Here is a 71072-nt window from a genome sequence, read left to right on the forward strand (position 1 = left end):
ATAAAGATAATTTAAACAACAAAATATATTATGTGGTTCACTAAATGAAAGTTTAAATGCATTTCGTGCTACTACCCCTTACAGTATGAAATAGTTTATATGTAGCCCCTAAAAATTTAGTGATTTTTTTGGAGAGCAGTTTTTGCTCAGTTTGTTAGAAATTGTAGGTATTAAATGTGTACGTTTAGCTTTTAATTGTTTTTTTACTTTGATCGAATTCAAGTTTTAATATGAATTATGTCTGTTGTGATTAATATCCGGTAGATTACATCCGGTTCTCCGGCATACGTAAAAATTATGTCTAGCATCTTATTACAACCAGTTTTCTATGAATATAAAATGTACAATCATATCAAACTTTGCATGGTGATTCCTGTAGTAGTTGGGTATGATTTAGAAAGCGAAGCAGCTCTGTAATCATTACAAGAATGTCTGTACGTCTATTATAAACATGTTTATTTTTTTAAAATCTAACAAACTTTTATGTTTTTGACTTTTGGTATATTGATTCCTGGGACAATAAAGTAAAATATTATAAGCGAAGCAACTCTATAACAAAGTCCTAAAAATGTAAGTATGTATATAAACCTTACCCTGTATGGAGCTTTCAAGAAATTTGCTTATAATTTTGCTTCACCTCTGATTTTTCAGTTCTGACACTATACAAGTGTTGATCTCTGTTTGTCCTACCGTTTCAGTGCTTCGCTTTTATGGATATTGTCATCCTTGTTTTAAATTAATTTTGACTTCTTACTTTGAGCGAATTAATTTTTAGTAGAAATACTATATTAATGTCTGTTGATTCAAAATCAGTATTTAGAATTTTATAAGAAACTCGATGACTAATATATATTCATAAGTAGCGAAGCACAAAAATAATTTTTATCTTTTTATAATAATACTAGCGGCTACGCCCCCTAGAGACCTCTAGGGGCACTTGTGGAGGGGGGAGTCTAATTTGATAACCCAATTTCTTATTATCGATTTTAAAAGAAAAAATAAAATAAAAATTTTGGGGTGAAAAATTTTTTTTGAGGTGGCCTTCCCCCTCATTTTTAATTTTAGTTAAAAAAATTTAAAGTTTTTTTTTTCATTTTTTGGGGGGGTTAGAGGTGTCCCACCCCCCAATAAAATTTTTAACCTTTATGGGCAACTCTTAGTAGTAATGACTTCCTTTTATCTGCCCCCATAATATAATGATATCCTTATAATAAAGTAACAGAATGTCTGGCTGTACTGAAGGATCTCGCTAACCGCTAAACCGATCAGGTTCTTCTTAACATTAACAGAGTAGCTTCTCCTATGTCCTGGAAAGGTTTATAACTGTTTTGGGGGAGGGTACCACCACCCTCTCAGAAGAAATCGCAAAATATCTATAAAAAAAACTGTATATATTCGGAGACTTTACGCAACATAGAAATCAATAATTATTTTGCTTAATTACTGATTTAAGCAAAACTTTTTTTTCAGAGATTAGATCTTCAAAATGAAGATAGCAGCTTTTCTGTTGCTGTCCTATGTAAACTTATCATTACAAAATGTAAGTTCTTATAATTTACAATAAATTAACTCTGAGATCTAAAGGGATAAGACAATGGTAAATTAATGTATATCCCCAATTATCATTCACAAAATTACACTTTATGTACACTCAAATTAGTGGTTGAAACGTTTAAACACCTTAACTTAATGAAACAACCTTATCATAATTCACTAAATTCTCCAAAGTTGTTAAGCCAACGAATAAGAAAACGTTATTATAAAACTTTGGGGACTAGTGCAACTCTACAAAACTTGCAAAAAAAAGTTTAGGTTTGGTCCTTTTTTCTTAGGGTGATTTTTCTCTGGAGGGTGGTGGTTAGGTTATGATCAATACTTAGAGACAGACAGGCAGGCAACCATACTATTACTTTTTAAAAAGAATATCCATTTAAGGCTAAAGAAACTTAAAATTGCAGTGTAGTCTTTAAAATTAAGGAATAAACCTAATATCAGAGAGGGGACAATGAGCTGTTTTTTACCCTAGTCCCTTTATAATAATTATAATAATATAATAATTATAATAATTATAATAATAATTTATAATAATTCTTTCTTATTTGTTGAATTACCAACTTTGGGGACTTAAATGAATTGGTTGCTTCATTAAGTACAAGCGTTTCAATTGCTTAATTTTAATCTACAGAAGGGGTAATTTTGTACTTTGGGAATGTTTATCAATGTATCTGCCATTTAGATCAGTGCTTAATATTTTTTTTAGTCTCTACCTATTGATTAAACTTAAGTCTATAGTCTCTTTCTTGGCAACGCCCCTTAAGGGGCGTTTCTTTCGTATTTTCACGGTAGCTTTTCTATTTGTAGCTCCTGCGGGGGGCTCTAACCCTGCTGGTCAATCACCTAACTAAATATATCAAAATCCATTTGGAAAATACGACGCATCGCTTATGGGTCGTTGCCACGAAAGGGACTATAACCAAACTAAGTTTATAATTTTGTTTAGTATGGATTTCCTCCTACAGATGTAGATGGTAGTACAGATGCACTTGATGTTGCAGGATGTAATGCAAAATCTTGTAAATCTTCCGAAGTATGCATTAGATGGGATGATGCTGATGGTGTACTTGATGATTTTTTTGGTTTGTATTTAATTAAAGTTTCCAGTAAGGCATTGATACCGATTATTATCTGCTGGATTAGAACCGGTTCTCGGCTCTAAAAAGCCATCCTATTATATGAAATAGTAAGGTTATTTAATATTTATGCGTATAACGAAAGATCTCTATAACTGCCGAACCGATATGGTTCTCGCCTACAATGAAGGTTCTTATATGTCCAAGGGTGGTTTTAGCCTATTTGATCTGAGTCTAGGTATCGTTTAAAGCTACTTTTTTGACCTTCCATATTTCTTTCAATATAGAATCCCTAGATGATCGAGGCGCAACCGCTAGTCCTAATAAAATACTATAGCGTCTTATTACCGCTAATTGTACACTAATAGAAAAAGCCCTCGTTGCTAACTGTTTCGGTACGCATGCCTTGCCGTACACGAAATCTTAATCTCCAAGCCCTCCGAATGACCAACATGTGAATGTTTACAAATGTGTATTTATTACCATGAAAACGGTGAATCTAAAACAAAAATATAAAGATTAATTACATAGCATTAATGGTTTATTATTTTTGTATATCGAGGTTGCGTGATTTCAATTTAATTAAAAATATAAAATTTCTAAAAAACTTTAAATTGGCACGAAACATATTAAATAGCATCAGAAATTGATAATTTTAGATTCAAATGATCAATAAAATTAAGGAAAATATTCGTATGTCAAAAGTTAGCAGTTAAATGGTCTATTTGTTGAAAAATTAATGTTTTAAATTTCTTCGTAAAAATATACCATACTACACTTATTATTAAGAATTAAGATAAATTCTTACCACATTATGATGTCAAACTAAGCAGGAAGGCTTATTTGAGATCTTCCACGGATTAGAGCGCATGTATATCCATCCAATACATTATTTTTATTCACGTAGCTCTTCACATGGGAATCAACAAGGAAAAAATGTGCGCGCCTTTGTTTGTTTACAAGCGAAGCGCGGAGATAGTTAGGAATGCCGCGTAACACACTCATTCTCTGGTGTAAGGAAAAGGGAATTAATGGGTTCGAACTTGCCAGGGAATACAAGAAAAATCATTCCAACACACACCCGTCTAGTCACTGGGAATCGAACACAATAACTCATCTTAACATCATGCGTGCAGACAGTGTCCACAAATCACAATCTCATAACGCATAAATTACAAGAGTTTAAAATGGCATGGCCATCAGGCCTAAAATTAATTATGGTAACTTACGAACACCACAATAACTCAAACCGACTCCACTACCACATAAGGATAGGAATAAGGAATGGGAAAAGCATTCAACATTCATGAAATGCACATTTACCACTCACACATCTCATTAATCATGGCCTCATAATCTCAATTAAAGTTAGAATTACAGACCATGTAATTGCGAATACATGAATTAATAATCAATAGTACCTAAACTTTGATTAGGTACCTACATAATAATAGGCAATTGATTTTTATATTAAAAATCGCATCAATAATTAAATAATCAACTCAAACTTTTAATCAAAAGAAAGAAAGATTAAATAATGACATTTTTTCTACTAAATCTTTTTGCTAGAAAAGAAAAATAGAATTTTCATAAAAAACTTCTCAAAATTAAGCATTTTCTCCAGCGGAAAAATACTCGGGCTTACATCTAGACATTCTTAGATAAAATAGGTAAATCCTTAAATCTAACATGTTTAATAAAATAGATACTTAAATCTAAATAAAATATGACTGTGAAAAAAATCATCAAACATCGGAAAATTAAAATCTCATAATTTTAAATCTTCGTGAATCAAAATTGCGTAAAATAAAATTGCAATTGAAATATGCAACTTAAATTACCAAAATAAAACAAAAGCTCAATTATAAGAAAAGAACTTCTCTAAATGCTGAGTTTGCAATTTCTCTCTGTTTTAAGAAGAAAGCAACTTGTACATATTCATACAGTCAAAATTAAGGCAATATGGGGCCTCAGTTAGAATGAACCCCTCAAGATACAAACTAACCAATCTTTCAAATATTAATAATGCCATGTTCCAGCTATCCTGACGGACGTTATGTCTTTCCATCACAATTTTTTGATACTGCATAATTTCCGACAGGATTTCTGGCGCAGGGCTCCATCAACTGAAAATAAACATAATAGTGATGTTTAAATCAAATCAAAAATTAAAGGAATCATGAATAATTCAAGAAACTTTAGAATCATCAATCAAAGCAATCAAAATAAAATTATCTTATGCTTTAGTTTTGCCGTTCTGTAGTATGTCTGGCCGAGGTAACAGAGCTAAGATACACTATAGAGCGGTCTTATTAAGCTTAAATCTTCGAACTCAAAGAATCTACTTAATTCAAGACGAAAAAAATCTGCATTTTTCTTTTGGTACATCGGTTAAAAGGTAAATAGAAATAATTTTAATATATATGTAATATTAAATTATCTATGTGATTATAATAAATCTTAAAGAAATATTTGTATGATGTAAAAAATTTCATTGTGTTACTTTTTATCATATCGAATTTCAATTAAACAAGGATAAAAATGTTCGTATTGCGTAGGTACCTAGGAAAATTTCCGCGAAAAAAATCCCTGGTCCCGGAAAGACTTAAATCATTGAAAAAACTTGCGTGAACGTATAAATAACTTAAGTTTGCATTTCAAATGAAAAAAATCTTGCGTCGATTTGAAAGTTTAAACGAAATTGAGTCAAAATTTGCGTTTTTTGTCTTTCGAAAAAAATATCTGATAAATCTACCGTAAATAAAATTCAAAGTTAAACAAGAACGATACTTATACTAAACTTTGGGTAGATTGATCTTGAGTAGACGTCTTGCGGAAGTCTCGTTACTCGTGGCGGCTGCGTCATCTGATAATTTGAACTTGCAAACCACGGTCCTCCCACCTGGGCGCACTTCTTCCACACGCCCCAATCTGAACTTCTTCATCAAATTTGTGCTATCGTCGATCAGCACCACGTCTCCCGGCTCGAGCAGCACCTTGTTGCTGCGCCACTTGACGGACTTGAGTAGCTCAGGCATGAGCTGCTCCTTGTACACCTGATGGAACTGACGGGTCAACTCCTCCAAGTTCTCCAGCCTCCTGGTGATGGGCTCTTTACAACCTGTCTCAAAGGTGCAGATTGCATCGTTGGTCCTGCCGCCTAACAGATCAGCAGGTGAAATTATTCTCCAGCAATTGACGTCATCTCCTTGGGTGGCATAGGTCAATGGCTTAGAATTCAAGACTTTTGCAGTCTCAGCACACAATACCAATAAATCATTGAAGGTTACAGTAGCACCAGCCAACTTCTTGTTCAACACACGCTTGACCAGCCCAACCTGCCTCTCCACAGTACCCACGAACGAGTGTGCTGCGGTGGGCACCAGATGCCATTCAAAATGCATTTGGGTATCCTTCAAAAGTTCATCCATAATTCGCTTGGCACCGGCCATATTGGTGCCTCTGTCTGTGGTTACCCTTCTAGGCATATTGTAAAACGCCTGAAGTTTTCTCAAGCCGACCAGCACGGCTTCAGTTGAATAATCAGTCAACACATCAACAAACACAGCCTGTGTAAATCTACAGGCCACAATCAACAACCAAACTTTGTACTTGGTCTTGGAACTCCTGGTACCAACGCCAGGCTTCGTAACTTCGATCGGCCCCGCAAGGTCCATATGCACCTCCTTGAAGGGCACAGAGGGCTCGACACGATCTGGCAGAATATTAGCAATTGCGGGACTCGAACGCTTGGCATATTCAATGGAACATGCAGCACAACTCTTGACCACTTTCATAGCCTCCATGCGGCCATGTGTGATCCATGCATACCTGCGGCTTTGCGCCAACGTCTTACGATGGCCTCCATGCCCCAATTCATCGTGGGACTGTTGAAGGATGAGCCGCGCCAGCCTGTTGTGGCGGCTGAGCAAGACAACACCTGGGCTGTCCTTCATAATCTTCCTGGGGCCTCCAGCAGCGGCCTCAAGAGCCTCATCTCCTCTCCCGGACATTTTCAATATTGTAAATGTCCTAAGAGGATAACATCCATCATGACCCACAATGGGCCAACAAACCTGGACCTTGTGATGATACGGTTGAAGGGAGTCAAATTTCCCCTCGGCGTCCATGGTCATCTCCTCCTCTTGGTTGAAGGAAGTCAAAAACAGGTCACAAACAGAATCCATGTATGTATTTGTGAAAGTATAGTTCTCATGATACTTAGAACTATCATTGTTGCTAACACCATCCTCATTTGCTGCAACGCCACGTTTCTTGATAAGCAGCGTTTTAAAGCAGTTGGCAGCCTTAAGAACTGCGGCCACAGTCCTCCTTGCCTGCCTGTAGGTCCTTCTTGCCAGAGACCTCCAAAAATCATTGTCCACTACCTGTGTGAACATTACCTTGAGCTTCGCCATCTTGGGATTTAGCTCGCTCTCGGGAATGGATGCATTTACCTCACCCGCCGTCTTAACGGGCCACTGGTCCTGTTCCAGGCGCAACCAGCTTGGACCTTCCTGGTATGTAGATCCAGGTTGTACATCCTCAATCGTACACAAACCACGCGTTGCCAGATCGGCAATGTTGTGCTGGGTTGGAACCCATCTCCAATCTTCAGGGCTCGTCAACTGTTGTATCTCGGAAACACGATGACTGTTAAAAACATTTAACATAACACTGTCACTGGATAGCTGAGCTAGGGCGCAGCTGCTATCACTAAAAAACACTTTGCCAGAAATGTTGAAAGGTAGGGCTCTGGCAACAGTATCCACAAGCCTTGCCAAAATTAGACAACTAAGCATTTCTAACCTTGGTATAGACTCAATCTTCACTGGTGCGACACGTGACTTGGCGCAACACAAAACTACATCATATCCTCCAGGAACTGGCCATCTCAGGTAGGTGATGGCTGCATAGGCCTGGTTAGATGCATCGCAGAAACCAACAAGCATTGGAAGCCCCAACGGCTTATCAGGAACCATCAAACGTCTAAACGACACATTTCCAAGTGCCGAACGGTCCTGGAGGCTGGACACGAGCTCCGACCTCAACTCTCCAGGTATAACATCATCCCAGTTGCATCCATGTATGCAAACTGAGCGTAGACAAAGCTTGGATTTAAGCAGCAATGGCGCTGCTAGACCCATTGGGTCATAAAGTTGTTGCACAATTCTCCAAACTTCACGTTTAGTTATCAACTCAGGTAGACTTCTCCAGAGGTCCTCCAGATCCAGATCCTCCAGTAACTTTCTACCCTTAATCTTCTCGCCGTGGTTGGCTCTGACAGGTAGGAACAACTTATCCTGTTTAGGGTCCCATACAAGGCCCAGAACTTTTACACTGTCAACATCATCTCCAGAATAAACAACAGATTTAAACTTGAAATTGCCAGGTGCAATCATATCCTCCAGCTCTTGGACCAGCTGGACAGCTTCAGGTTTGCTGTTATGACCGCTCAAACAGTCATCCACGTAAGTACAAGTCTCCAATTTGACCGATGGAGGATCTTGATACAAAATAAATTCGGAACTGAGTGGTTGCTGAACATCTCTCCACACATCCTGCTGGGCTACAACGTCACAACCTCTAATCTTCTCAGATCCATAAACATCTTGAACATCCTGCTGGGAACGTCCACCAAAAATACGACCAGTGAGTCTGAGGGCGGTCACGGCCATATCTCCAGCCAAGGCCTCACCAAAGTTGATGGTTTTGGTAAGGTAGACCTCTGGCTCTCCATCAACTGTATCAGCAAAAAAAACACGTTTCAGCTGAGAATCTTCATAGGTAGCTAATAATGAATTATAGAACTTCTGAATATCAGCCACGAATGCACACTTATAACTTCTGAACCGGATAAGATTGTGCATCAGAGTATATAATGGAACTGGGCCGTCCATCATAATACTATTGAGGCTTAGCCCCTTGCAGCAGAGGCTAGAATTGGCGCATATCCTTAAGGGCGTGGAAATAGACTCTTTATATGCGCAGACTAGGCTCGAATAATACACGGGCTTAGTATAAGCTAGGTCTTCTGGCGAAGCTTTCTGATACACTCCACGAGACACAGCTTCTTGAAACACTTGGCAGAAGGTGCTGTATTCACCTTTTTTAATCATTCTCTGCCGGTCACGTAAGCAGATCTTATAGGCCTGCTCTGAATTGTCAAATAACACACTTGGCGGCTGCTTGTAGGGATATGAAGCCGTCCAAACATGGTTCTCAAGATCTAATGTCAGACCTTCTTCAATCAGCTGCCGCTTACGCACATCCAAGGCGGACTGCCCGGCGGCTATGGCGGCGCAATGACGGCAGTTCTTACAACCGCTGCACATTGATGGCGGCTGTATTCCCAAACTCTCAGTACTCAGGAACTCCATCTTGCTGACCTCCAACTTCACAGCTTTACAGGCGACAGGATTAGCAACAGTCCTGCCATCTGCAGACACAACTAAATAACCTGTACCAAATAAGCTTCTGTACAGTCTAGAATCACCAACCATTTTATCTGCACACGGGAACATAGCTGGTGTTAAATGGCCGATTAAAACATCAATCTTGCCGTCGACCATAGAAAAATTATCAGGCTTCATGTTGAAAATGTCGGCGGCGGCTGTAGGATCAATAGAACGCAACCCTTCTTCAGTACCAATGCTGGGCACTACCGCCGCCTCCAGAATATGTGAATTCCGGTTGCGGTCAACCAAACAAATCTTGACTGTAGGACATGCTTGGCTCTTTCCATCTGCCAGAGAAATAGTAGCTGTGCGACCAGTTGATGGCAACTCTAACTTCTTGGCAATACTTCTAGAAATCAACGTCAAATTTGCTCCACTGTCCCACATGGCATTGACGGTGACTTGATTTTTGTCAGCCGCCAACGCCGGGACCTGCTGCAACATCAGCATAAAATTGTTCTTGCTAAACAATTGTGATTCATACACTGCCGCAACTTGTCCACTAGCAACTGATTCATGTAATAATGAATTATGAGGCTGGTTGCAACTGTCAATGGTACAGCTGCCAAGCTTATCGGCTCTGGGACAATCGGCCACCCGATGCCCTTTTTGTAAGCAGAGCAAACAGGCGCCTATCTTCTTGATGAAGACTTTGCGTTCAGGAACAGACATATCCCTAAACTTGGAGCACTTAAACAACAGGTGATCAGAGTTACAACCTTCCGACGGGCAAGGCTGTTTCTTCTTGGTCTTAGCTGGAGACCCAGGTTTACCAACGGCTGTAGCTGCGGCCGCAGGATTACCTTTCTTCTTGGAGGGGGTGTCTACATCGATTGAACACCTCATCAAAATGGCGCCACGCTGTTCCTCTATAATCTTCAACAGCTTAGGAATATTTGGGGTATCCATCGAGCCCAACGCCAGGTTGAGCTTGTCCTGGAAATCACGTGGCAACTTTTTGGATAACATTTCCAAAAGAATAATGGTCAACCACTGGCTTGTGGTGACTTCCTCATCATCATCATCTTTAGTCAGCTGCTCGAGCTGGCTAACTGCACCACCAAACTCTGCTAAGACTGTCACAATCTGGTTGGAGTCCGACGGTTTAGGCTTCTTCTCCCATTGGTTGAAAAGGCAGAGCATCTGACGTGTTTTGGACTTAAAACGTGCGTCGAGGTAAGCCCATTGAGATTCATGTGATTGAATCTGAATTAACTGAAGTCTTAACTCTTTATTTTTGCAGACCTTTTCACTGCTCAACAATAACTGTAAATATGACGGGTCCTGTCCTACGGTAAGCTTTTTAAAATTGTCCTTGAAACTTACGTAGGCTGACTCTGAGCCGTCAAAGCTTGGAAGAAGACGTTCGTCGACACGATTCATATATCCTGGCGTGAACATAGAACCGGTGCCGAACTGTGGTGTGCCAAACGGCGACACAAATGGCGATGCTGTCGAAGCACCCGCCGTCGTTGTAGGCGGCTTCACAGGTTCAAGCTTAACCTCGGCCAGCCGTTTCATCAAAGCAGACAAAGTGTTTATAATTGGTTCTGGTAAGGGAAAGTATGACCCTTTAATAACCTTCACAATCTTTAAGCAACGATCATATAGTTCAGCCTTATGGTCAGGCAAATTATCACCAACTAAATCAACAACACTTTGAATGTCACTAAGCTCCTCCATAGCATCTAGAGCATCTTTCAGAGCGTTATAATCTTTTTGCACAGTAATTATATTAGAATAAATGTCACTAAACTCCTCAAGCTCTTGGATTCTCACACCAAGCTTGCTAAAACCGACCATAATGCTATCGAATGTCTCGAACTTGTCATGGACAAGGATTGACTCCTTAGTGAAATGTCTAACATCAAGCTCTGAAGATTCACTGACCAACTTCATCACTTTATCTAGTTCACTGGTTAGGGCCTCGACGGCTGGGCGCAGCCGTAGTCCCAGTTGAGCGCCTTTATTCTTTTTAGGACCCATGATTGTCACAATAATTAACTGTACTGATTACGATTATAATAGTGTGTGGTAAGGTATCACAACCAACACATTCACAAAACTTCACAGATATTTTCTTAGCCGCATCTGTTCTGTCTCGTTTTCATTGTTTCGGTACGCATGCCTTGCCGTACACGAAATCTTAATCTCCAAGCCCTCCGAATGACCAACATGTGAATGTTTACAAATGTGTATTTATTACCATGAAAACGGTGAATCTAAAACAAAAATATAAAGATTAATTACATAGCATTAATGGTTTATTATTTTTGTATATCGAGGTTGCGTGATTTCAATTTAATTAAAAATATAAAATTTCTAAAAAACTTTAAATTGGCACGAAACATATTAAATAGCATCAGAAATTGATAATTTTAGATTCAAATGATCAATAAAATTAAGGAAAATATTCGTATGTCAAAAGTTAGCAGTTAAATGGTCTATTTGTTGAAAAATTAATGTTTTAAATTTCTTCGTAAAAATATACCATACTACACTTATTATTAAGAATTAAGATAAATTCTTACCACATTATGATGTCAAACTAAGCAGGAAGGCTTATTTGAGATCTTCCACGGATTAGAGCGCATGTATATCCATCCAATACATTATTTTTATTCACGTAGCTCTTCACATGGGAATCAACAAGGAAAAAATGTGCGCGCCTTTGTTTGTTTACAAGCGAAGCGCGGAGATAGTTAGGAATGCCGCGTAACACACTCATTCTCTGGTGTAAGGAAAAGGGAATTAATGGGTTCGAACTTGCCAGGGAATACAAGAAAAATCATTCCAACACACTAACTAAACTTAATTTTAATTATTCTTTGTAAAATTTAAAGAAATAACTTCCCTTATATATCATATTGTATACACTTTCTATCTTGTAATATAATATAAGGGGGGGGGGGGGGGGTAATGCAACCATATCGTAATCCATGATTAAATAGCACTTAGAATTCGAATTTTGATCAGAAATTTTACATGAACAAACCTTGGTAGGTCTATTTTCCCTAAATCTAACAAAGTTGGAAAGTAACGGCTAACTGCTGGCGGCTTAGCTGTTTTGCCATTTTTTGGCTATCTTAAGAGCAAATTAGTAAAGAAACCTATCTCCACATAATACTTTTTCTTGCTCAAAAATCTTATCAAACGATTCTAGCCGGTAGCTGTTGGTACTAGAAATTTAAAAAATGGTTATTGCTATCATTTAATATGAATTAAACCAAAAATATGTTGTAAAAAGTTTATTCCTACGCAATTAATTATGAATTTGCCCTGAAAATAGGCAAACAATGGCTAAACGGCTGAGCTGCCAGCCGTTACTTTTCCAACTTATTGTTCGATTTAGGGAAAACAGACCTACCAAGAATTACTCATGAAAAATTTCAGATCGAAATTCGAATTATAAGTGCCATATAATCATTGATTACAAGATGGTTGCATTACCCCCCCCCCCCCCCCCCCCCTTTATACTCTGAGTTCTAATTGGATAAGATAAAAGTTGGTTAAAGGACGCCTGCAAGAAATACCACGCTTTAACTGCTGAAAGACTGCCACAAGTAGACCCAATACCCAAAATTTAAAGCCTTCAGCTTCAATAACAAAAGAGTTCTAGGCATTTCAAAATAGAAATTTATGTACAATGAATATTTTGAAAGATTTCCAATGCTCATAAAAGAAAAAACAATATTAAATTACGTCGCCTAGACACAAAATTATAACCTTATCTTTGTCAGAAACTTAGATTGCCTGTAACTGATTACATTTTTATTATAAAAACACCACATTTCATAGTCAAAATCCATGAAAAATATTAGATTTAAATTGCATTTGTAAATGAAAATCATAGCGGAAACAAAGGGGTAAACTAATACAAGCTTAGCTGTGATTGGTTGCTTAGCTGATTCAGCCTTCTGATTGGCTACAGTACACTCGGTACAATGCAAGTTAAACTTAATTTGTTTTAATGATATTGACTATAAAAATGGGTATTTTTATTGTAAAAATATAATTAGTTACTGGCAATATAAATCTATGACAAAAATAAGCTTATAATTTTGTTTCTAGACCACGTAGTTTAATTTCAAAATTTTTAACATTAGCATTAAAATTCTTTCAAATTTTCATTGTACATAAAATGTCATTTTAAAATGCCTAGAACTTTTTTGTTATAGAAGCAGAAGGCTTCAAATTTGGGGTATTGGGTCTACTTGTGGCAGTCTTTCAGCAGTTAAAGCATTGTATTTCTTGCAGGCTTCCTTTAAATCATTTACATCCCCAATGATTATACACCAATCTACCCCTACTGTAGATTATATTAGTGGTTGAAACTTTTGGCCACTCAACATTTGAACAAATTAATCAAAATCTCAAAGTTGTTAAAGGAACCCTGCAACACAGCTGTAACTGCTGAAAGTCTGCCACGAGTAGACACAATACCCAAAATTTGAAGCCTCTAGCTTCAATAACAAAAAAGTTACAGACATTTCAAATTAATTTTTTAGTACAATGAAAATTTTGAAAGATTTTCATTGCTCATGATTGAAATTTTAATATTTAATTACGTTGTCGGGAAGCAAAATTAAAAGCTTACTTTCGTCAGAAACTTGAGTTGCAAGTTAAAGATAACATTTTCAAAACTCTTTAAAAAATTCGGTTTAAATTGCATTTGTAGGTGTAAAATCATAGCAGGAAATAAAACTAATGTAAGTAATACAGATGCTCAGCTGTGATTGGTTGTTTAGCGGACATAGCGCAGACTCAGCCTTCTGATTGGCTGGAAATCCTAAAGGATGGCATTACAGAACTCCCAGTAAAACGTAAATTAAACTGATTTTTAAAAATGATTTTGACTATAAAGAAGGGTGTTTTTGTAGTAAAATAATATCAGTTACTGGCATCCTAAGTTTCTGCCAAAAATAAGCTTATAATTTTCATGAAAAACATTCAAAATTTCCATTGTACCAAAAATATCATTTTAAAATGTCTATAACTTTTTTGTTATTGGAACTGGAGGCTTCAAATTCTAATATTGGGTTTACTTGTTACAGTCTTTCAGTAGTTAAAGCAGTATGTTTCTTGCAGGGTTCCTTTAAGGCAACAAATGAGAATGTTTATGTAAAACTTTGGAAACTAGTGTAATAAACATTCCAATGTCTCCTTCCTCTGTCTTTTATACTACCTAATTCTAAGAGTTTTTATTTTAAAAAAATCTATTTTTAGGTTGTTGCCCTCCAGGGATTGCTAAAAATTTCGTTGAGCAAAAAAAGATAGTATGTCCTCCAGGTCAAATTATCAATGGTTGCTGCCCTTCAGAAGGAATTCGAGGTAAAGTCTTTATGTCCTCCAGGTCAAATTATCAATGAATGCTGCCCTTCAGAAGGAGTTCAAGGTATAGTCTTCATGTCCTCCAGGTTAGGGTATGACAGGATGCTGCCCTTCACATGGAATTCCAGGTATAGTCTCCATGTCCTCCAGGTTAAGGTATGACAGGATGCTGTCCTACACATGGAATTCCAGGTATAGTCTATATGTCCTCCATGTCCATTTATCATAGGATTCTGTCCTCTAGATAAATATAACACAGGACGCTGTCCTTCAGTTGGAATTCCATGTATAGTCTACAGGTAAAGTGGTCTCTCTAACTTATTAAGTCTGTTGTTTCTACTAACCCTTTTTCAATCTCATTTTTTTTGTAGGTAAGATGGAGAGCTGTAACTTCATGACTTTTTAAGTTTAGTAATTATACGTCGGCAAGAGTTGATTTTATTAGGATATCTGGTCTGTGTCGGTCGTGGTGTCCGGTCAAAGTCGGTTGGGTAGCAAAAAAAATTAGAAAAAATTCTAAATAAATCTTAATTTCTACATTATGACTTTTGTGTATAAGGTAGAAACCTAAATTTTTTTGGTGAATACTTAGATATCAAATTATCAATGACCTTCTGAGAAAAGTGGTGTTATGACCGTTTGACCGCTCCCTGACCGACTTTATGACCGATTTTTGTCCGGCTTTTACTACAGATATAAATCATGAATATCGTGGCTTCTATCACAGCTAGAGACCTATAATTTTTTTTTGGTAAATCCTTGAGCAATAATAAACAGATAAAAATATTAATTTGCGCCGCCAACCGCCGTTTTACCGCCGTTTTACCGCCGTAACCGCCGAAAATAGCGGTTTCCGTTATTTGCCGTTTTTCGGCGATTATCAGAAAAAAGTATTTTTTTTGTTATGAAAAATAAAGTTCGTCCTAAAATTTGGTCATCCAAGCTGCAAAATTGGCCGCTCTACAGCTGTTTTAAAATTTAGCGGCTGGCCGCTAAAAAGCGGCTAAGGAGCGGTCTGACTGCTATGACTAGAAAAAGTAATTTTCTCTAAAAATACACATGAACCACCAGAAAAAATTTTACGTCTTTATCTGTACCAGGAGCCGATATAGAGGGGGGGGGGCTCTTTGAGCCCCCCCCCCCCCCCCCCCCGATCTATTAAGGTGGGAATTGGGGCCCGATCTGTAAGGGTTAAGAATGATGTTATCCTTTTATGTTTAACTTTATGCAAATAGACGTTTATATTTTAAAACCTTTGATTGTTTGAGCCTAAACGTAGAAAAGTTCTGCCTTTGTAGATACATTTTAACAAGCTTCATTAAAATTTGTTTTTTTTTCACAATAAGTTTTTATGAAAGGCCACTTATATTTTATGTCTACTGGATTCTCTGAATTTTGATTCTTTGGTATTGATTGGACTTTTTCCATAAAAATTATATGTATTGACAAAGTAAAATTATATTTATCAGTTTGTCCTATGATTTGGGAAAATAAAAAATATAAATAAAAAATTACCTTTTGTCTGTAGCTAAATATTTATTAAGATTGGGTGATTTAACTATTTAAGGGGGTAGTATTATTTTTTTCACACCTTTCATATTTTTCTAATAAGATTTATTTAAAAGTAGCAAGATATATGTCACTCTGTGTTTATTGAAGAATCTTTCTAACCAAAGTGTGGCTTGATCTCTGATTCTATTACTTTTTCAGCTGAAGGACCTAAGGGGCCTTCGGGTCCTGCTGGCGATGATGGGCCTGCTGGATCTCCTGGTATGAAAGGTAAATAATAAATATGCATAATTTTACCCAGATTGTCCATCTGACCACGTTTTTTGTAAAATATTATAAGATAATTTTGTTTGCAAAAATCTCTAGACAGCAACATAATTTTTTGACTGTATAATTTTTAGAAAGTCAACTAATCATAACTAACTTATTTTTTTTGCCACATGTTTTAAGTGAAAAAATTTTTTATACGAATAAGTTACCTAATTGTGCCTTATTGTAATAGGAATTGATGAAGAGGGGATTACCCCCCCCAAAAAAAAAAATTACCCCCTCCCTATCATTAAAAATTTACCCCTACCCTGGAGGTGCCATAGGCACCCCCAACCATATAGAAGAGTATATTCACCCCTCCAAAAAATTTTTTTTGGTGGGTAAACAAAATTTACCCCTGCCAACAGATTTTAGGGGGGGGTAATTACGCAAATTTTACCCCCGGGGTAAAAATTTTGGGGGGTAAAAAAATTTGCGGCGCACTTCGCACGTTATTTTTGAGACTCCTTGTAAAGCCTCGACAGTATGTCTTTAGGTTATCTCTATTGTAAGGTATGAAAGGTGTAGCTAGTGATCAAGATGGTCAAGATGGACAGAAAGGAGAAAAGGGCAACCCGGGAATGGAAGGAATAAACGGGGTACCCGGAAACGATGGCCCTAGCCGCCCTGGTCCACCAGGACCTGCTGGTCCACCTGGACAGCCAGGACTTGGACCTATTGGATATCCAGGTATAAAAAAGGAGATAAATTTCAAAACTTTAAGCCAAAAAAATTCTTTAATTATGGCATATTGGAAAGATAGACTATTATAATATGATGTTGTCTGATTTTGCTAAAAGTTTTAAAATTTATTTGTTCTCTATAGGCAATAAAGAGAAAAACTATATCTTACTAACCGATAAACCAATATGGTTGTCCTTTACAATGTAGATTTTAAAGGTCTTTAAAGTTTTTAGCAATTATGTGTGAGGGTACCAGCACCCTCCCAAGAGAATTCGCTTCTCCTTAAAAACAAAAATTAAAATAGGCAAAGCAACTATAAAAGGCAAAGGTTTGTCAGTATCAATGGATTTAGAATACACATGAGATCTTGTGAGTGTTTCTTTCATACCCGGATTAAATGTTTCTCCTAGCTGGCTAAACCTAAGCATACCCCTTTGCCGTTTCCCCTTGCCTGACCATGAAAGAACGTACTGGACATCATCTTTGGACTATATTAGCAGTTGATATAAACAAAAAAAATCCCCTGTCGCTTTATCTGTATACTAGTGGCTTTTTTTTTGGGGGGGGGGGCTCTCTTGGGAGGGTGGTGACACCTTTTCCCAAACTAGTAATAAACCTGGACCTATGAGAAGCCAACCTGTTAAGAAGAACCTTATCGGTTCAGCGGTTAGTGAGATCATTTGGTACACACAGACAAACACACTGACAGACATACAGACAAACACACATCCTGTTACTTTATTACAAGGATTCAATAACCATAATTTAAATATAAAAGATAATCTCTCTTCCTGATTGTTAATTCTATCCAGGTGTTGATGGTTGTGACGGCAAGGATGGACCTTATGGTGCTCAGGGTAGGCAATTATTATTAAAGGTGGCGTTGTGCGTCCCATACCCCCTTATTGAAGTTCTGGCCTCTCTTTTTAAATGTGTGAATAGTTATTATAGTGTGAATCTTAAAAATTTACAATAAGATTAAAACCAGTTATTTTAGCCCCGAGATGCCGTTGCCGAAGGTTTTAATTTTATGATAGTACGTTTTTATATTCGTAGAAAAATGGATATAATACGATGCTAGACAATAGACATAGTTTTTTTTGTATGGATGAGAACCTGTTATAATCCACTATATTTATCGGTTTAGAATGAATAGTTACAAAATTTGCTTTTGAGTGTGTCTTTATTTTACAGAATTTATACTCTCATCTCCCTTCCATTTCGGGAATATTTAGAGGTCCCCTGGAATAGAGTTAATTTTGTAAATGGCAGAGAAAAGAAAATATGATTCTGACAAACAATTCTAAAGGAAAATCTCCCCACAACTCCCTTTTCCTCCCCCCTTCTTACCCACCCCTTAACAGTTACATGAAAAAACAAGATATACTTTTCTCACCTTACTTCCAAACGTTTCATGATTTTTTTTTTAGAATTAATTGTTAGAATAGCTAGGCCTGGTAAACAGGAATAATTAAATAATGAGATTTTCCCGAAATTTATCTATTCTCCGCAAAAAGTAATCTTAATTGTGAATTTAAGGGGATCTTCTCACCACTATCCCCTTTTATATTTTCTTCTGTACTTTCATTCAATTTTATGTTTATTTATCCTACCTTCTTTATGAACGTTTTACTCCTTGTTCATTATTCCATGTTTGTATAGGACCTCAAGGCCCCCCCGGATCTAGTGGACCCCCAGGACCTCCCGGCCCTCCAGGACCAGCTTCTCCCTGTCCCCCTTGCAACTGCGGCGGTAAGAATATGAAGCTGCTTTTAGCGCCTATAAATAATGACTTCACACGGTACAAATTACCTATGTTAGGCCAGTATACATTTTAATTGACCTATGGTAAATGTATACTGGCTATTGTTTGACGTGATTTTTTATATGCACTATATTCTGCTTTAAAGAATATGGATATAGAATATGTGGATATAAAATGTTTCTAAATACCAGCTGGCTAATATAATAATACCCTCAACCCCTCCTCTAACCACTTAGGAATGAATTGACCAATATCTATATTAGCAACCTAAAACTAACGACAAAAATTCTCCTTTCATAATATTCCCGTATTTTATGTATATCCTTTAGTAAGAACTTTGCTTTTAGTCAGAAATGTGATTCAGACAAACAATTCTATGTAAAAATTTCTCCCTTTATTTCTTCCCCCGTCTTACCCACCTCCCTCCAGCTACATCAAAAATCAATTTTTACGCCAACAGAATAATTAATTTTCGGCAATTTCAAATGTAATTAACGGGCTGAATTAAAGCCCCTGACTTTTAGTAAGGATTCATTTTTAATGATCTCTCGTCTTTTGTATTTAGTCTGCCAAAAACTTTAATGGCTATTTGCCAAGTAATAGGTTGTATGTGAGCGTTTCTAGATGTAAGAGGGCTATGCACGAACGAGAGCAAGTGATTCTAAGCACCTTCTAGTAGTGATTCTAAATATGTTTTTGTGAATATACTAGTGGAATGTTTGATATAGTTATGCCAACTAAAAGAATTAAGTTTCTCTATGGTTTTCAATAAATAATACTTTAAAAGGTTAAGCATTTTTTGATGAAATATCAACAAATGTTTTGTTGAGTTCAAAAGTTTAAATAAAATAACATTTAGTATCGCTGCTGCAAGGTGCTTTAGAATCAGTTGCTCTCGTTTGTGCATATCTTGGCCATAATCTTTCAATTTTAAATTTGTCTTTGATCAGAATATTATATAATTGTATTAAGATAACTTTTTGTGGATATAAAAATAATAAGTTTAAAATCAATAATATAAATTGTGTTGAATTTACGATTGTTTTTTTAATATTCGTAGAAAACTGACAATACTTTTCCAGTAAGGCTTATAAACTATTCAAATCAAGCGGCTATTACTTATTTCGAAGCCATACTAAAAAATAAATTAGACCTTCTATGATGGGGTTTTTTCGTAGTATACAAAAGGACAATAGTTTTCTTTTTTAAAATCCCATGCATAAGTTTTTTATTAAGATTAATCTAGTTTTTTTTTCAGGTTATTAGTGAAACAGTTTTAGTCGCATCAAATCCAGTCAGTTTTAGTTTTATGATACCTGCATTTTAAAATTACGTTCTTTCATAATCTTGTTATTTATATGTAGTATTTAATTTATTTTATATGTATTATATTGTAAATCTTAATAAAATATAAAACAGAGCAGAATTTTGTTTGTATTTTATATAATATCTATTTAATAGGGATAGTTGTATGAAATGCATTTGGAAAGTTTAATTGCAAGAATATTATCTAATATGTATTAATTTTGTATTACAATAAATAGCAATCAATTTACCAAAATAGAGAAAATATCCTTTTTTTTTGTAAAAACAGGACCGTCCGTAAAATATATCAAAAAAAATAAAATGATTTTCAAGTCTTTATATTTTTTAAAACTACCAGGTAGAAAATTGAAATTCTTTCAAATGGTATGTATTATACATGTAGATTAAACTATTGGAGAAAAAATGTAAAACTACCCATTTAAAGTAACGTTTTGTCAAAGCCTTTAAAATCGTATTACAGAAACTTATAAAATTAAAAATAAAAGGTTTTAAAGATGAGTAGCAACTCAATATATGTCTATGAATATTTTTTTTGAAAAATTATCTTAGGATTTTTACTTAAGAAAAATGTCCTAAACTGTACTTACATAGATGGTTTAGAATTTAGTGGATTTTAAAAAGAGTGGTTGGTAGATTTTTACAATTTCATAGCATTTTTATTAGCGAAGATTACTTTTTACGTCTGGTAGTCTATAACGCTCTTTTGAATGTGTTTTTATCATAATATGTTGGAATTATCGTCATGATACAAAAATAGAATAAATGTTCATATATCCATAATACAAAGTAGCTTGATGTCCGACCGTGCCTTAAGGTCTTGGTAACTACTGAACCGATAGGATTCTACTCTTCAGGGAATATACCAACTGGTCCTGTGGTGGTTTTATGCTATTTTCTTGGAGGGAGGAGACATTAGGCTGTTTATTACACTAGTCCCCATAGTTTTATAGCAATGTTTTCTTATTCGTTGGATCAATATCTTTTAAGACTTTTATTCGAATTTGGATTGGTTGGTTCATCAAGTTGATTGTCGAAACTTTTCAATAACTTATTGTAACTTACAGAATCATTTTGCTCCACTTTATTTCAACATCATTTTACAATAAATGTTTAACTGTAGATTGTCAATATAACATAATAATCCGTCAAACTAGATCTTTATCGCATCGTATAATAAACAGCTTTCCACAGATATAAAAATGTAATATTGTTTTTTACCTAAAGGGATAAGATAATGGTCGATAAATTGATATACATCCTCAATTATGAATTTAAAAGTATCCCTTTGGTAAATTACAATTAGTGATTGAAATATTTGAACACTCAACTGCATGAACCAACCAATTAAAATTTCCCCATAGTTGTTCAGCAATGATTAAGTAAGCGTTATTATAAAACTTTAAGGACTAGTGTAATTAAAAGCGCAATGTTCCATATCCTGTCTTTGACCACAAATTAGAAGATAAGGTAAAAATACATAAAATTAAAGATAATTAGGAATAGTACAATTGATATTGTGAAAAACACAAGATCATTTAGATCATGTTGCTTTACTACTTTGTTATTTTGTCCTTCCTTCTCTTATGTGGGAATTATGTGGATTTTAGGTGTGAAGCAGCTTATGATGCCTGATAATAAATGACGAAATATATTACAAATAACCAATGATAGGCTAGTATACATTTTAATTGACCAATGTTAAACAAATTACGTCATACAATTAAAATGACCAATGATAGGCCAGTTTACATTTTAATTGACCAATGGTAAAATGTATACTGGCATATCATTTTACCATTTTTGTCAATAAAATGTATACTGGCCTATCATTGGTTATTTGTATTTTTCATCAGACATTATAAGCTGATTTGGTAGGTGTGTCAACACTGTCACTGGAGCTACCTGGAACTTCCAACCTGGAAGAGATGTGTCATTCTTTGGCGTTAGGTAAAGAGATATGGGAATTATTAAATATATTTCTTACACTAGTCCCCAAAGTCCTCTGATAACGTTTTCTTATTCGTTGTCTTAACAATTTTGGGGACTGTAGTGAATTTTGATTGGTTGGTTTATCAAGTTGAGTATTCAAACATTTTAATTTACAAACTAGGTAATTTTGTGTATCATCATTGGGGATGAACATCAATTTATCTGCCATTTTCTTATCCTGACCATAACCCTTAAACTAGGACAGTGGAAGAGTGCCATGAGAAATGTGTTTCTGACCCCGAGCTGGAGTGCAGGGGATACACCTGGAGGTTTGATGGTGTGGTGGGCTGGTGCTATGCATTTGCAGCTCTGCAGGATATCCACCAGTGTACAGGTTGCCAGAGTGGCACCATCACACAGGTAAATAGAGATAACCAACAGACATTTACCTTACCACGTAAGTGTGGGATTCTCCTTCGATTTTAAGTGATCATCAGTATACAGACTCCAGAGCATCATCTGCGTGTAATAGGATGGGGATACTCAAAGATATTAGGCTAAGTAACAGACAACCAACCCTTTGATTGCACAACCTTTGTCTCAGAAGTCCTAACTTTGCACAGTAATGAGTTGTGACTGTTTTTGGGCCAAGGCATTCCCTCTATTCTTACTAATTATGGCGTACACCTTACATAGCAGCAGTAGGAACCCTTTTTTACGTCTTTAGTGACATCCCGAGATTCGAACCTATCACCTCCCTGACGATGAGTAGATGTGCTACCTGTTTAGCCAAGATTGCGGGTTTTTAACCCAGAGACATACTGTCGAAATCAGCCAATAGGAGAATACTACGTAAATACATTAAAGACATCTCATTGGTTGAAACATTTTACTTATGTTGGTACATAAGACCATAATTTTTTCATTTTGTTTGCATTATGAGTCAGCTATAATTTGTTGTAAATCTTAGGATAAAGCTTTTCTTTGGTAAATTAATTCATGTAAAAATGTAATCCCTGAACCATATGACAAAACTTGTAATAATTTATTAACAGTTGAATTTCTAAGAATAAATTTAGCTTTTTAAAAATCATATCTTTGAAAAATTTCGTTGCAATAATAATATGTCTTGTATTAAAAAAAGGAAAAAATGTTTATGTCAGCAAAAAAATTTCATTTTAAGTTTCATGAAAAATGGGGTCAGATGGATCATCTAGTTATATCATGTCTATTCTTAGGTAGTACAAGGATCCTCCTGTATGGTTTTGTATCCTGAGGATATTATTGATGCGGGTGCCACAGAATCTTCTGATGAATGCGCTGGACTCTGCTATGCTAGTGATGGCTGCAGAGGATTCACATGGTATGATAATACAACTGCTCTGCCCAACCGCTGTTTCCTGTTCGCAATCTGTGAGGACACTTTGCCTTGCCAACATTGCATCTCAGGAAGGATCTCTTGTATTGCTTCCCCGCAGTGCTACAATTACAAGGTACTAGATGAAGAAAGTAGGAATGTAAAATCGAAGGGCGATGGTGAATTTTGCGATAAAGAGGATAATGATCGTAATTGTAGTCCTGGAAAATGGGAAGGAACTGGCTACTACAGATTCATGCAACCTGCCGGAATCATGATTCCAACATCTGATCCAGGTTCATTTCATTGTGGTACTCTGGGTACCGGTTGGGTCAATGGATCTACTGACTCATTGCCTGTTGGGGTAGAAACTTCCATGGATATGTGCTTTAGTTGGATTAATCCAGTGTTGGATTCATGCCACCACAGAGATGAGGTGAGAGTTACCAAATGTCCTGAAGGATATTATGTGTACTACCTGAAGGATGCACCTGCAATTACCTACAGGTATTGTGCATCTACAAATTAATGTAATAAAACTAAGTTCTTATATAATCTAATAATGAAAATAAATGTTTGTTGAGTTTTCTTGTTGATTAATAAAATTTTGTACAAGAACTAGTCTGCTACTCAATTCTTGTGGTGCACTAGTGCAGCTGCACATTGTTAAAAGCGAAACTTTTCTATAATTAGGGTAGGTCCGTATGTCCATCCATCCGTACGTCCGTCACAAACGGATAGCTTTTTTTTGTTAGTTTAGCAAAGCTCAAAAATTATGAATAGACATCTGGAGAAAATGATATGTCATAAAAAATTTCAATATTAAAAATCACAAAACCTTTTAAAAATGTAAATTGTATAATGGTTTTATCAAGCAAAGCTAATAAGAAAAACATTAAGATCCAAAATTTGATTTAGCATCCCAACCAATAGTAAGTCATTATAAAACTTGGTCAAAATTTATGGAATATTGACTTAATGAATCGCTTAAAAATCCAAGGTGAGAAAATAACAAAAACTTGAAAAACTAGAAATCGATCTATCAACCCAACCAATAAGGGTAATATGTTTCTTGCTATGCCCTTATTTCTTTAAATTTCTTTATGTTACATTTTCTCTAAATAGAATAAATCTAAACAACACGATTATCTGGCGAAAAAGATTGTAAAAATAATTTAAAATGTCTAGAATTTAATATTTCATATTTATAACTTCAATAAATTTTATGTTAAATAAATAAATATCTTAAAAAAGCTTACGCCAATTCAATGTTTGCAAAGCATAAATATTTAAACGACCTTAGGATTTGAATTTATTACGGCCAGGACTTATTTTTTCCCACCTTGGACGACTAAATCGGCCAAGGAATAGCTGACTACGATATTTTAAAACTTAACATGAAAAAAATGTGGGCCAAGAATTTTAATCGGCTGAATCCGTCCGAAATCGGCCAAAATCCGGCCGGCCGATAACAAAAACAGCTTGCTAATACTGTTTCAATTTGGTTACACTTTTAAGGGAAGGTTTATAAATGTCTTAGGGTTGGTTTTAGGCTTTGCTCCAAGAGGATAAGGATCAAACAACTAGTATTCTAATATTAAAGCTTCTAAAATCCTTATTTCTGAACCGATTTAAAAAAATAAAGTTCTAGCAGCACAGTTATGGGACCTGGAAAACGATTAAAGCAATCCTTATATGCGTAGATTGAATCATAACAAAGATATTAAAAACCGCATGAAGATTTAGGGCTCACAGAGTTATACAAAACAATTTTATTTAATATCAAGGAAATAAACATTTCAGATAAATGGCAATTAAAATCCTTATTTGTATTATAAAAGGTAATAGCTGCATTATCATTCCAAATGTTTTATTGATTTTAGAGGATATTGACTGCACTTATTGACCATCTAAATATACTTCGTCTATTCAAATTATAGTTTAAAAAAATCTTTATTTCAAAGGACTGTCCTTAAGTAAAAATCTAATTATGGAAACTTTTAACTTTATTTCTTAAACTATTTCTGTTTTATTTTGAGCGATTTTTTTATGACAGCATGGCATACAAAGCTCTTTGAAAAATGTAACCTATAACTATTAGGTTTTCTTACGGGGTGAATATAGAGATGTGAGAGGCAAAAATGAAAGAGAGAACTTATACATAGGTTACCACTAAAGGAGCACAAAAAAGAGTAGGGATAACTTATTAGTAGGAGGTCAGAATTTTGATCATGTTGCCGTCAAAATAAAATCTTCTTAATATTTTCTTTCTGGTAGTGGACAGTCCTTTCGAATTAATTTCCTTGTTGGTTATACCTTATTCCTGGGATGGAATGAATTTTGAATTATGTTTTTATAAAGTCGCATTAGTTTAGGAACAGGACACAAATTACAAGCATACTCTTTGAAACGAAGCTTATCTACACTTAGGGTCGTTCCATCGTATTTTAGCAGTTTTCTGTTTATCTAGTTTTGACACTCTACAAGTGAAAATGTTTAATTGTGCTACCTCATGATTTTAGAGCTACGTTTTTATGGATGTTGTCATCCTTGTTTTAGATTGAAATTAATATTTTTTTATTCATGTTTTTAAAACAACGACATTTATTTACATGGCACAATACAATATAAAAATATTGTTACATACATTCATTTCAGTTTTATTTCGTAAGGTTTTGTATACAGCTTTGCTTCTGTATAAATTAAAAAAAAGAATTGCCTCAAAAATTGTAAACAGTTTCTTTCAATCAGAACCAAAACCGGTCAAGAGTCATGATGACAAATTGTATATGTACAGGGTGTTTCAAGAGAAATGTCTTTTTAAAAAACTTAATTATGCATAGAAAATAAAACAATTATGTAAAATGCTTTATATATTTGGAAAACCTATTGTGGGACATTTATGCTTCAAATATTTGAAAATGATTATTTCAACAAATTATGCCCTAAAAACCCAAAAAAAAATACACACATTTTTAAAATTCAAGTTGCGTGGCTTGTGTTAATAGTAGAAAAATGTTGCGCATACCGTTGGAATCGTCATAAGCTCTAGCTTTCGAAAATATAAGACCCGTTTTTGTGTTATTTGTAGTTTAGGAGCTACGTTGAAAAATGTGAGAAAAAGGTTGAAAAGTTTTAAGTAATTGAAACATTTTAGCTCTTAGCTCCTATACAATACATAGATCAGGAATGATTTTTATATATTAAAAAAACAGAGCTTATGACGATTCTAACGGTATACATAACATTTTATACTATTAACACAAGCTGCGCAATTTGAATTTTAAAAAGGTGCGCATTATTTTACAACCTTTAAATCAATAAATCTTTGAAAAATAGGCCTTTGGAAAAACCGGTTTTTAGGGCATAATTTGTTGAAATAATCATTTTCAAATATTTGAAGCATAAATGTCCCACAATAGGTTTTCCAAATGTATAAAGCATTTTACATAATTCTTTTATTTTCTATGCATAATTAAGTTTTTTAAAAAGACATTTCTCTTGAAACCCCCTGTAGCTTTCCAAAAATTGTACAAATAACTTCAATTGATTCAGAGAATCAATTCTATTTTTAGGACTAAAAAATCAGGACAAAAGAACAAAGGTATAAGTAATAGTGTACAAAAGATCTAAAGGCAGAACTAATGGACAAAAGAACTAATGGGACAAAACATTTTTTTTCTCTATTCTTGAAAAAACATTCTTGAAAAATATCTGCAGTGCTAGAACCCAACAGGGAAACTCTAAATCAATATAACCTAACCTAAAAGATTAACATAAAAATATTAGGTCTGTTGTCCCATAAGGTCTTAGATCTTTAAGCCTTTTGTCTTGTAGGATTTTGTACATTATGTCTTTTGTCCAAAAGTAGAAAATAAAAAAAATTCTCAACCATGTTGGGGAGTATTGCAGGCTATATTCGACCAATACCTAAAATAAACAAAATATATCATACTCTAATAAAATTCAAATAAACGTCAAAATGTTGATTTAGATTATATGATCAAATAAAAGAATAGAGGGGGCTTAGGCAATATGTATCTTTGCCCACAGGGCAGGGACCCTTTCCAATTATGTATTGGGTCTTTGAAATAAGTTGATAGCGTCGGAAATAAAAACACAGTCAAGTACCTGCAAAGGAACAGAAAGCAATTTTCTAAAAAAGGGGTTTCACCACTTTGACCCTGTATTTGTATGGATTATACATCTATTCTTATAAATTTATTGATCATAGACTTTTGAATATAAATATTAGATCAAAGAGGCAAAGCAGTAATGATAAAAATCTACTTACTTTCCATGGTGAACAGTGCTCGCTCTACTATCTAAAATAAATGAAAAAAAATAACAAGGTTTCACAGTTCATTAGAGGTATGAAATAATGAGCATATATAGTAATTCTAGAAAATTATGCAGTTTATATGTAATAACAGCTGAGAAAAAATACCAGTTTCATTTAATACTTATATTTACGGGAACTTTAGTTTAATGAAATCTTCTAATTTCTAACATTTACAAAACAGCCTGCTTTATCGCATCAAGATCCATGACAGATCTATATAGGAAATAAATGTCTATGTATGAGCTCAAGTTTTCCAAACAATATAGTTTAAAACTTAAAGTGCTCCAATAATCCATAATAAACTCTCATTGACCAGAACGATAAGACCCATTATTTTACTGTATTAAGAATAAATTCATTTTTTTTATTTCCTGTGTGTCTTAACCTCTTTTCGAGGAAGCTTTGTGTTTATCAAGTTCGAAATTAATTCCTTATCATTATCCTAAATTAAGCGTAAATGTCGTCTTGTTTGACTTTCCTTTCATAAAGTGACGCGGTATGGATTGTTTATATGCGCCCACGTTTTTTTACTTTTGAATGAGATATGAGTGTGTGAAGATTTCGGAGAACAAAATTGGGCCTATCATTGGTCTCATAGTGCGTGAACGACCCTAGTATACCAGGGATTTGAAACCATAAGAACTTCAGGTAGAATTTGTTAATTTTATTAAGAAGAATGGTGTATAGGACGATTATATGTAGTTTTAAAAAGGCTTTAGCCAGCTAAGCATGAAACTTAATTATGATTAATATATGTTTTAGTAATTTTTTATGTGCCTTTATTTTTGCATTTAACAATGATTTATTAAACCAAATAATTTTCCTTTTAAGCCAAAGTTTCCAAAGATTCTTAACCATAGAGAAAAATGATTTTAAAAAGCAATTAAGATTACGTGGTTATAAATAACTGGAATTATGAATTAATTGATTTTGTAATTTCAGGACTTTGAAATAATTTCATCAATAAATCTATAATCAAACCTGCTGTTGAAACTTGATGGTTCCTGGTATTGGGGGTTTGTATGTTCGCCAACAGATCTCGAGAACTTACCGCTAATTCGGAAGTCATACTCAACCAAAGTGTCATGGTTGAGACAATTTCAAATGATTGGAGTTTGAAGGAGCTGCACAAGCGAATTTCCAAGAAGTGAAGGTTGAAGTTTAGGCATTAGCAAATTTCAAATAACCTGATGGTTGAAGGCGCTGCACAAGCAATTTCAAATGGTTCTGAAGAATAGGCATTAGCATTCTTCAAAGAATCTGAAGAATAGGCGTTAGCATTCTTCAATAGATCAATAGCATATAGTGTATTGATGCAAAAAACATTGACAATTTTTCTGTGAAATAATTACCTAGTGAATCAATATGCCACTAACCAAAAAGCAGAAAATTGAGCGAGCTATCGCTATTGGCAGTGAAAGGCTAGAGGTGTTTGACGAACAGATAAAAGTGTTTTATGAAAATCTAAAAGCCTGCCAAAGTTTTAGTTCATGTGAAAATGTGAATTTAAAATCAATTCGGGACATTTTTAGTGAGGTCAAGGACCAATCTGATCTAATAAAAAGTCTAAAATCTGCCGTGGAGACTAGTGAGATGCGCAAGTTCAAGCGTGATCTGGATGAAGCTAGTGAACAGAAAACTGTTGCAGATAAAGTTTATGCGTCGTTGGAGCAGTGTACGAAAATTCTGCACTGGCTTGACAATGATTCAGACGACGTGAGGTCGAGCACTGTCGCCAGGAACCTCGACGTCGTTGAGAAGGTGAGGATGGACATGGGAGTGCTTAAAATTTCCATGGAGTTGCGCCAAGAAGTACGTGATATGTACCGAAGGCTTAGAGAGATGGAACGTCGTTCATCTAACTCGGATAAGCTTGGTGTCTGTGGCACCAATAATTACGACAGTTATCATAGTCGTATGTTGCATGAGGCTAGTGCTAGTGTGAATACAGTCTACAAATCAAGTTCTGCGCCTAGCACATGTACCTTCCTGCTGCAAATAGTTCCAGTTGTAGCACCTGGCGGCGGCGCCTGCCATGCCGCCGTCAGGTTTGATTCTGGTGCAAATTTATCACTTGTGTCTGAGAAGTTGTCCAGCAAGTTGAAGCTGAAATCTACCGGCAGATATACAAACATTTCTGTTGCTGACGGTAGTGAATCATCCTGCCGCAATGTGGTGTTCTATCTGAAGGACAGGGATGGTAACTTGAGAGAATTTGAGGCAGCTGTTATGCCTAACCTCGGAGGTGGCAACGAGATGCGCTCGGTCCATCCGGAAACCGCCGCCGAAATATTTAAGATGCCGCCAGAAAGATTTACATATATTAGTGGAGGCTTAGATATCATCATTGGAAATACACATCCTGACGTGTTTCCATCAACCTACCAGAAAGTGGGCCAGTCTATGTTGTGGCGAACCATTTTTGGTAGTGGTTTTATCTGTACAAGTGCTGACTATGGAGCTGGTCAGCAGAAATCTGCATATAAAGCTGCCGTAACTGTTGATGAGAGTGCGTGGCCGGTTGGTTCTGTCGTAGCTGTTGATAATGAGCCGGTTGGTACTGCCGTAGCTGTTGATAATGAGCCGGTTGGTACTGCCGTAGCTGTTGATAATGAGCCGGTTGGTACTGCCGTAGCTGTTGATAATGAGCCGGTTGGTACTGCCGTAGCTGTTGATAATGAACCGGTTGGTTCTGTCGTAGCTGTTGATAATGAGCCGGTTGGTACTGCCGTAGTTGTTGATAATGAACCGGTTGGTACTGCCGTAGCTGTTGATAATGAGCCAGTTGGTACTGCCGTAGCTGTTGATAATGAACCGGTTGGTACTGCCGTAGCTGTTGATAATGAGCCGGTTGGTACTGCCGTAGCTGTTGATAATGAACCGGTTGGGTCTGCCGTAGCTGTTAATGATGAACCAGTTGGTTCTGCTTGTGATGCTGTTATTGAGAAACCTGTTATTTCTGCAGTTGATGCTGTTGTTTGTATTGCAGTCAATTCTGATGTTAAAGATACTGCCGTAGCTGTTGATAACATTGCTACGGCAGGTGAGGCTGTAGCCGTTCACAATGATGATGCTGAAATTAGTTGTGTTGCAGCCGGTTCTGATAATGAGGTTGGTGCTGTTGTGAATCAAGAATCGACCTGGCTGCTGCCAAGCTGGCCGCCCGACACAGGGTAAAGGGCCTGCAATATGGCGGGTGTTGCCGCCAGAAAGTTATTGAAAGTCTACCAACCCCACAAATCTAATTTACAACATAAACTATTTATGTGTGAAATAATCTTTTAAAGAAAAAATAATACAAGTTATATATTAAGCTTGTGAAGGGAACCTAAAAAGGTTCTGTAAAGAATAAGTATTCATTATTCAACTAATTTTATTGTTCATATTTAAGCACAAAAATTCTACAAAATTGTTTAGACTTTTAAAGCAGATTTTAAAAGATTTTGTTTCTTTAAGTATGATTTTGAAAAGCAAAAGTTGTGTGTATTAACTACCAAATGATTTTTGCAGATTTTTTAGATTGAGAAAAATAGATTTTCTAAAATTATTTTCGAGGTATTTTTTTTTTTCATGGTTCATGGTTGCTTAAAAATGTTATTCTCAGATTCTCATATGAGATATAGCATTAAAGTAAAGAACACAACATGTAAAATTATTATGATAATGTTTAAAATATTTCTTATTATTATTTTAAAAAGATTATCGCAAAAAATCAAGATATTTGTTTTAATTTGTAAGCAAATAAAGGTTTTTCTTTCACTCCGGAGGCAAGGATTCCTAATAATCCACGCGCAAAGATTTTTCTTCATTCCGAGAGCAGAGATTTGTAGTAATATACGTACCTAGCGATTTCGGGCAATTTTAAACCTTGAGAAAGTATTTTAGCAATTATTTTCCTAGGTACATATATATTTTCGTTCATGTTTAAAAATGTAAACTCTATTTTCTATGAGATAAGCATTTATAATAATGAACACGATGTATGATATTATTAAAATATTGATTATTATTTATATGAATATCACAGAATTAATTTAAGATAAACTATGCATATTTTAAATTAACCTTTCCTTCATTTTTATCGCAGATATTAAAATAAAAGCGGTTAAAAAAAACTATGATCAATAATTGATTCTTATTTTATGAAAATTGAGAACATTTTTTTTTAGTAAAAAGCCACATTTTCATATGCCTATTTTATGCCTAAAATAAGAATCAACCGAAATGCGATTAATTTTTATTCTATTTTATATGCTCAAATTTAATTTTATTGAGTTTAATTTCTTTTCAAAAGTACAATTCATTATAAAACTTACCTGAAAAGTTTACCAAAAAAGAATAAATGTGTCGAGGTTGCGTGATTCGATATTTATTCTAAGAAAAAAATCAAGTATTTTTTTTAGCAGATTTTTTTAAAATTGCATATGAATTTCAATCAAGTAAAACATTTTTATTCAGATCAAGGAATGATTGAAAATTCATATTTAAAGTCTCATATTTTTTTTACAAAGAAAAAATTGGTATTTTTTTTCATAATTTCGATGAAAATTCTAACGAAGATATTATTATTATTTTGCTATTATTTAAGTATTGAAAAGTTTTATTGTTGATTAAGATAGTACAGTTCTTATTCATTAAGTTTGAAGAACTTTCTGCCCAAGGATTTTGAAATATTTTTTCTTACTACTCTTTTTGATGCTTAACGAATTTAGTTTTAAGTACCTATAAATCTTAATTTTCTTGTCTAAGATTTATTTCGTTTTATATTTTACCATTATTGTTTACATTTCAACCTGATTTCGTAGGTACTTATTGATTTATTAATAATGATTATTACCTATTGATTATGAAATGATTATTATTTAGTATAAGTTGTTATATTTACAACATCATGATTAATAGGATTATCCATTTTAGGATTTGTGTATGTGATCTTGTGAGTGTCATGTGCCTGTAATATTGTATGGTACAAACCAATCCTCATCCTTCTATCCTAAAATGTGAGGTATTATGAGTCCTAGTGAGGAGTATAATATTGTGTATGCATTTCACGGGGTTTCATTTAGTTAGGAGCAAAAATTGTCATGTTTTTCGGGATGTGGCTATTCTCATGTGATTATGGTGAGTTGAGTTTAGTGAGAAATGTTGCTAGTGCTCAGCGCAAAAAAAACCTTGAATCTCGTTAAGGAAGTTAATTTGACTTTCAAACGGGGGGTGTGTCTTAACCTCTTTTCGAGGAAGCTTTGTGTTTATCAAGTTCGAAATTAATTCCTTATCATTATCCTAAATTAAGCGTAAATGTCGTCTTGTTTGACTTTCCTTTCATAAAGTGACGCGGTATGGATTGTTTATATGCGCCCACGTTTTTTTACTTTTGAATGAGATATGAGTGTGTGAAGATTTCGGAGAACAAAATTGGGCCTATCATTGGTCTCATAGTGCGTGAACGACCCTAGTATACCAGGGATTTGAAACCATAAGAACTTCAGGTAGAATTTGTTAATTTTATTAAGAAGAATGGTGTATAGGACGATTATATGTAGTTTTAAAAAGGCTTTAGCCAGCTAAGCATGAAACTTAATTATGATTAATATATGTTTTAGTAATTTTTTATGTGCCTTTATTTTTGCATTTAACAATGATTTATTAAACCAAATAATTTTCCTTTTAAGCCAAAGTTTCCAAAGATTCTTAACCATAGAGAAAAATGATTTTAAAAAGCAATTAAGATTACGTGGTTATAAATAACTGGAATTATGAATTAATTGATTTTGTAATTTCAGGACTTTGAAATAATTTCATCAATAAATCTATAATCAAACCTGCTGTTGAAACTTGATGGTTCCTGGTATTGGGGGTTTGTATGTTCGCCAACAGATCTCGAGAACTTACCGCTAATTCGGAAGTCATACTCAACCAAAGTGTCATGGTTGAGACACTGTGCTATTTAAATTATATTTAAGTAATCAATTTCTATCCATAAAACAGAAAACTTAAATTTATTATATAGTAAATAAAAGAAAACTTAGTTTTAAAATAATTTGATACTAGCGATACGTGCATAATGTTTTAAGATATTGAACTAAAATTTATCAGTTCTTAACATTTTAACCCTTTCAGGACAATAATTTGAAATAAAGAAATATTAAGATCCTAAAATAGTTTAAAGAAAGAAATCGTTAAGGAGACGATAAAGGAAGAATAGTGTTAATAGTCAGAATTCAGATAACCAAAAGAAAGTAAATAAAACATTGAATAAACCTAGCCTATAGCGTGATAATTATATCGAGCCCAACTCTAGTAATCAATATATGAACAGACCAACGGACTAGGAATGTAATAAAGTGAAAGTAAGTTGAAACATAATCACCTGTCCATCAAATCAAAGAATCACATTGCCATATCAGGATGAATATACTAAGTGTGTTTTAGAGTAGATTCGCTAATTAAATGGTACGCTTTTTGGAGGAGGGTATTTTTTCTACTTTTTTTCTCTTTTAAAGAAAAATAAGATTTTTTTAAATAAGGTAAAAGGATCATACCTAAACAGGGATAAGTTCAATTTGTGGCAGAAAGGACCTAGAACACTTATGAGATAAAACTATGACCAATAAATCTATGTACAAACCCAATAATGATAAACAAAATTACCCCATTTGTGGATTACAATTAGTGGATAAAACGTTTGATTACTCAACGTAATGAACCAACCATTCAAAATTCAAAGTCCACAAAGTTGACAAGGAAACAAATAAGAAAACGATCTTATTTTAAAAAATCTTTATGGCTAACAGCCCAATGTCCCTTTTCTTCCTAAAAGGACCATAGTATATCCAACTCTTTCAATAATTCACCATAGCAACAATCATCTATACCTGGACACGACCACTGAGGATCCACCCATTTTCCATTCACCTTGGTCTTCACATAACACCACCTACAAATTTTATAGTTAATCAATAATTAAAATCATATAAATAGTATAAATGGATATTTGTAGAAAATTGTCTTACAACATAAATTATAATTTTCAATATGACTTAAAACCGGTTCTAACCAAGCAGATATTAATCGGGTTCAAAGCCAGACTGAAAAGTATCTTTCCCCTGGCTTATTAATGAAAAAACCTGATTGTTTGGGGATAATACAAGACCTACCTATCATTTGTATGGCTGCTTGCTCCAACATTGCAATTTCCCTAAAATAGAATTGTATTTGTATCTATATGAATCATTATTTTATGGAGTTATCAGTAAAGAAACAAGGAAAATAACATTTCTAATTCGTGAAGCGAAAATAATCATATTTCCACTATTTTTGAATTGAGTAAACTGGCGGATGGAAAAATTTAATGTACTAGATGAACATTTGTCACGTTAATTTGTCATTAAAAAAATAGCTGGATCTTTTCAATAGAGAAATTTTAACTTATAGCTGTCATAGGACCAATAGAAAATTATTATAAATTTTTGTAAATGTTGAACACTCCTATTAAGATATACATCAGACAAACACACATCAAGTTACTTTAGTGACTGTGTATTATATGGATTAAAACATACTTGTCCATGATCATTGAATAACCAATCACACTGGCAGTCAGGATAGTTGTTATAGCTTACTGCTGGTGCATGTGCTAAATAGATAGATATATAGTCAGGATAGTTGTTATAGCTTACTGCTGGTGCATGTGCTAAACAGATAGATAGATAGTCTGGTTAGTTGTTATAGCTTACTGCTGATGCATGTGCTAAATAGATAGATATATAGTCAGGATAGTTGTTATAGCTTACTGCTGGTGCATGTGCTAAACAGATAGATAGATAGTCTGGTTAGTTGTTATAGCTTACTGCTGATGCATGTGCTAAATAGATAGATAGATAGTCTGGTTAGTTGTTATAGCTTACTGCTGATGCATGTGCTAAATAGATAGATATATAGTCAGGATAGTTGTTATAGCTTACTGCTGGTGCATGTGCTAAATAGATAGATAGATAGTCTGGTTAGTTGTTATAGCTTACTGTGATGCATGTGCTAAATAGATAGATAGCTATATAGTCAGGTTAGTTGTTAGAGCTTACTGCTGGTGCATGTGCTACATAGATAGATAGATAGTCAGGATAGTTGTTATAGCTTACTGCTGGTGCATGTGCTTAATAGATAGATATATAGTTAGGTTAGTTGTAATAGCTTACTGCTGGTGCATGTGCTACATAGATAGATAGATAGTCAGGATAGTTGTTATAGCTTACTGCTGGTGCATGTGCTAAATAGATAGATATATATTCAGGTTAGTTGTTATAGCTTACTGCTGGTGCATGTGCTACATAGATAGATAGATAGTCAGGATAGTTGTTATAGCTTACTGCTGGTGCATGTGCTAAATAGATAGATAGATATATAGTCTGGTTAGTTGTTATAGCTTACTGCTGGTGCATGTGCTAAATAGATAGATAGATAGTCCCTTTTGTTGAAAGTGAAAGTGACGGTGAAAGACCAATGATATACGTTTTTTGTATGTGGAGCCACCTATAAGTCAACAGACACTCCTTACACTTCCTTACCCCCAAAAGGTCTATAACCCAACGACACAACATCCCAAAACGGTTATTTTAGGTAAACCTGGTCCGCTGCCAGTGGCTATTACTTGAACATTACTACTGCCACATCCATGGGATCCACAACCTAGCAAATTTATGCTCAGCAACAAAAATAAACACTTACAATTGGCTTAATATACATAGGTAAAACTAAGGAATTTACATTTTCGATAAAAATACATATCATTTTAAAATTATAATTATTTATTTTCAGTGTACGGATTTTTTTTCTTCATTTTTTTTCGCAATAAATAGTCGCATTTCTTAAGATAAAGCTTATCTTGGGTAAATTATATCGTGTAATAATTTGTTTCCTATTAAAGCATGAAGCACAAGCCTATAATAAGCTAGCTATAAATTGTTAAATTCCTTAGAATAAAGATAGTTTTCTAAATATTAGGCCCTTAAAAAGTGTCCTTGCTTGTACAACTTGAATGCCAAAGGTCTATTTATAGGTATCTCAATCCTAGTTTTAATTTGATAGAACAAGTATCTTTACCTGAAGAACCATAACTGCTGCCAGAAGAATAGCTACTGCCGCCTGTATTGCATCCATGGCTACCACAGCCAGAAGAATAGCTGCTACCTGTGTTGCAGCCATGGCTACCACATCCTTCCAGAATTTGTGGAATTAGTTTTGATTTATTTACCTAGAAAATTCAGAGAAGAAACCTACACATCCAGCTAATTTACAGTAAATGTATTTTCGCCGGCGCAATTAAAAAAGTATGGATGTATTTATGGCAAACTGATTTTTAGCTGTATAAATGACAATAAAATCGCTTCACCAGGCAAACTTACATCTAACATATTATTTATAGTCATGCTGGCAATAATTCAACCATGACTGGCAAAAATACATCTGCCTAATTTAAACAATTTAAATACATCTAACACTGGCATTTATACATCCATAGAAATCTAATGTAAAAAAAACACACTTCTATGTATAATATATGATATAATGATACAAAACTATTTGAAGTATCTGTGTCTGTCATGTTTCTCAAAATCTCCAGAATGGCTCAACAAAAAAAAATTTATTCCTGAGTTGTGACTTGATCCAGTATTGTAACTGCCACCTGTATTTATTTTTCATTTATTAATCAATCAGTCTGTCAGTCAGTCTGTTACGTTATAGGGAAAATCTAATTTTCTCGGTTGCTATGGAAGATAAGTAGCTGAAATTTTTAGTGTATAATCCTAACACTAATTCAAAACTATTAATTACATTGTTTTGTCCGTCTGTCTGTCAGTCATGCTTCAAAAGACATAAACTTTGTGTATTTCGGGATTTTCTTTGAGTTTTTGCATATTATCTCTCTTTTCTTTGTTATGACAACTGAACATTTAATCTAAAACTTTGCCTGTCTGTTCATTTCAAGATGTTTTTGTGCTTCGCTATACTTATGGATGATGTCATCCTTGTACAAATTTTCTTTTCCCTTTACTACCACCTCTCTTTAAAATTTAAAAAGGATTTTTTTTAAATTCAATAAATACTCTCCTGTATTACATCCCCCCACCCCGCCAACTCCACACCCTCCTCCAGTATTGTAGTGGCCTCCGCCAGTATTATAATTGCCACCAGTATTATAATGGCCGCCTGAAAATTATCAAAAAAATAATGATTTTTAATTCATATTTGAAGAAGAGTGTACATTTTTTCAAATTCTTTATATTCTTTTCATAAAGGAAAGAAAAAAGAAGAAACGGGAGAGATAAAGAAAGGGGTAGGGAAGGATAGAGGAAGATAAAAAGGAGAGGACATTGAGAGAAGTTTCATTACAGATGGACACTAACACATATAAAGTAGCTTTGCTACTAAAAATAACGTTTAAGATTAATGTTAAATTTGTATTAAAATAGGAATGACAACATCCTTAAGTACAAAAGATCATGGAATGGACAAATGGACAAAGTGAATTGTAGAACAGATGTTCAGTTGTCATAACATAGAAAATCACATAAGCCTTAAAAACAATAAGGTTTATGTGTTTTTTTTTTAGAATGACCAACAGACAGACGGACAAAACACATTGTATGTATATATAAGATGCATATTAGTATAGGAACCTTAGTATAGGAAAATTATAGCTGTCTACCTTCAATAGCAGCAGAGAAAATCACATTTCCCCAATAGCATTATGAACTGACGGACAGACAAACAACATATATTATAGAGTAGCTTCGCTACTAAAAAAGATTATTAATGATTTTAAATGCCTGTATTAGCTGATTGTCCAGTAACTAGTCCAGCGAAGAATCCCCCAACCGCGCTAACTTTGGCCCCCAGCAGATTATTCACTGCAGCTCCTATAACAAACCTATCATAAAAATCATGTTTTCGAAATATCTTGTGACAATTACTTCCTGGAATCATGTATCGAGTTGTCACGCTTACTATATTGTACCTAACTGCTACAGGATTAACATTAATAGGATAATTCTAACATGCTCCAATAAACTTTTAGATATACGTTACAGTCAAACGTACAATCGACCATATGCGTAGGATAGCTTGGTAAACTCCACATCCAATATTGTTTGTTGGTTTGTGGGTAAATTAGACTCAACAGTTTTAGAGCGATTAGAAAATTATAATCAGCCAGCACAGAGAGAAAGAGAAATATTTTTTTTAAATGTATTAAAATAAAATTAACTAACCAGCATTTTGACCGACAGCAAAACCTCCAGGGTTGTAAGTTCTTGTCCTTGTTAACAAAAATAAATTAAATCATAGAAACATAGGTCTTAATAGTGAGAATGCAATGAACTGTAATTTGATGTATATCCCCATTGATATTGAATGAAATTACCACATCTTTTCATTGGTTAAAAAGGTGGGAAAATTTTTTCTCTTTGCTTTTGTGAATATTGTCAGACTTGTTTTTTATTTTACTTACTTAGCCCCAGCGGTCAAATGAAAAACAGACACAAATAAACACAAGTTTATCTTCATTTTTATATTTTTCTGAAATTATTTTTATAAAGATTTATGGTGTCTAAAAAGTCTTGTAAATAAACACTTTTATAATTTGCTGTCTTAAGGATGTTAATTAAAACAAGTCATGTAATATTCCAACCTTGCATGAATATTCCTACAACAAATGGGTATAATTTGAAAAATGTAGCAACTTTACCTCATTGAATATGATATACGAATTTTATAATATAATTTATAATTTTTCTTAGACGATTAGGAGCATCTCTATAATCACTCCTCAAAATAGAAGTTTGTCTTTTAACATAGACAATTTATACATTTTACGAAATGTAACGTAGATATTATGTATTGATTTCTTGTGGATGTTGTCTCCTGATTTAGTAGCAAAACTACTCTATAATTCACTTTGCTTTTCTGATGATCTGTAACGCTGTGGGAAAATAAGACTTTCTCGGCTAAGATTTAGGGTTATTTTTTTTCCTGCTTCGCTACTTATAATTTGGTTGTCATCCTTAGTTATAGTTATATGTTATTGGCTTGAACCATGCAACATTTAATTAAATGCTTTACCTTTTTCAAAAAACATTTGATTTCTAATTTTAACACATATTAAAGAAAATTGCATGATTTTAAAGATTTTAAATGTCAAAGGGACATTCAATTTATTATTATCTTTGTTAAAATAAAAAGGAAGAATTCTGTCGATCTAATTGTTTATCTATATTACAAAGAAGCTTGATGTCTTTCCGTCTGTCCGTCTGTCTGTCCGATCGTTCCTTAAGATAACGGTAACCACTAAACCGATTGGATTCTACTCTTTAGGGAATATACTTACTGGTCCTGTGGTGGTTTTAGGCTATTTTCTTGGGTGGTGGGACAACGAAACACCCGAAAAAGAAACCCCCCCAATTTTTATGTGATGGTTGTTGCACCAGTAGTACTGAATTAAATTACCTCTTGGGGCACAGCCCCTAGAGGCTAGGGACGATGTCGCTAGTGTTTACTATAATATATTAATTTTGGATTAAAAATATTTTACCTCCCCCCACCAAAAAAAACAAAAGAACTGAAACCAAACTGAAGTGCTCATATCCCCTCCCCAATCCCCTATTTGTACCCTCCAAACAAAGCTAAGAAGTAAGTTTAAAAATTTCATTATAACTCTAAAAAAAAATTTCTGTTTTTTCACTAATATAAGAGTATATCTTTAAATGATGATTTAAGACTTGTAAAACCAAACCGGAAAAACCATTTAGAAAGCACACATAGAAGTTTAAGAAAACATCAATGAAAACATCAATAGATTAAAGCATAAAATAGACAAAGCTTAACCTTCAATACTCCGTTAGTTTGTCTGTCTTTAACGCATTCTTTAAAGTAAATTTTTTTAGTAAAATGTAATTATTTCTTAAGAATGTAATATGACAATTTTCTTTTGATTAATTTGATTCCATTCCAATCACCTTCATACATAACCGACTTGAAACCAATTCTAATTGCATTTAATGAATGTTAAAAATAAATAAATTGTTACATTATAATATAATTATTTTTATTTTCTTTTATTTATATAAACATTTTTCTTATTAACATCTTTGACCATGTTAAATCATTTTTTTTTTCTCAGATTGCATAAGACATAATTAATAACAATTATCACATATCATCTAATAAATAATCTTAGAAAACAAGTCCAGTTTGCAAAACAAAAATATTTGGACAATAAATAACAACAAATTATAATAATAAAAAATGTTATTAAAAAAAGATAATTAAAATTTCGCTGTTTTCACTCAAACCAACTTTTGGACCACTGAACCTCCTAATTAAATCATTGAGAACATATTAACCTGCGATGCTCTATCCCCGTGGGACTTTGTTTACCATTACTCAACCTAACTAAATTACAAATAGAAATGCACTCATTAAGAAATATAAATTAGGCCAGGTTAAGTTGGGTAGTTTAGTAAAGTTTTATTTGGACTTATAAATATGGCACAAAGTAATTGTTTGGTTATTGTAAAATTTAGGTCCCCGCAGGGGTAAATAACTTGTGTAGATTCCCTTGGTCGGGGTAGAATTTTCTATCAGGGCTCGGCAGCCACGCGTCAGTCGCGACTAATGCTTTGAAAAAAAAAGAGGGATTCCCATATTTAAGTCAGGTTTGGACTTAGAGCTCATTTTAAGTATTATAAAAGATTGATCTCCCGTAGGCTTACAGGCGGCTGAGCCTTGATTTTTATCAAATGATATTATTAATATTTATACTGAGCAACCAATATACATAATTGTCCTGGTTTACTATGAAATGTAAATGTTATGATAAAAAAATGCGCTAAAATTCACTGTAACCGTGCTGTGGTTGAAAACAACTATTGTTAAGATGATAAAAAAGACAATTTAATAAAAAATAAGGTGTGCACTCACTTCCCCAATAATCACATCCGCATGTTGTTTTATAATCGCAAAAATACCAAAATCCCTATAATAAAGTAACAGGATGTGTGTTTGTCTGTCTGTTTGTTTGTATCAAAGGATCTCGTTAACTCTGAACCGATCGGGTTCTCCTTAACAGTGTAGCTTCTAATAGGTCCCGAGAAGGTTTATAACTATTTTGGGGGAAGGTACCACCACCCTCTCAAGATAAATGAAAAATAAATTTTTTTTACGCAAGAGACTTCAACTCAACATAGATAGATATCGTAGAGACTTGAACGCAACATAGATATTTACCGTAGAGACTTGAACCAAAAAGACAAACATTTAAAGTGCCACTAGAGGCCTCTTAGGGCGTAGCCGCTAGAACAAAATAAATTAGAGTGGTGTCTTTTTATAATGATAGTAAACCAAAAGGACTAGGGGTAATTTGTGCTATGATAATTAGCAATTGTGAAGATTTAGTATGATACATGTTCGGTATTGAATACACACTGCACTGGTAAGAAAATCTTTAAAAATACCACCACTACGTTTTTGCAAAACACCAAATAAAAAATATTTGTAAAATCTTACAAATTAATTGTATAGTATTTCTGAATTATCAATAAAAGTAACATGATGTCTGTCTATTTGTCTGTCTATCTCACTAACCACTAAATCGATATGGTTCTACTTTACAGTATAACTTCTTATAACTATTTTTGAAAGGGCACCATCACTATCCCAAGTGAAATCACCACTAGAAAAAATGCCCACCTTCCTCCTCCAACTTTATATTCCCCTTTCGCTCAAGTTTCCCCTATAAGGCCTATAAAAGCGTAGCTACTAGTATCAAAGAAAGAGATAAAATTTTTATTTATTCACTATTACCAGGGCTTGCTCATAAATGAAGGCATAAATGATCTGCTATTCCTTATAAACTGTACTGGTTGCTTTATATAAACACCATGGACATTGTGGGATGCTTAATTTTGATGTATCATGTTCGTGAAATCCTATTCAACTGTTCAAGGAATATTTATTATAATGTTACAAATTTTTAACAATTGATGATATAAGAGTTTATTGTTATTTTAGAAACTGGCTGCTACACCCCTAGAGCTCTTTCACCCTCCTTTCTTTCAATATTTGTTTTAAAGGTTAGAGAACTTTTTTTCTTGGGACAATTTATCTAAGGATTGTGGTGATACTCTCCCCCAATATAGTTATGAACCTTTCCAGGAAACATGTGAAGCTGAACTGTTCCATATCGCTTCCGCGGTTAGCGAGATATTTAGTTACAGAAAAAAGCTTACTACTTTATGTAAAGGATTATTAACACATTTAACTATTACGTAAGGCTTAAAATTTTTGTTTGGTTTGTATGATAATTTTGGGATTTCCAATACAAAAATTAAATTTATAACAACGCAGCAATTTAGGAGATGTCTTAAATTCTAAAATTAAATATTTTATTAAAAATTCTATTATAGCTAAAATAATTATAGTCTTTTTTATGTTTAAAATTCAAATGGTCATATGAAAGGATCACAAATCAAGGGACGAGTGAAGCAAAATATTATCTATTATATTATCTTGAGCTCACTGAGCGATTCTAATCCTAATTTTCATAAGGAAAAAAATTTTAAAACTGGAAATTAAAAAAAAATCATATATTATAACCTATTTTCTTTTAATGGCCACTCAACTCTATAACTCACTTTGTCCATATGTCAACCTATGTGCTACTTGTTAATAATTTTGTCATACTTGTTTTATTGCGTTTTTCTTATTTGAAAAGCATTGTTTTTTTTTTGCAGATATTGTTATTTTGTTTAAACTAAAATGAAAACGTACAAGAGATAAAGATGTTTTTACTTAAAAGATAAAAAAATGCATATATTTTTTAACTTAGTTCGGTTCAGTCCTTAAAATGAAAGGTAAAGATTTTTAAATCCAATTATTACTTAGATTTACTAAAATAATTTTTACTAATGTTGGATTAATATTTTCTCTTGTCGAATTATTTTCTATATTTAGAGTATGTCCGTCCTTCTGTCCATCAGTTAGTAACGAATTGTTCTTATTGTTGATTAAAGCATGTTAGAATTGTTCTAATGAACACAAACTTTGCTTTATGATTCATGTAACAATAGGGTATGATTTAGAAGGGTAACAACTTTGAAACCGATATTTTTTTTGTTAATTTGTTAAAATATTCAATTATTATGTAATATATCTAGGACTTCATTGTGCTGTGATTGTTCTTGTTTTTGCCCTTTGCTCTGCAGAGGATGTCGCCCGACAAAGCAGTAGGGGACATGCTTCAGCCTATGAGAAGCCTCATGGTAAATTGTTAGCCTTAATGGCATTAAAAACTTCTTGGAGGTGGTGGGTAGGAATCTTGGCAAAATCTGAATCATAACTAGAAACGTTAAAAAAACTACTCCTGCTATGTCAGACACGCAAAGTTATTAGTGAGAGTAGTTAAAATGCCTTGGCACAAAAAAGGGAAACATAACATAATGCACAGTTAGAACTTCCAGGTATAAACCTCTTTTTTTATTCTAATAACCAGTTAGTTATAAATAGTAAGGTTTTCTATTTCTTTAGTGGCTTTTTAAGTTTAATAGTCCTAATTAAAAGGGAAATGTTTTTTTTAATTCAAATATTATGACGACCGAAGGAATGAAAAAGGAAACATGCATATAAAATTTGTTAAACCACTGGTGAAGATATATATACCTAAACGGAAAGGGAGTCAAGTTTTAGAGTTTATCATGATAATTGCAGAAGTTTTTTTTTCCTGATTTAATTGATTTTCAATGATTTGATTTTATCGTTTTAGATGAGCAGTTAGAGATGAAAGTTGACACTTTGGAGCTTGAAATAAGAAGACTAAAGGTGAACTATATACTAATTGAAATTAGATGTTATATATCAACCAAAGATTATATCACAGCTCATTTTTTTAGAATTATTGAAAAAAAACAATTTCGAAGCTAAATAAGTGTGCATAACCATAAAGATGCCAAAAAAGACATGCTTGTATACAAATACAATGGCGTACAAAGGGAATGACCAGGGGGTTGATACTACCCTTACAATTTTTGGCATACTCCTTACTAAAACCAGTTTGGGAGGGGGGAGGTTTTAGTGTCTGGGGAATGGATACACCCTCCAAGGTGTTGAAACTTTTACATATTCAACATACTAAAAGATAACTGAGAACATCCTTTTTCACACGCCTCTTTCAACTTAAAGGAGTGTGACTTTTTTTTTGACTCGCCTAAACTGTTTTAGGGATGTTATCAAAGCTGAGGTTGCAAACCATTGTTAAGGGGATTTTTTTGGTTGTAAGAGGTTTAAAACCTATGAGGATATACTCCTATGGGTATATACTCCTGAATTTATATGTTTATCAGGATATTCTAAAGCAATTGGTTCCTGCAGAAATGAAAGAAAATCTGAACGAACTTATGGTTCCTCGGTAATTAACCATTCATAAATTGTACAAAATAGCACATAATATTGAAGAAATTCAACCATAAATTCAACTATAGTGTCAGATAAATAAGACAGAGCACAATATTCAAACAGATCCTTTAAACATTAAAACACCTAAATCCACCTTGAAGTGTGTAAAAACTTCTTCAATTGTAGGAAAGCAGAATGCTAAGTGATCTAAAAAAATTTAAATTTAACGAGAAGAACAAGGCCTTAACATATTAACAAAATTCTGAATAAAAAGCATTAAGATACACTAAATTAATTTAGTGCTTTTAGGTTACTTTGATTTAAAATTAAGGCCTTTTAACGCTAGTGGTCACATTGATTAAACAAATTCAAAAAATATAATACATATTTTTTAGTTATTGTATTTTCTAACGATAGATTTCTTTTTGTTAAAGAAGCATAGAAGATGATGTGATTCAGAACAAAGAAGACATTATTGACCTTAGAGTTACTGATTCCCATCATGATGTTCTCATTTCTCAGGGTAAATTTGTCTAAAGTAGGCCTGCAGCAATAACCAGTTTTTATAATTTTAGCAGAAAAAACTGGTATTTGTTGGAAGCCTACCTTAATCTTGCACTTTATTAAAAACAAACTTTTCTTATAATTAGTGTCTTTCTATCTGTATGCATTTAGCTTTAATCACTAATTATTTATGCAGTTAGAATTTTCCTTTAAATTCAAAATTTTCAACAAATAGGAAAGCATAATAACAACTCTATAATTGTTACCAGCAAGTACGTATATAATATTCATCAGATGTTTTGAATAATGATTCTTAGTGAATGACACCATAGTAAAATATATCACAGTCTAAAAATATAAGTTTGTCCTTAAACAGTATCCTGTATTTCAGCAGTTTGTACAATTTTGTATGAATGAGTTAATCTATTTTGATATTATAATTGCTTGTTAAATTAACTTCTATTGATTATTTCAGCTCTGTCCGACAACAAGATCCTTAATCTAACCTTCGCTCATGAGTTTGAAGTTCTTAGAACAGACATTGATACACATAATGAATTTCTGGATCAGACTAGACCTCCAATAGGTAATGCATTTTGAAATTATAATAGTTATTTATCGCATCGTAGTAGAGACAGCTTTCCACAAGGATATTAATCGGTTTCAAAGCCTTACTGAAATTGACTATTCTGTAACTTTCATACCGTAAATTTGATTTATATTTCAAAGTAAAATATATACTTACTTCTTTTCACTAGAAGAGCCTTTATGTTTAATAAAATTTTATATACATAGAATAAATATAATAGGTTAAGCTAAATAAAAATCAGAAAATACAGTAAGCCTAGGGTCTTGCAAAGATTCTTCCTGATACCAACTCCCCCATGTATATATAGTACTTTTAAATTTAGGTTCAATAATTGCCTGGTTACCTGGATTTTCACTGGAGAAAGATATCCCATCAGGCAATTTTTTCTATATTGTTTGTAAAACAAATCATATCATCCTGGATTAATTCAAATTTTACCTATTGCTGTTATGTTATTTTGAGTTCCAAGAAGTAAACAATGAGAAATCTCTTCAGATTTCATACCTTATACAATGCTTTTTCTTGGATGTTTTTATAAATTGTAAAGTATAGACAATGATTTTACCCACTAATAGAAAAAAACCTCATAATAATGGACTGTCAGAATCTCTAGAGCAAGTGAATTTCTAGATTTGTTTGTTTCAAATGGTCATTATGTTAGTTCTTGTGGACCTACTATAAAGTCTTGACTTATGCAATTTTAAACCATCCCCTGGGGTATTATTCGTGTATATTCTAAATCATATATTTTATAAACATTCTATAATTGTTAGGATGGCAAAGATGTGATGGTTCCCTCATCAAATCTGGACCTATGAAAGTAAGATTCTACAAATATGCTTAAAAAACGAAAAGAACAAATTTAACTTTCAAACATAATATTTAGAAAAAGCTTAATTTTTAAGAAAACAATTCACATTTTTTGATTGAGCCTCTTTTAAATGCCACTGTAAATTCAATAACAAATCTCTGTGTTTTCAAGGATCCAATTCCACTTAAATAAACTTGAAAAAAAACAAAAAAAAATTTTTAGGGCAAAGCAACACCTGATTTGAACACATCTGGTAGGTTCCTTCGTGGTGGTGCAGATGCTGTGGCTGCAGCTGTTCAAGAGGATGCTGTTCAGGATCATACACATCTGGATGCTGGGCACACACATCAGGTACAGATATGTAGCTGCGGCTATTCAACAGGATGCTGTTCAGGATCATACACATCAGGATGCTAGGCACACACATCAGGTACAGATATGTATCTGCAGGTGCTCAAGAGGATGCTGTTAAGGTTCATACACATCTGGATGCTGGACACACACATCAGGTACAGACATGTAGCTGCTGCTAATCAAGAGGATGCTGTTCAGGATCATACACACCTGGATGCTGGGCACAAAAATCAGGAACAGATTTTGTAGCTGTTCAAGAGGATGCTGTTTAGGATCATACACATCTAGATAATGGGCACACACATCAGGTACAGATATGTAGCTGCGGCTGTTCAAGAGGATGCTGTTCAAGATCATACACATCTGGATGCTGGGCAAACACATCAGGTACAGATATGTAGCTGCAGCTTTTCAAGAGGATGCTGTTCAGGATCATACACATCTTGATACTGGGCACACACATCAGGTACAGATATTTAGCTCCGGCTCTTCAAGAGGATGCTGTTCAGGATCATACACATCTGGATGCTGGGCACACACATCAGGTACAGAAACTGTAGATGCAGCTGTTCAGGATCATACACATCTTGATGCTAGACACACACATCAGGTACAGATACTGTAGCTCTGTTCAGGATCATACACATTTTGATACTGGGCACACACATCAGGTACAGATACTGTAGCTCACACATCAGGTACAGATGCTGTAGCTCTGTTCAGGATCATAAACATCTGTATGCTGGGCACACACATCAGGTACAGATGTGTAGCTCTGTTCAGGATCATAAACATCTTGATGCTGGGCACACACATCAGGTACAGATGCTGTAGCTCTGTTCAGGATCATACACATCTGGATGCTGAGCACACACATCAGGTACAGATACTGTGGCTACAGCTGTTCAAAAGGATGATGTTCAGGATCATACACATATTGATGCTGGACACACATTAGGTCAATAATTTTAAGCATTACTGAAGACTTTTTGATCAAAGATTATAATCGCAGGGAAAGTTCTTGTAAGAAAAATATCATATTTTTCTAGCAGTCATGAACAATCATTAATAATTTGTCAAGGTTTTAGACACTCTGTCAAGAGCACTTCATCAATGAAAATCATAGTTTTGTCATATTTTCCTGGATCAAGGCAGTGGTCATGCACACTACAAGTATAATTATTTTAATTTTGTCATATTTGTCAAGATCAAGGCCACATCCACTATAACAGGAATCATGAGTAATAAAAATATTATTTTTAAAGTGTTGCATATTTGTCAGGATCAAGGCGACACCCACTCTGACAGTGGTCATGACCACTATAAATATAATAATCATAATTTTGTCATATTTGTCAGGATCAAGGCCACACCCACTCTGATAGTGGTCATGTAATTGAACACCGCAAATATAATTATCGTCATGACCACTATAAATATAACTATCACAATTTTGTCATATTTGTCAGGATCAAGGCCACACCCACTCTGACAGTGGTCATGAACACTACATGGACAATCATCATGACGGTGTACACTTTCCGTAAGTAATTTTCTCAGATCTTTCAGCAGCTGTATTCTATCTACATATTACAAAAATTTAGTTTTAAGTAAAAGATTGATTTTGGCGTTATTGAAATTATATCAAACAATGAATGATTAAATGATAATATTTTTTAATAAAACGACATAAAATATGCAATACAATAAAGTAGACAATAAAGGGGGAATAGGTTAAACAACTGTATCCCCAACCCATGGACCCCATGCCGACTTTTAATTGGGCCTTTGAATATTAACCAATAGCGTCGTAAATATTAACACAGCAAAGTCACTACTGTAGAACAAAAAACAATTTGCTAACAGACTATAAAGGTTACCAGGACTGGATCCAGGTAATTGTCTGGTTTATACTTCTATACTACATTTATCTGTCTGTTTTGTCTGTTTCTTTTATAGACCTTTAAAATGTGCAAATGCGTAAATTTTTAAAATAATTTATTTTTGGTTTTTAGGCCTTTTATTGGCTCTGATGAAGCACGTAAGTAATATTATATATTAAATCTTGAAATAATAACAGTTATTGAATGGACAAGTACAACAATTTTTTAAAAAATAAGTTTCACAGTTACAATATACAAGTCTATTTAACACTTCCTTTTATCGTATTTTCAGTGTGGCTTAGAACTGGTTCTTATCCACAGGTTATTTATCGGTTTCAAAGCCATACTAGAAATATTTCATTACTTTTCTGTTACTAAATGTTTGAATATAAATTATTTATTCAGATTCGGAAGATATTTTGTGTTCTCGAAGTTATCATGAAAAATGTGGAGGTAACTATCACTTTAGTTTTTATATTTTTTTTATTTTAAAGCTAATGAACCAATACATTTAATACCTATTACAGAAATACCTATATAATAAATCTATGAAATTTTCTAGGCTAGTATATAAGTTAAGGTTTCCTTGCCTTACATAGATATAAAGAGTATGTAAGGTTTAGGAAACCCTAGGTTAGCTGGTTGGCAATACTTAGTACTATTTATAAACTCATTAATAAAAAAAAATCGGAATTGTTAGTCTTTTTTTACTCAAAATATCAAAGCACTGGAAAGTGTCACGTGTGACGTCTTAGAAATACATCTAAAAAAGAGGGATGAAAGGAGAATTGAAAAAGAAACCCCTAAAAGGGATGGATTTATGCATATTTTTATGATGTCACACATGAAACTTTCCAGAGCTTAAAATGTCCACTACACTATATAAATTGTATTTCTTAAAATAGTATGATCATGTTTAAGGATATTATATGAGGGCTGGTGATATTTGGACACTTAAAATAGTATGATCATGTTTAAGGATATTATATGAGGGCTGGTGATATTTGGACACTTAAAATAGTATGATCATGTTTAAGGATATTATATGAGGGCTGGTGATATTTGGACAACTCAATCAGAAAAAGCTAAAATCTCTACTAATCAAGCCAACATTAAAGCTAGCAATTCAGGTAATTAACAGAAATATTATCTATCTATCTATCTATCTATCTATCTATCTATCTATCTATCTATCTATCTATCTATCTATCTATCTATCTATCTATCTATCTATCTATCTATCTATCTATCTTTCTTTCTATCTATCTATCTATCTATCTATCTATCTATCTATCTATCTATCTATCTATCCATATATCTATCTATCTATCTATCTATCTATCTATCTATCTATCTATCTATCTATTTATCTATCTATCTATCTATCTATCTATCTATCTATCTATCTATCTATCTATCTATCTATCTATCTATCTATCTATCTATCTATCTATCTATCTATCTATCTATCTATCTATCTATCTATCTATCTATCTATCTATCTATCTATCTATCTATCTATCTATCTATCTATCTATCTATCTATCTATCTATCTATCTATCTATCTATCTATCTATCTTTCTGTCTGTCTGTCTGTCTGTCTGTCTGTCTGTATGTCTGTATGTCTGTCTGTCTGTCTGTATGTCTGTCTGTCTGTCTGTCTGTCTGTCTATCTATCTATCTATCTATCTATCTATCTATCTATCTATCTATCTATCTATCTATCTATCTATCTGTCTATCTATCTATCTATCTATCTATCTATCTGTCTGTCTGTCTGTCTGTCTGTCTGTCTGTCTGTCTGTCTGTCTGTATGTTTGTATGTCTGTCTGTCTGTCTGTCTGTCTGTCTATCTATCTAACTATCTATTTATATATATATCTATCTATTTATCTATCTATTTATCTATCTATTTATCTATCTATTTATCTATCAATCTATCTATCTATCTATCTATTTGTCTATCTATCTATTTATCTATCTATCTATCTATCTATCTAGGTATAAGTGGAATGGGTAGTGGAAGAGTAGCTGATGAAACAAGACCCAAGAACATGAATGTTGTCTACATTATCAGAGTTTTATAAATGTCGTCATGATTGAATTTTTTTCTTCGAAATTTGTTTTTAAAAAGTTTTAATTTAAATAAATATGTTTCGACTTTAAGAATTTGTGTTTGTATAAGAGTTCATTGTATACCTTGATTTTTTTGTATACCTTACATCAAGCAAATATTGATTTGACAATGATTATTTAATGTGTTTAAATTCACATAAACATATTTTATACAAAAAATGCTGGAATCGTAATTACTCTATGCCTGTAAGACTTGCCCCCTTACTACATATAGACCTATAGCCTTTCGGGTCCTAACAGTACATGGTAAAGATTTGCACCTGTTAATGGGCAAAGGCATTTCTCATACTTTTAAAATCAAAGTCATGCGATTGACCATTGATGTAGCCTAGCCGTATAAGATTCCATTTTTAGTGTCCCTTAATAAATGAGTTTCGATTCAAACACCTCCCCGCCCCCATCAATAATCCGGCACAGCTAAATGATAAACAAGATAAGTTTAAGAAAAGCTTTATTTAACATGAAGAATAAGATTAAGATTTATTTTTTATGAAATACAAACTAGTTATCAATTACAATTTTAAATTTTGGAATCCTTTCAATTTTCAATCCTAATTTAATTTCTTTGTCAAACTCGGATTTTGATATTAGAGCCACATAGTCTTTTATTGTATTAAACTTTAATTCCTTTATAATATTGAATTTCTGGTGTTGAAAAGAGACTATCCAAAAAAACTTCAAACTTTAATAAGATTTATTGACTGAAAGTTCTACAGAATTACTTTTCAAATATATCAAATTCAAACTAAAAAAATACAAAATTACAAACTATAAATTGTTATTCTTAGTAGTCAATAAAAACATTGAATTTAGGAAATTTTTTAATTCTAAACACTTTCATTTCAGTTTCTTTATCAAACTTGGTTACTGAATTCAAGGCCATGTAATCGTCATTTGTATTAAACCGCATTTTCTTAGTAATCAAGAATTTCTTAAATGCTTTATTACTACCTTCGTTTGAATATTTGAGAAGCCCATCTGATAATCCAATATCCCATTCTAGTTTATCTGTTTGATAACTTATTTCATTATTGTTCTCAACCTTCTTTGTTTTAACTTCAATGCCTTTTTCTCCGGTAAGAATCATAGTAGTCACTTCAATATTATAAAAAGTTTTGGTACTGAAAACTATGTCCTTGCCTCCTTGATATGTAAACAATAAATAATCTTTGTAAAAAATATCCCAATCATTATTATCAAGCTTATTATTTTCTGCCTTCCAAGCCTTTAGGTCATCTCTGGTTGATTTTGATACCATGTACTGTGAGCCATCATTTGTGATTTCCAACTCAAACAAATCTCCATCCTCTGTTAGAAAAGATGGTAAGTACTTGTGTGATTGTATTCTTAAGAATATTAGGTTCTCCATGCTTGTGCCTGTAATCTTGAATAGATCTGTGTTTCCTCTCTTATGACTGAACTCAATAGATGCTTGAAGTTGTTGAAAGTTTGCAATGTTTAGCTCTCCTTCAGTTTTATAATCCTCACAGAATCTGAAGATGTTGCACATCCAGGGAAACTTTGATGGCTTTAAAATTGAATCTATCTTATAATTTTCATAATTAAGGTTGATGTCGATGTACTTCTGTATGTCTGATGTTCGATTGTTTTCATAGTAGATTTTTAAAGCTGTTTGGTTGGAAAGATCAAATCCTGTTTTGATAATTTGGTCTTTGTAACCCGCTTTTACTGTAGATTTGGTCGGATTCAAATTGATTTGCAAGAAGTAATAATCTTTAGTTGGTATACTATCATCATAAGCCAACACTCCAGTGAATTGTAGGTTTTTTTTACTATAACCAAAGAGTACATCATGTATTAAGCCATTACCCCGTATTACTCCATTGGCTTTTGGGTTCATGTATGACCTGAATTCATTGTACCTTTCGCTATTTTTTCTCCGTTCAGAAGGAGTGTCTCCTGTATTTTGAATTCTAATTTTATACTTGTGGGAACCCCAATCAAAATCTCCAGTTAGCCAAGTGTCCTTATCAGCAACAAATTCTAAATCAGCTTTTTGAGTACATTTTCGAAGATCGAGGATATGATTGCATGCTGGTAAAGGTGTGGTGGGATATGAAGGATTGATTGTGAATGAAAATGAAGGTAAGGTTTGTGTAGCTGTATAACTGTATAAAATCTTGTGTTCCATCACTATTCTTTTATTTGAGGATCTCTTCATAATAAAACTACCTTCCTCCTCAGTAACATAATCTCTCTCAAATTTGTAGAGAATTGAAACACTGAAATCATTTGTGTATTCAGGGAAAGTGAAGGAAATGTTAAATGCAGCCAGCTTGAATTTTGTTTCCATCCAGGCTTCCAGTTTGTCAAAAACAACCAAAGCTCTTCCATTCTAAATAATACATAAGTAAACAATATTTATTGTGTTGTTTAAGTTTAAGAAATCAATTAATATTCAGTGGATAATAACCGGCTCTCAGTCACACTGAAAAATCATGTATCATATCATATTATATAAAGTTTTCTACGAATATAAAAATGTACAATCATAAAGTTAAAACCAGTTTTGTTAGTCCATGCCTTTGGCATTTTGGAGCTAAAAAAAACTTTAACCTTATATTGTACATTTTTATATCTTTAGTAAGCTGTTTATAATAACATGCAATAATAAAGTATTAAAATATTTTGGACAGGAAAATTATTATTTTGAAAGTCCTAGTTATTATGAAAACTTAGGTAGTAGGAAATTGACAATAACCTCCTTGAAGATGAAAAAAATTGAGAATGTTTGCCTTCCAAGTTATTTCACCCCCTCAAGATTTACATCCCTTAAAAATCTCATAAACATATTGATGATTGGAATTGAAAAGAGGAAAAAAACAGTAATGCCTACCTTTAAGGGTATTTTGGGATCAACACAAGTTATCTTGACATCAAGACCTACAGACTCTGATGAGTAGTCTATATTACAATCATCTGAACTCCTTTTGTTTCTCCCAACCTTGGCGTTCGATATTACTTGTCTGGAGAAACTAGCAGGATCAGCCAGAAATAATTTGAATGTTGCAATCATCTCCTCTGGTAGATCATTGATTTTTGTGGCCAGAAGTTCATTTAAATGCAAAGATTTTGATTCCAGGCCTAAATACACAGAACATATTTACATTTTAATATTAATATATTAAAAAACATTCAAGAAGTTTTCTAATAAATAAAGTTTTGGAGCTTTAGAGAACATCAATGTTCATTTTAAAAATCTAAAACTTACAATTTAAATATATGGCCTGAAGGAAAAGCCAGGTCAGGTAAACCTGCTTCATATTTGTTTCAGGAACTTGGATTTTCTTAGTGAATTTCCCTAAATAAAGTGTTTGGTAAATTTCCAGATTTTTTCCTTTAATATTTAAAACTTTAGTCTCTTAAAATTAATTAATTTAATATTAAAAATCATAAGAACAATTGAATAAAATAATTTACAGATATTTACAATAATGATTGTTTATTAAAAAGTAAAAGTTCTCATGTCATGGAACAATTAGAATTAACATAAAAGAAGCAATTTTTCTCCTCCAGAATATACATCTTGTCTTTGAGATAATTAGTTACTTAATTTGGTCACAAATTTTGTAAAAACAAGGATGACAACATCTATGAAAGCAAAGCTCTGAAATGCAAGGACAAACAAACATTAACACTGAATAAACTGAATATTAATGCATATGTCTATACATACAAAATTATAAGTAAATTTGTTGCAAAACTCATGAAATACATGTTACTGCTTAAGGATATACTGACGTTTTTAGGACTTGATTATTGAGATGCTAGGCTTATAACACTATACCTTGTTATAATAGGAATCAGTATTTAAAAAAATCAGATGAATAGGATAATTTTAACATTAAAAAATTTTTGGTCAAAAAAGTAGAAAATCAGTTTATTCTAAAAGGACGTACGGAATTTCTGGTAACGATTATAGATTTGCTGCGCTATGTAAGGCTTACACAGTTCACTCGAAGCGACAGTAAGAGAAAAAAATTTCCCAGACATATGGCCAACTGTTTCTAAAATGTCCCTATGAACATATAAATTTAGTGGAAAAACGAAAATCTTAAAATGAGGCCTTTTTGAGAAAATTAGATTTGAAAATTTCAAGTTCAATTTTCATCCCCTAGGAGTTAACGCCAAATCATGGCAAGAAAAGCAAAGATTATTTATTTAAAATTTTGAATAAGTTTGCTTTTATAAAGTTCTTCATAAAACCACTCCTGAAGGGAGTTAATTAATGGCCATTTTTATCAGTTGCTTTGCTAAGGTCACGGAAATTCAGCCTTAAATAAATCATATATAGAGAGGTTTTATGAAAGACTTCATAAAAGCAAAGTTGTTCAAAATTTTAAATAAATAATCTTTGCTTTTCTTGTCATGATTACGCGGTAACTCCTAGGGGGTGAAAATTGAACTTGAAATTTTCAAATCTAATTTTCTCAGAAAGGCCTCGTTTTAAGATTTCAAGTCTTTTATACTAAATTTATATATTCATTGGGACATTTTAGAAACAGTTGGCCTTATGTCTGGGAAATTTTTTTTCTTTTACTGTCGCTTCGAGTGAACTGTGCTTACCTAACTGTTATAGGAATCAGTATGCAAAATTTGAAATCGATAGGACTATTCTAATCTGTTTAAATGAACGCAAAGAGTTAACTGTTACGGACGGACCGATCCTAATTATAGAAAAGCTTCGCTTTTAAAAATCATGTGTATAAATAAAATTTGAGGAACATAAAGCAAATTTTTATGAAACAAAAGTACCTGTTCTAAGTTAAATATGTTTTCAAAACTAAATTTAATCCTAAACTGTCTAAACTAGGCGTTAAAAACAAGTCATTATAAAAACAAGTCTATTTGTTTATCATTCAGAATTTCCAGCATTTAAAACATGTGTAAAATTTACTTTGATGCAGACAATTTTAAATTAAAGATTTATTAGTTTTAAGATTTTGTAAAGGTATTATTGTGTAAGAAAGCCTTTGATGCCATTATTTGCACTGTGAACAGAAAGGGAATGTGTTTGGTCACCCCAATTGCATTAGATTCAACTTTTAGAAATAAAAAGAAAAGAAAATTTCTCGTATTCATTCGAATCCGGTGGATAGGAACCGGTTCTAATCCATACGAAAAAACTATGTCTAGCATCGTATTATATCCAGCTTTCTACGAATATAAAAATGTACCATCATATAATTAAACCCAGTTTTTTTAGCCGGTAACGGCGGCACCTCGGGGCTAAAAAAACTAGTTTTAAACTCATAATTGTACATTTTTATATTCGTAGAAAGCTGTTTATAATACGATGCGAGAAATAACTATTTTTGCATGCTTCCTTTAAGATATTATCATAATAACCAGGGCTTTACAGCTTCGCATAAGCCTCAAGTTTAAACCCACTTGTGAGCGAAAAAAGAAATATGCCGACACAAAAATATTTTCAAGTTGTTATGATGTATGTGTGGCATTGTGTAAATGTAGTTAATTTCATGGCGAAATTGTAAAATTTAATGCATAAAGATATCAGATTTTCATAAAAAAAAAAAAAAAGATGACAACATTCATAAATAGCTAAGCACAACAAATAATATACAGCTTTCCACGGATAATAAAATAAAAAATAGAAGATTAATTCCAATTTTGTTGAATTGGTAGAAGAAGTGAAAACCATATGCTCATTTTTAAAAGCGAAGCTTTTCTATAATTAGGGTCGGTCCATCCGTACGTCCGAACGTCCGTACGTACGTAACGGATAGCTTTTTCCGTTAATTTAGGCATGTTAGAATTGTCCTATCGATTTCAAATTTTGCATGGTGATTCCTTTAGTAGTTAGGTACGATTTAGAAAGCGTAGCAACTATATAATCATTACCAAAATGTCCGTACGTCCATTTTAAACATGTTGATTTTTTTACTTTTTTTACAACAAATTTTTATGTGATCAAATCATCGGATTGATCTGATTTTTGTTATATTGATTCCTGGGACAACAAAGTATAATGTAATAAGCGAAGCAACTCTATAATCAAGCCCTAAAAATGTAAGTATGTCCATAAAAATTATCCTGTATCAAGCAGTTTTACAACAAATTTACTTACAATTTTGCTTTGACTCTTATAAATTTATATTATGATAATTAAGTTCTAACACTATACAAGTGTTAATGTCCGTTTGTCCTACCGTTTCAGTGCTTCGCTTTTATGGATGTTGTCATCCTTGTTAAAAAAGGCATAACAAAAAATAGGGCACCAAAGGAATGAGACTAAAAGCCAATACATATTGTACATCCACAATAATGATAGGCAAATTAGGTCACTCAAAACTATTAGTTGAAAAGTCGGGTTACTAGTTTTAACCAACCAATCAGTTTTTAGGCCAATTAAGGTCAGATTATATTTATGAAACTTTAGTTAGCCTTAACCCTTAGAGATCGGGCCCCAACTCCCACCTTATCAGATCGGGGGGGGGGGGGGGCTCTAAGAGCCCCCCCCCCCTTAATCTCGGCTCCTGTTACAGATAAAGACGTAAATTTTTTTCTGATGCTTCATGTGTATTTTTAGAGAAAATTACTTTTTCTAGTAATAGCGGTCAGACCGCTTCTTAGCCGATTTTTAGCGGCCAGACGCTAAATTTTAAAACAGCTCTAGAGCGGCCAATTTAGTAGCTAGGTTAACCAAATTTTAGGACGAATTTTTATTTTTCATAACAAATAAATTACTTTTTCTGATCATCGCCGAAAAACGGCAAATAATAAATCTGATAGATGATTTATAACTCTTACTTAAATTATGATGTTTGTCCTCTATTAATTTGGCAAGACAATTTTGCTAAAATTGTCGTTAGTCATAATTTATTTTATAATCTACTAATATTTGTGAAAATTACAATTATATTTATGCAGGAAATATAAACTTTGATAATTTAATCACATTGATATTCAACCAGGACAAGTTGGTTGCAAAGCTAAATAATATATACAGCCAACAATTAAGAGTGTTAAAGCTTTTAGCACCACACAAATATTGAAATTTTTATAAAATTAATTTTCTAAATCATGGCCCCTGATTTTATGATTATTAAAAACTTATGAGTAACTGATATTCAAACATAAAATTATGTATTTTCCTATCAAAAGTATTTAGTTTTGATTAGCATTTCTTCATAACAATCTTATCAATTGTTATACTTTAAATAAGTCAATTTTTCAGTCAATACAAAATTATTATTTTGTGGCCATACATGAATCAAATACCTAGTGTTAGTCTACTGTAAAAATTCAAATAGTTCAGTGGAATTTATGGGGAAAAAATCCCCTTCTATTGTGTACATATATGATAGATTATATCTATTATAGATATTTACTTTATTATAATTAATTTTTGTTTATTGACCTACAAAGTTGCCCCACTTTATGGAAATAATACTGTTTGCCTTGGTATGTTATATTTTTAGAATCAGCTTGACTATTCTTGAAGGATGATACAGATGTTGTTTATATTGCTGGTTACCTGGAACCAAGCAGCAGACGCTGGGACTGTTGGAGATGAATGTTTTGCTCAAATGACTAACAAAACATTCACCCACATGGAGTCAGGACAATTTCCAATCACATATAAAAACAAAAATTACTTTTCATATTCAAATCTTTTGAAATATTAATTGTTTTGGGTAGTTTTGCTGAAATAATATGTATACTTATCAATTAATACTTTAAACTAAATTCTTCTTAATTAAAACTGTTATTGTATAAAACTTGGCAAGCTCTAGCCTCTAAGATTTTGTATTGGATTGTATATAGTTGTTGGACCAGTTTACACAAATATGACTTTGTATGAATGCCTAGAGAGCTGTGTTAGAATGAAGAAATGTATGGCTTTTACCCATCTGGTTAGTCTTTTAAATAAAATTTATTTGCAACATGTCTCTAAATTGGATTTACCTTTGATGAATAGAAACTGGGTCTCATTCTTGTAAAAATAACTGTTCTTAATAAAAATTGTCTGGAATAGAATGACTGTAACTATTTACTAGTTTACTATTTCAGGACACAGATAACAGCTGCAAACTGTTCAATTTTTTCCCTGATTTGGGAGGTGAGGAAAAGGAGATCCCTTGCAAGGTATTAAAATCATTTTAACTACTGGATTGAAAAAGACTAATAATTCTTGCACTGTCTGTCTGTAAGACAGTTCTCAATGTCAGATACAATTAATTTGACATATTTTTTGTATTTTTACATTAGAAATTTTTATTTCCTGCTTAATCATCTCAAGAAATACATCCCATTGGAAAAACTCTGTGCACGCCACTAATTGAAATCTTTTGTTGTATGACCGTTTTTGTCAGGGATTTAAAGAGGGGACAATGGCCCAACGTTTGCCGCGGAATTTGTTAAAATTTATAATTTTCTTCAAATTTGCTAGATAAATCTGGTTTTTGTGGCTTTTCAGAGAAAACTCTCAAATTTAATTAATTGCCAATAGCCCCTCTCTTTCTCCCTGGTTTTTGTTCTAGCTTTTTTATAAAATTATTTCAATTCCTCAACAAACCACATAATTCTTGCAAATATGTCAAATTATCAACTTTGCATAAAATCTAAATTATCAAATGTACCTAAACTAGACATGTGCAGTGCAATCTATCATTTTTATTAGTTATAATCTTGTTTTTAGGGGCCTTGTGTTACTCGTTATATTGGATTGCCACAGTTCTGCTACACCATATCAACGGACTACCCATTTTAGTAAGATGTTTTGTTATTTGTGAAACTAATTTTTTGAGGACAACGAGGACAATGTCACATAACAAGAGGAGGGGAAAAGAAGTATGACACACACACTTTTTAGGGATTATTGTTTTAGAGATTCCAAGGGCCTTAAAAATGGTTTGAAAGACCCTGTATTTACAATTTTAAAAATGTCATGTATGAAAAAGCTCTGTGAATAATTTTGTTTTAATCTACTTTTAGCCGGCAGCATGTGAACCGCTTAGATGATTGCTATACCTATGGAATCCTATGCAAGAACCACTACATGCTGCAGGGGCGTCGTAGCTCAGTGGTAACGCACTGAGTTACGGTGATGAGATTTCGAGTTCTAGTCCCCATGTGGCAACTCGAATTTCTCAGTTGAATACATTCACGCAACTTCCCCTGGTTGTGTAAGAAGGGGATTATTGAGTAAGTTTGGATACTTAATAGTCAAGTACATAATATCAGTACTACCCTTATCCCAAGCTCCTCTGCCGAGAGCGTCATTCATTACGGTGACTTAATTTGGGACACCTGCCATACTCGGCGAGGGTGAGGTAATAATGAGTAGCTCTCATGAGACAGCGGGTCAAGTCATAATGTGCTTGAACGTGGAGCTTGATAGCCCTAGTGGCTATACAAAAGTGTCTCAGCCTACTCCATGACTACTTAGGTCCAAACCCTAAGAGACTATGGCTTATCAATCAATCAAAACATGCTGCAGGTTAATCATATATTATAAATATCTTATTTTAAGATAAATGATAGAATAATCTACATGAAAATATAATTTTAATAGACTTATTTTCTAAGGAGTTTTCCAGAATGGCTCCTAAACAAATTATTTTCATTTTTAAGTATGTTTAAGCAAGTTTCAATAATTAAGGATGAAGTGAACAGATCAAGACTTGAATTACAAAGGATGAAGAAGGAAAATGAGGTATTTAATACATTAATCCTATTAATTTTATTCATTTCAAGTTTGTTTAAGCCAGTTTTATTTCCTTTTCTTTGGTAAAGGGGGGAGGGGGTGTGGTGACTAGTAACATGACATTCCAGCAATATTATTTTTGGTGCTACTCCTTTAGTTTTAGAAATAATTGGGTAAAATCTTTTATGTTGAGTCACTAATTACCCCAAGTTTGGGTATCTTTAAAAACAACATGGTTTCAAATGAATCCAAATTGCATAATTCGGCGAGAAATGCAATAAAAATTTTTTTTGGCGGCGGCGGAAAATGGCGGTGAACGATACCAAAACTGGTTATCTTTAATTCTTAGGAAATGTCTAGACAATTTGAGCCACTGATGACTTCACAGATTTATGAGGTAAACTTTAGATTAGGTTTAAACCCCCAGGGCACTTGTGGTGTGGGGGAGGTGGCTAAGTGGACCTTGCCATAAGTTTTAGAAAGAAAAGGTAAAAAAATTAATGTTGTGGGGGAGGGGGGCATTTTTTTCTAAAGACAATATCTTTTTGGAGGGTTGAAAGTACTCTACCAAATATAGTTAAGAACATTCCCTGTACCTATTTGGAGCTTCACTGTAAAGACCCAACTCTGCAAAGCGGAACTGAGATCCTTCAATACAGACAAAAAATCTTACTTCTTTATATAATTCGATAAATTTTTAAGGTTCAAGAAAAAATTATTCCTCTTCGTCAGGTTATTTATTTAATGTTCTTTGTAAGTTAACAAGGATGACAACATCCATAAGCGAAGCACTGAAACGGTAGGACAAACGGACATTAACACTTGTATAGTATCTGAACTGAAAAATCGGAACATAAATGTATAAATGTCGAATCAAAATTGTAGGTAAATTTGTTGAAAAACTGCTTAAAAACAGGATAATGTTTATGGACATACTTACATTTTTGGACTTGATTATAGAGTTGCTTCGCTTATAATATTGTTCTTTGTTGTCCCAGGAATCAATATACCAAAAATCAGATCAAACGGATAATTAAAACACTTGAAAATTTGTTGTTAAAAAAGTAGAAAAATCAACATGTTTAAAATGGACGTACGGACATTCTGGTAATGATTATAGAGTTGCTACGCTTTCTAAATCGTACCCAACTACTACAGGAATCATCATGCAAAGTTTGAAATCGATAGGACAATTCTAACATGCCTAAATTAACGAATAAAAGCTATCTATCTCGGACGGACGTACGGACGGACGTACGGACGGACGGACGGACGGACCGACCCTAATTATAGAAAAGCTTCGCTTTTAATAATAATCATAATAGTTCAATTTTTTATTCAATAACTCTTCAAGCCTGTTATGAGTAGATCACATAGACAATCATAGTTAATAATACAACATATTAAAGTAAATGATATTATTTTTATAGGTAACTATTATTGTTTTTATTTACCAGCGAAAATAAGCTAAATTGTTGATTAGTTAAGAACTAAAATGATCTTTCTTTGGCGGCTTCAGGTGCGGATAAGCCTCAAGGGCTGAACTGTCTGGGTGGTGGTGCAACTTCGTCCGGCCGATAACCTCCAAGTTGTGCCAATTCAAGTTTTTCATATTCCTGCATTAGATAGAAAACTAAAATAAATTGCTTGCACGAAAGATACTGATAATAAATGACAACAAAGCATACATAAATAGAAAAATTTAATAACATCTTTATCATTTTAGGTTCTATTTAAACTGAGTCCTGCAACTTTGATAGAGGAAGAAAACAAATCAAGGCAAACTACTCTGATTTATTTTGCTACACAAACAGTCTCAGAGGTTGAAACACTTAAGTCACTCATTGAGAAAAGTCCTGAGAAGGATAATGATGATCTTAAATCATCTGCTATCCAATTTGAAACGTTGATACAAATATGTAATAAAACATTATGGTATGCTGATATTGATATTAACTTATACCTTTTGTTTTTAGAACGATCCGATTCTGAAACAGTTTTGTCACTCCATGAAATAACCATTAGAAATCCTGATAAGGATAATGATGATTATAAATCATTAGCTAACCGAATTGAAACGTTGAAATCTGAAAAAACGGCAACTAAAGACAAACTTGAAAAGCTTAAAGATTGGAGATCAAGGCTTGCCGATGTAATAGATGTTTTAAAAGAAAAGCCTTTACTAGAATGGATTGATTCTGACCCTGAAACTGTTTTAGAATTGCTTTTAGGTCTTAAAAGTTCTTGTCAAAATTACTAAACTCAAACTTAAGATTGAACATGCAGTATACATAGTGTTTAAGCTTAAACCATTTTAATAAATTGTGCTTCCAAATATTTAAGGCGTAAGGTTGTATTACAAAATAGTTTTTATTTCAATATTCTTGGTTAAATATGTTAAATATCTCTTTGTATGTGAAACAATATAAAAGTTTTAATAAACTAATAGCTTCAGTTAACTTCTTTTCTATATTACAACTTAGAGCAATGTCTGTCTGTATGAAGCTTAAGATCTAGGTAACCACAGGACCGTTTTGAGAATACTTTAAGGAAACATACCTTCTTGTTCAAGAATGCATTTTTATCGTTGAACACTTCCTTTTAAAAAATTGCACGTTTCCCCAACAAAATAATTATGAGAAAAACTTACAATTATTGATACAAGATTATTTAATTTTATTAAAAAAATACACAGTAAAAAATATATTTTTTACACAAAATGAAAAAAAAATAGTGAACTAATATATATGCTATACATTACCCTGTCCCGTTTTAGAAAAATTTTGTTAAAATTTTTGCCCCCAGCCATAATATGGTTGATTTATTCAAAATAATGACCCATGCAAAATATTTTTTCTGTAATGCAAAAATTGCGATGGTACAAGCACTGCAAAATTTTTAAACTTTGCAAAAAGACCTGTTTTTAAAGCTCTTGTACCATCTCAATTTTAAAGATTTTTAAAAAGTTTCAATTCTAGTGTGTCAAAATAAACCTGAAATTTACCAAAAAAAATGGGGGCAGTCTCAATTCTAACATATGAAGGACAAAGGTGTAGCAAGTTTTCTTTCAAAGTAAAAATTGCCAGATTTCATACACAAATAATAGGGTTAGGCCGGATTGGATGGATACAGATATCCGGCTGATCTATTATTCTGGATATCAAGTATTTAGGTTTATATTGACACACTAGAATTGAAATTTTATAAAAATCTTTAAAATTGAGATGAAACAAAAGTTTTAAAAACGGTCTTTTTGCAGATTTTAAAAAGTTTGTACCATCTCAATTTTAAAGATTTTTACGAAATTTCAATTCTAGTGTGTCAATATAACCCTAAATACTTGATATCCAGAATTATGAATCAGCCGGATATCTGTATCTATCGATTCCAGCCCAACCCCATTATTTATGTATGAAATCTGGCAATTTTTACTTTGGAAAATTACTTGCTGCACCTTCTTTCATTATATGTTAGAATTGAGACTGCCCCCATTTTTATTGGTAAATTTCAGGTTTATATAGACACACTAGAATTGAAATTTTGTAAAAATCTTTAAAATTGAGATGGTACAAGAGCTTTAAAAACAGGTCTTTTTTGCAAATTTTAAAAACTTTGCAGTGCTTGTACCATTGCAATTTTTGCATTACAGAAAAAATATTTTGCATGGGTCAATATTTTGCATAAATCAACTATATTATGGCTGGGGGCAAAAATTTTAACAAAATTTTTCTAAAACGGGATAGGGTAATGTATAGCATATATATTAGTTCGCTATTTTTTTTTCATTTTGTGTAAAAAATATATTTTTTAACTTTTTTTGAGGGGTTTCGTTATTTTCTATTGTTTACTAATCACATATTCTCCCACTTATGTTTTCTTATTATGACCACCGAACATCTGCTCTATAACTGAATTTAACTGGACACCCAAAAATTGCCACTGACCATAAACAAAATTATTAAGTCAGTATATGAAATCATTTGCTAAAAAGATTGGGAACTGCTAATTTACCCAAAATTTTAGACCCAATAATAATACTTTAAATGACAGTCATTGTCACTACCCTAGTAGTATGGCTCTTTAACACTTCAAATTTTTTTGCGAAATTTTTAAAGAAATATTTTGGAGAATTTTAGTACCTGGCTATGTTTGAGGATTGTAAAAAGTAAAATAAAATTTGAAAACAACACAAAGATGCGATTCTCTATTAAAGTTGGCATTTTGAAAAAATATGCAATTATGTCCCATCATTTAAAATACGATAATAGTTACCTATCGCACCGTATTATAGACAGCTTTTCGCGGATATTGAAATGAAAAATTATAAGATTAAAACTATTTTTGATATCCCCTAGAGGCCGAAATCCCGTGCTAATAAAATTGGTATTAATTTCATGGGTGTTATTATAATATGGAATTCTTGGAAAATTATCTGTAAAACGGTGCTATACGTTTGAGATCCGGTTCTAATCTGGCGTGCATTAATCGGTTTCGAGGTCATACTGGAAAATTTATTTTAGTTAGGAAAAAAATTCTTTCCATGCGATAAATAATACATTATTTCATATTTTATGATAAACCATGCCATGGATATCAGGGATAATATAATAACTACGGACCTGATTGAGTTCTCTTTTTAGGGGAGCTTTACAAAGGTTCTGGAATGTTTTTAAAATATTTTATCTTCAGATTAAAGCCTTTCGATGGTTTTAGGCTATTTTTGTCTACTTCTTTCATATGAATTTAAAGCCCTGAAATGCTAGTGGCAAATCCACTGGTAGAATATATAAAGGATACAGAATACTTTTAAGTTCATAACTTTATTGAATATAAATAACAATTTGTTACAAATTACAATTTTAGATAAAGTTATTTAGGGATGTATAATATTCCTATAAAAGCAGCAATTTGTATTATTGTGTAGAGTATTGTCAAATAGGTTATAGACATTGCTCCCAAACTGAAATATAAAAAATGTATATTTAGTAGCAATTCTACTCTATACAGGTTTGTGTTCATCCTTCTCTCTACAATGGACTATCAATGGACTTTGGGTGATTTACAGCTATCTTCTCGCCCCCTACACCTTGAAATACAGAGCCCCTAGATTTTATAGGCGCTGCAACAAGTTGTATTTGAATTGACTGTTTATTTTTAGGAGTTTGGGTGCTCTGTAAGTGTTTATGTCTAGGGACTTGATTGGGCAATTTGACGAAGCCCAATCTGTCCCACTTTTGAGCAAAACAATTCCGTTTTCTCCCATTTCTTTTGAAAAGTTTTCTTTTTCTTTTCCCTTTATATGACGTCATATAGGAATCGTCTTGCTCAAAAGTGGGACAGATTTGGCTTCGTCGGCAACTTAATTCAATTTTATATTGCCAAATTTTATATTGGGACTTAATTTTCTCGAGAAAAACTTGATTTTGAATGTATAACTAAAGTAAGGAAGTATAAAGGGAAGTCTAAAGAAAGTTTATTGGAATAAATATTTTACTTATATTAGTTTGCTAACATTTGGGAAAGTATGTGTTTAATATTATTTGCATATGATGGATTAATCACATACTGAACGACTAAATTCAATTCTCAAAAGAATAATTACCTCGAGGTAAAGAGATACCCAGCTAGAGGCGGAGTGGCTAAACTGAATATTCCACAACCAATGAAGAATAGAGATGTTTGTTGTCCGGTTATGTCTGTCTGCAAATAAATATTAAATTTTATTATATTATTGAAGTATGTCTCTCTACACATTTCCTACACAAAACATTGAACACAAGTTTCCAGTGTGGCTTAATTGGATTAGAACCGGGTCTCAGCCATACTAAAAGTCATGTATAGCATCGCATTACAGACAATTTGCCAAAAATATTAATAGAATAATCTTAAAAACCAAACCAGTTTTGTTAGTTAGGGTCTTAAGCCACTTGGGATTACAAAACTCGTTTTAATCTTATGATATTTCATTTTTATATCCGTGGAAAGCTGTCTATAATACTATGCGGTGAACAGCTTTTCTGCCCTTAGTTGTAGCTAAGCTCCTTTAAACGATATATTATTACATGGATGTTGCACCAGATTTTCATATACTCGGATAAAGTTATACTTGGCAATGGCTCCCTTCCACCACCTTAAACCAATTCCGTCCCCTACTATTGGATAAACAAACAGACCAATAAAAGAGGCCCGTATTAGCAAGCTAAATTGAAGACAAATTTTACCGCTGTGAATATATCCACGCCTACCTACATGCATTGTTCTGTTGGATATTTACCTTACTAGCTACAAAAGAATAAGTTGCTCCAAACTCCCAAGAAACAAAACTTCCTAAAAAAAAGACAAAACAATAATGAAAATAACAACGAGATCATACTGGAATTTTTTCAGCTTCTTTAAGGATAAAAAGATAGTCATGGAAAATGTGATCACAATCAAACATTTAAAATTTGTTTTTATTTCTGTTTTAATCGTTAAATCAAAAGAAATGGTTGATAGAACAACCACAAAAGTATACCTACTTTTTAGTAACTTCAGAAATTAGTCTTATTTTACCAATTTTGTTACAATTTAAAGAACTTCCTTAATTTTTTTTGCAGTATGGCTTAGAAACTGATTCAATTAATATCTACTTAATAATTAGAACCGGTTGTAAGCTATACTGAAAAATCATGGATCGTATTGTATTACAGACAATTTTCTAGAAATAATACAATAAAAATATTAATATAAGTTTTGTTGAGCCCGGGCCTTCTTATAGTTTTTAATCTTATTATCCGCGGAAAGCTATCTTTAATACTGTGCGATAAATAATTATAAATACCTAGAAGAGCTACACCAACAAAGAATCCATATTTATTAATTCCTCCAATGAGAGCCAAGAGAATTGCAGAGAGTGTACACATACCCAGGGAACCAATAATCATGGTTCGTGGAGCTAGCAAACTAGCCACCAGTGCTGATGCTATTCTACCTGGGTAGAAATTTAGAAGCTGCCATGTTTTGCGGTTTTAGAGAAGAAAATAAAGAAAGTGGGTTTATGAAAGAATTATAATTATGTGCAAAGACAGAAAAAAAGGTAGATAAAATAACAAAAGGATGTAAATTAAAATAAAGATTTCTGAAATACTGTTTTTATTTAAAATAACAGGTTAAAAAAAATAGCAACTAATTTGATACCTACTGTAAAACCCGTATTGAAGCAAGTATCTCCTATAATCAAAGCAATTTTGACCCGTTTAAAAGTAAAAAAAAAAAATAAAATAAAATAAAATCTTAAATCTATAATTACATCAATTTTAAATTGTTTTAAAAATCCAAACTATAAGAAATATTCTTATATTTCCTACTCGGAAGGTAAGGAATTAAATGCATGCATTAAAACTGAAAAAAGGACTAAGACTGTATTTACTTGTGATTTGTAATTCCTTTTAACAGTCTTAATATGAGGTATTTTAACATTAATTTTGCTAGTTGAAATACTTAAAATTGCTGTGCCTATGACTGCTTCTGATGGGCTAAGATCTAACGGGCCACATAAGCCAAATGTAGTTGCTAAAGGTTGGTAGATTCTTTCTGGTTGTAATTAAGTGTTCATCTCGAGAATCCTACTTTTTTTGTTGACATCCTAAACGTTTTTGATATTAATTACACCCAATAATAATAAGTGTCTAAACATGTTTACCAATAATACCAATCTACATAGATGAAATCTTAATAATTGAAAGGTATGTTAATTGATTGTCTTATAAATGTAAAAGTATAGATATATAATCTGGAACTATTTGTATCAATTGTTGGTGACCTATTTTGTCAGCTAGCAAATTGCTTTCTGCTCTTTTGTAGTGACTTGGCTGTGTTAATATTTTCAACGCTAGTGGCTAATATTCAAAGACCAAATTGAAAGTCGGCACAGGATTATCGGGATGAGGACATATTTAACTTATTGACCAATGCTAAATACAGAATATATATAAATGAAAGGTAAATTATGAATAATGTCAATGACATTTTCATTGAAACATATTGTACAAGCCTCAGATGAACACCTATTCCGCAAGATAACCCAGTTAGAATCATTACAAGAACAAAGAAAATCTTGGTGTGTTTAATAGTAGATGTAGCCCCAAGTATAGCTTTGTTTTCATCACCTTCCTAAAAGTTTTGCTTAAACAGTTTATAAGTTAAGAATTAGACTATTTCCCATGGGTATGAAGATAAAATATGCCAAAAGAAAATCGTTGAAACAGCTTATACTATAGTGCCTAATTAAAAATCACATCATAGAATACAAATGTTAGGTTAGCATACATTGCAATTGACCAATGGTTAAATGTTTACTGGTCTATCATTGGCCATTTGTATCCGTGTGGCGTCATTTTTTATAAGACACTATAATCTGCTTCAAAATCGTTGGCTTACAGTTAAAGTTAATTTCTTTGGCTGTATATATCAAAGTGTTTAGTCAAACACAGAAAACCCTACATACTTGAAATAAATAAAAAAAATATGGGGGAAGAGGTGTAGGATAGTTTTTTTTTGTGAATTTATGTTGACTGAAGGCCAATTTAGGTTAGGTTATATTAGCTGGCACTTTGCAGGGGTTAGGCATAATAGAGACTACCCCCCCCCCCCCTATTAAATTTTAAAAATAGGGGTTGCGATCTTTTTGACAGAATGCAGCTAAATCTTTATATTTTATATGATATAAAATATCAATAAAAATGAACTAGCTACTAGTTATTTTATCCAGAAAATGTAATTTTGAGGTTCAAACAACCATCAAATATGACTGTAATAACAACTTTCCTTTGTCTCTTCTTCTGCTTCATAATATTTAGGCATTTTGTAAGGTAGACAAGACAAAAGTAGAAAGCCAAAGCTAAATAAAATACACCAACAACCTAAATATTATCATATCATAATCATTATTTATAAAAGTAACAGGATGTCTATGTGTACAAAAGGTTCATGATAATTGCTAAACTAATATGGTTCTCCTTTACAATGTAGCTTCCAACAGATCTTGGGAAGGTTTTTAACTACAACCACCCTCCCAAGATAAATCTTTTTAACTTTTCCTCTTAAACTAAAATGGAAAATATGAGGTGGACGACTAGCCCCACGCCCCCCCCCCCCCCCCCACCTCAAATACCATTAGAGGCCTCAAGAGGGTAAGCCGCTAGTATCAAATAGAATAATAGTAGATGGTTAAAAATCATCTAAAATTCTAGATTTAAATGTGAAAAATTAAAAAAAAAATATGAAAAATTAATGTTTGCCTGTAATAATGAAAGGCCAAGATATATCTGCAACTTTTTCATTTTCCAATTCTCCTAGATTATTCATATCACCATAGATATTACTTGTAACATTGAAAAGTTGGGAACTTGAAGTTGTTGTTTGTGCTTCAAATGTAGTGCTTATATTACCATCAGATGTTCTAAAATAAAATAATTCTCAATCATTTTCCATAAATTTTTTGGAAGATTTTTTATAAGCATGATAAGTGAGGGAGGAAACATTGAACTATATATTATACTGGTACCCAAAGTTATATATACAATTTCTCACATTCATTGATATAAAATCTATGGTACTTTTTGCAAATTTCGATTAGTTGGTGCAATAATTATAATTTACAGAAGGGGCATTATTGTTTAATAAAATATGTTATTTGATTTATTGTCCATTTTCTTAACCTATCAGATCCTCGAATATAATTCAAAACACATAAAATGATATTTTTACTTATCACAAAGTTCATTTTTATTAACTTGACTTTGATCCGGAAGAAAGGGTTGAACTAGAAGACTTGAAACAGCAAATCCAGCAGCTAAAAAAAATGATATTTTTTTTATTTTTAAAATTTATATATAATACGAAATTTTATATCTATACCTATTTCTAAAAAATGAAAATTCAACAATATGATTTTAATCTTAAAAATTTAAATTTCATGCATTGCATTGGTAAGTGTTAATCACAAAAAAGTTCAAAAACAACCTTGGTTTAAAAACCTTAG

At 33.0% G+C, this 71072-nt stretch overlaps 7 protein-coding genes across 8 annotated transcripts in view; 4 read left to right on the top strand and 3 right to left on the bottom strand.

The window, feature by feature from the left end:
• The first annotated feature begins 1434 nt into the window (after positions 1-1434).
• On the top strand, positions 1435-20112 carry LOC145305933 (uncharacterized). Of its 2 annotated transcripts, none has more exons than XM_080147814.1 (8): positions 1435-1540; positions 2501-2636; positions 14315-14419; positions 16130-16198; positions 16751-16927; positions 17734-17778; positions 18584-18673; positions 19945-20112. In XM_080147814.1, the coding sequence occupies exons 1-8, from the start codon at positions 1487-1489 to the stop codon at positions 19950-19952; spliced, it is 684 nt and encodes a 227-aa protein (XP_080003940.1). In that variant the 5' UTR covers positions 1435-1486; the 3' UTR covers positions 19953-20112. The 2 variants fall into 2 exon arrangements, with proteins under 2 accessions (XP_080003940.1, XP_080003941.1); XM_080147815.1 differs by having other exon boundaries at positions 1469-1540; positions 14315-14483.
• Positions 20113-21505: 1393 nt separating this feature from the next.
• LOC145305259 (uncharacterized) lies at positions 21506-23916 on the top strand. The gene is made up of 4 exons (XM_080146856.1): positions 21506-21619; positions 21888-21959; positions 22202-22361; positions 23180-23916. The coding sequence occupies exons 1-4, from the start codon at positions 21555-21557 to the stop codon at positions 23825-23827; spliced, it is 945 nt and encodes a 314-aa protein (XP_080002982.1). The 5' UTR covers positions 21506-21554; the 3' UTR covers positions 23828-23916.
• Positions 23917-26745: 2829 nt separating this feature from the next.
• On the bottom strand, positions 26746-39210 carry LOC145305691 (uncharacterized). The gene is made up of 12 exons (XM_080147403.1): positions 39147-39210; positions 38908-38954; positions 38467-38556; positions 37747-37846; positions 37285-37321; positions 36740-36851; positions 36263-36325; positions 35203-35276; positions 34798-34838; positions 34516-34577; positions 27593-27623; positions 26746-27228 (listed from the first exon to the last, which is right to left on the bottom strand). The coding sequence occupies exons 1-12, from the start codon at positions 39200-39202 to the stop codon at positions 27186-27188; spliced, it is 756 nt and encodes a 251-aa protein (XP_080003529.1). The 5' UTR covers positions 39203-39210; the 3' UTR covers positions 26746-27185.
• Positions 39211-43427: 4217 nt separating this feature from the next.
• Positions 43428-51390, top strand: LOC145306429 (uncharacterized). The gene is made up of 14 exons (XM_080148524.1): positions 43428-43545; positions 43849-43953; positions 44454-44509; positions 45031-45095; positions 45517-45605; positions 46062-46172; positions 46498-46551; positions 46949-46995; positions 47209-47337; positions 48810-48883; positions 49356-49381; positions 49629-49676; positions 50261-50353; positions 51226-51390. Exons 1-14 carry the CDS (start codon positions 43539-43541, stop codon positions 51309-51311), a joined length of 990 nt encoding a protein of 329 aa, XP_080004650.1. The 5' UTR covers positions 43428-43538; the 3' UTR covers positions 51312-51390.
• Positions 51391-52040: 650 nt separating this feature from the next.
• Positions 52041-56186, bottom strand: LOC145306428 (uncharacterized). Its single transcript, XM_080148523.1, has 4 exons — positions 56137-56186; positions 54593-54682; positions 54218-54465; positions 52041-53716 (listed from the first exon to the last, which is right to left on the bottom strand). Exons 2-4 carry the CDS (start codon positions 54642-54644, stop codon positions 52145-52147), a joined length of 1872 nt encoding a protein of 623 aa, XP_080004649.1. The 5' UTR covers positions 54645-54682; positions 56137-56186; the 3' UTR covers positions 52041-52144.
• Positions 56187-58824: 2638 nt separating this feature from the next.
• On the top strand, positions 58825-63311 carry LOC145306383 (uncharacterized). The gene is made up of 9 exons (XM_080148476.1): positions 58825-58963; positions 59168-59258; positions 59416-59490; positions 60044-60114; positions 60340-60430; positions 61007-61060; positions 61401-61448; positions 61754-61783; positions 62778-63311. The coding sequence occupies exons 1-9, from the start codon at positions 58848-58850 to the stop codon at positions 63309-63311; spliced, it is 1110 nt and encodes a 369-aa protein (XP_080004602.1). The 5' UTR covers positions 58825-58847.
• A 2543-nt stretch (positions 63312-65854) lies between these two features.
• Positions 65855-71072, bottom strand: part of LOC145305657 (solute carrier family 60 member 1-like) — a 7852-nt gene continuing 2634 nt past the window's right edge. The window contains exons 6-15 of the mRNA XM_080147364.1: positions 70799-70883; positions 70330-70490; positions 69853-69951; positions 69097-69198; positions 68546-68623; positions 68228-68260; positions 67872-68021; positions 67326-67378; positions 66654-66751; positions 65855-66011 (exon numbers count right to left, since the gene is read on the bottom strand). Of these exons, the coding sequence (XP_080003490.1) occupies positions 65921-66011; positions 66654-66751; positions 67326-67378; positions 67872-68021; positions 68228-68260; positions 68546-68623; positions 69097-69198; positions 69853-69951; positions 70330-70490; positions 70799-70883 (950 nt within the window). The 3' untranslated portion in view covers positions 65855-65920. The remainder of the gene's footprint in view (positions 66012-66653; positions 66752-67325; positions 67379-67871; positions 68022-68227; positions 68261-68545; positions 68624-69096; positions 69199-69852; positions 69952-70329; positions 70491-70798; positions 70884-71072) is intronic.

This window comes from Acartia tonsa, chromosome 14 (genome assembly GCF_053477335.1).
Source record: "Acartia tonsa isolate MP-2025a chromosome 14, ASM5347733v1, whole genome shotgun sequence".
NCBI classification, from domain to species: Eukaryota; Metazoa; Arthropoda; class Copepoda; order Calanoida; family Acartiidae; genus Acartia; species Acartia tonsa.

Bases quoted from the DNA above. Each gene is read 5' to 3' on its own strand.
- LOC145306383 (XM_080148476.1), top strand. From the start codon at position 58,848: ATGATACAGATGTTGTTTATATTGCTGGTTACCTGGAACCAAGCAGCA. The intron at 58,964-59,167 runs AGGACAATTTCC...TGGATTGTATAT, and splicing joins ACATTCACCCACATGGAGTC to AGTTGTTGGACCAGTTTACA. The intron at 59,259-59,415 runs GTTAGTCTTTTA...TTACTATTTCAG, and splicing joins GTATGGCTTTTACCCATCTG to GACACAGATAACAGCTGCAA.
- LOC145305933 (XM_080147814.1), top strand. From the start codon at position 1,487: ATGAAGATAGCAGCTTTTCTGTTGCTGTCCTATGTAAACTTATCATTA. The intron at 16,199-16,750 runs GTAAATAATAAA...CTCTATTGTAAG, and splicing joins TGGATCTCCTGGTATGAAAG to GTATGAAAGGTGTAGCTAGT. The intron at 16,928-17,733 runs GTATAAAAAAGG...AATTCTATCCAG, and splicing joins TGGACCTATTGGATATCCAG to GTGTTGATGGTTGTGACGGC.
- LOC145306429 (XM_080148524.1), top strand. The intron at 45,606-46,061 runs GTAAATTTGTCT...TGATTATTTCAG, and splicing joins TGATGTTCTCATTTCTCAGG to CTCTGTCCGACAACAAGATC. The intron at 46,552-46,948 runs GCAATTTTTTCT...TATAATTGTTAG, and splicing joins GGAGAAAGATATCCCATCAG to GATGGCAAAGATGTGATGGT.
- LOC145305691 (XM_080147403.1), bottom strand. From the start codon at position 39,202: ATGAAGATAAACTTGTGTTTATTTGTGTCTGTTTTTCATTTGACCGCT. The intron at 37,322-37,746 runs AGAGTATTTATT...AATAAATACAGG, and splicing joins GTGGGGGGATGTAATACAGG to TGGCAGTTACAATACTGGAT. The intron at 27,229-27,592 runs GTAAGTAGATTT...TGTTTATTTTAG, and splicing joins AGCACTGTTCACCATGGAAA to GTATTGGTCGAATATAGCCT.
- LOC145305259 (XM_080146856.1), top strand. From the start codon at position 21,555: ATGTTGCTTTACTACTTTGTTATTTTGTCCTTCCTTCTCTTATGTGGG. The intron at 21,620-21,887 runs GTGTGAAGCAGC...CTGATTTGGTAG, and splicing joins GGGAATTATGTGGATTTTAG to GTGTGTCAACACTGTCACTG. The intron at 22,362-23,179 runs GTAAATAGAGAT...GTCTATTCTTAG, and splicing joins AGAGTGGCACCATCACACAG to GTAGTACAAGGATCCTCCTG.
- LOC145306428 (XM_080148523.1), bottom strand. From the start codon at position 54,644: ATGAAGCAGGTTTACCTGACCTGGCTTTTCCTTCAGGCCATATATTTA. The intron at 54,466-54,592 runs GTAAGTTTTAGA...CTGTGTATTTAG, and splicing joins TCAGGCCATATATTTAAATT to GCCTGGAATCAAAATCTTTG. The intron at 53,717-54,217 runs GTAGGCATTACT...TGTATTATTTAG, and splicing joins ATCCCAAAATACCCTTAAAG to AATGGAAGAGCTTTGGTTGT.